We start from the raw sequence: 71868 nt of genomic DNA, 5'->3' as shown, positions 1-71868 counted from the left end.
TTAGAACCTCACTCCCTGCACGATCCAGAAAGCCCCATTCCTGTCTCTCTCCCTCTCCAAACCTTGCCCGCTTAGAGAGTCTCCAACAAAGGAAAGGTGTCAAAAAGCCATATTTTTGGTGGCTATTGCAGGTTACTCCTCTGAAGTTGCCAGTCACCCAAGGCCTGGCCTAACCCATACTTAGATAGAAACCCATGGTTTGTATGGTTGACATGTCATGACCTCTTGTCTACAACCTAGAAAATCTTCCTGCTTTTTTCAGAGGAACGACTTCTCTGGCCCCAATCTCTGGACCCCAGGGCCCACCCGGGAGTAGCATTGTTCAAATAAACCTGTTGTTTAACTTTTTCCATTCGGCTTCATCTGGCTTACCTTATCAGTAAACCTATTGTGGGGGTGGGGCAGAAAACCTATTACCAAGACCTTGGACTGGGTAGGCAAGCTTTCTACCCTTGAGCTACACCCCCAGTTCCACAATTTCCCCTTTTAAGCCTGTCCTTTCTGAACAAACTCGCACAACATAATAACAAAAGCTATGAAGACCACCTGCCGCTAGAAGCATGAGGCCTGGCATAGACATAGATCTAGTCCAGACCACTCTTCCTTCCCTTGCTACAGTCCCTGAGGCTTTTTATGTTGCAGTTAATAAGAAAGAAAGGAGACTCCTTTAGACATCTGCACTGGAGCCAAGGGGACTAAACACAGAATGTGCCTCTTTTCGCTTGCGCTAAACAGAAAAGGCCAGACTTTCTCCGGTCTCTTCTGCAACTCGATAGAAAACAGGAGCAAATATTTGCCAGATTCACCAGAAACTGCAAAGGGAAAACAAGTCCAACTTAGGACTGTGGTGTAGCTTAGAGGTAGAAGAATTGCTAACACGGGCAAGGCTTGGGGTTGACTTTTAGCACGTGGGGCACGAGACTCTAGTCTTAGAACACTTTGGAGTCAGGCATGGTGGATCATGTCCAGAATCCCAGCACTGAGAGGCTAAGGCAGGGAGGCGGGGAGTTGTGGGCCAGGCTACATAGTGTGGCCCTGATGAAACAACCAAAACCCTCAGCTGTGTCTAGGGAAGGTGGACGGGGCTAGAGTAAGCCCCTTACAGTTACGTCATCATCTGCTCATCAGTCTGTCTCCCCAGGACTTCCCGCCCTTAGCCTAGAAGAGGAGAGTTGAAGAGAGACTTAAAGTCCTACAAACCAGTTTCCAACGTCATTTCCCCCACAGCAACCCAGAAAAAGAGCCATTCCACAATCCCAGGATTCTCGTCCTGACGGTCATATTAACAGTGGCAGCCCCTTCCTGGGATCAGCTGTCCCAGGATACCTGTCCTGAAGGTCATGCCAATAGTGGCAGTCCCTTCCCAGGATCAGCTGGCCTCACTGCTTGCCCAGCAGTTCTCAGCCTTCCCAATGATGCAGCAACACGCCCAGCTTTGCCATGGAACTCCAGTCCTCTGCTCCTCATGCCCGCCTGGCATTGTACCCTCAATCATTTCCTCGGTGCCTGGTGGGATCATTTTAGTTATAGATGGCAACTTTCTCTTTGTGCAGAGTTCCGAGGGATAATGTTTGATTGGAGCTTCCAGCTTGTTCCTGAACAATCTGGAAAGCCCCATTCCCCCCACCCCTGGTCTTTCACTGTCTGTCTTTGTCTCTCCAAACCCCAAACCCCACTCAGAGAATCTCCAACAAAGAAAAGGCACCATAAAGCCTCTACCTTCCTTGTACAAGAGAACCTCCTGTCCCAGGATCACATTACCCGCCATAATGAGACTAGGCTCCCCTGCATGAGTTCACAATTAAGAACACACCCTGTCATCATGTCTGCAGGCCAATCTGGTGAAGGCAACTCTTTGAGGTTCTGTCTTCCCAGGTGTGTCTACTTAATAACTGAGGTGATTTCTGCAAAGTTTTATTCATTTTTGAGAGAAGGTTTCTTGTAGCCCAAACTGGCCTCAAATTCAATATTTAACTGAGGATGACCTTGAACTTCTGATCTTCTTGTCTCTGCCTCTCAAGTGTTGGAGTTACAGGCATGTGCCACCGAGGCTGGCTTAGAAACTTTTATTCATCTTTCCAGATACATATTATTCCATTATGTAGGGGATCCCATGGCACATTTAACTGTCCCTACTTTAAATTTTTACTTTTATTTATTTTTGCAGTGGTGGGATCATATGTGCAGGACCTTGGAAAGAACTCAAGGATAGGCATGTGTCACCAGCCTATCTTGTGTGTCTGTGTGTGTGTAGGTGTATGTACATGTGTGGTCATGTGAGTGTACATGCACTCAACTAGTGTGTGATGTCTTTACCTCCTTCTCCCTTTTCTTCCCTCATTCAATCCTTGATTTTGTTTTTTGTTACTGTTTTGAGACAGGGTCTCTCTGTAGCCCTGAAACTCCATTTATACACTGGCCTTGAACCCACAGAGATCCTCTTGCTTCTGCCTCCTGACTGCTGGGATTAAAGGCATGTGCTACCATATTCAACTAATCCTTGTTGTATATTGTGGAGCCAGGATCTTACTATCCAGTCCAGGCTGGCATGGAACTTGGGCTGGCTTTGAATTCATGATCCTTCTGCCTGTCCTCCAGCTGGTGAGATTACAGGCATAGGGCATCACACTGGGTTCTAGGTCCACTTGTTTATTACTTACGACCATGTCTCATATAACCCAGGCTAGCCTCCAACTGGGAAATGTTGAGCCAAGGTTGGCCTGAGAGTTCTGATCCTCCTCCTTCGACTTAGAAAGATCAGAAGTTGGAGGTCTAAGTAGTGTAAGGATCGTGTCTAAGTGCTCAGGTTACAGCTACGTGTCGCCATGCTCAGCTTGGTACTGTTTTATTATCGTCAGTTTATTGTGTTTTTATGAGTGAATATTCGTGGCATAGAGCATATGTGGAAGCTAGAGGACAACCCAAGGGAGTCTGTTCTCACCCCCACAATGGAGGTCTAGGGGACTGAAGTCATCAGGCTTGGTAGCAAGCGCCTTCCCCCATGAGCCCTTCAAAGTTTCTGTATAAAGCCGGGTGTGGTAGCACATGCCTACAATTTTACCACTCAAGAGACAGTGTGCCGCTATCTAGTGTGGGCTCAATTTGGAGCTTTTTTATTTTATCTATTGTTCTATCTACTTATTTACTTTTGCTTTTTCAAGACAGGGTTTCTAAGTAGCGATGGAGCAGTTAGGACTCACTCTGTAAATCAGGCTGGCCTTGAACTCCCAGAAATCAGCCTGCCTCTGCCTGCCTCCCAAGTCCTGGGGTTTAAGGCTGTGCCACCACCACCCAGTTATACAGTTCAGTTTTAAAACACTTTCTTATTTAGAAGTAACTTCAGACTTTGCAAAGGTTGGAAAGAGGGGCGAAGGAGAAGCCTCGGTCAGTACAATGCCTGCTATGCAAGCATGAAGACTGGAGTTCAGATTCCTTCCACCATGTAAAAGCTGGGGACAGTGGGGACAGGCGGATCCCTGAAGCTCCTCGCCAGCAGCCTAGCCAGTCTGGGAGCTCCAGGTTCAGTGAGAGTCCTTGTCTCAAAATGTAAGCAGGGGAGAGAAGAGGAAGACACCCCAGAGATTCCCTCACTTTCACACACGCACACGCAGCATTTGCACTCACATGACCACACGTGCACACACACCTACACACAAGCTAGGCAGCTGCCACATGTCTGAACTCAAAATACTGAGGAAATGGATGCAAGAAAATCAAGACCAGCCTCATTCCATGGTGAGTTCAAGGCCAGCCTTGACAACATGGATTTCCAAAACAAAAAACAAAAATAAAACAAAAATGAAAGGCAGAATAAAGAAGCCCTGTATGACCAGGCAGTAATGGCACACACCTTTAATTGCAGTACTCAGAAGGCACAGGCAGGTGGATCTCTATGACTTAGAGGCCAGCCTGGTCTACAACAGCTAGTTCCAGGACTGCCACCAAAGCTACAGAGAAACCTTCTCTCAAAAAAAAAAAAAAAAAAAAAAAAAAAAAAAAAAAGGAAAGCCATGAAGCCATGCATATCCATAAACATTTACATTTCTAATCACTGACCTTCTATTCCATGAAACTCAAACATACGTTATAGGCATGGTTCTTCATGACAGGAATGTTGTCTGCAGAGCAGTTTATCTGCCCAATGGGCACAAAGGCCACTATTATCCTGTAGTTTCTGCTCTGCTGCGGCTCAAAACCAGGGCTGTGGGCATGCAAGGCAAGCATTCTGCTGTTAAATTCCACCTCCGGCTTTTGTTTTGAGACAGGATCTTAGGCTGCCATTGAGTTTGTGATCCTCCTGCTTGGGCTCCACAGAGCTGGGATTATAGGCATGTGCACCTGGTAAGTGCTTTCCTGCTGCTCTGAGAGCCCAAGAATCATCAGGAAAGGCACAAAAAGGTCTTGCTTCCTAGACCTCCTCTCCAAATCACAGAGATCCACCTGCCTCTGCCTCTCAAGTGCTGAGATTAAAGACGTGCATCACCCCCACCCGGCTCTTTTTTATGTGGAGACAGAAAATCTCACAAATCCTAGACTTGTTGAGCTTGCTAGTTGTCAAGGATGACGTCCAGTGAATCTCCCTCCCTCCACTTCCCAAGTACTAGGACTAGAGCACGCACCATCTCACTTGGCAAAAGTCTCTTTTCAGTTTACAGACGGTAACATCCAGCTTTATTTATTTATTTATTTATTTTGGAGACTGAGTCTCACTATGTAGACCTGGCACTCACAGAGAGCTACCTGCCACTACCTCCTGAATGCTGGGATTAAAGGGATGCACCCCCATGCCCAGCCCTCCTTTTGGATTTTTTTTGAAACTTAATTTTGTAGCTAAGGCTGCCTTAGAACTAAAGATTACCCTGGGGCCTGTGGATTAGCTCAGTGGGTATGGTAGTTTGAAAGAGAAATGTCTTCTATAAATTCATGAATGTAAGTGCTTGGTCCCCAATTGGTGGTGCAGTTTGGGGAGATTCTGGAACTTGTAGCACAGGAGCCTGTTAGGGGAAGTATGTCACTGTGGGGGAGGGGGGGGGCTTAGAGAACTGAAAGCCTTGCCCCACTTACAGATGACTCTCCCTCTCTACTTCCTGTGTGTGATGGAGATGTGATTTCTCAGACAACAGGCCCTGTCTGAAAACAACCAAAAGCTCATTTAACAATGCCATTTTATTTCCAACATAGAAAACATATATTGTAATGATTGGGGAAGAAGCAGGGGTTAGCACCAGTAGAACTGATCAAGGTGGCCTTCTTTTCTCCCTAGTGCAGGGTCCTCTCCCTTGGCTTCTGAGAGGCGCCAAGTCCCGTGCTGCAGAGAGGTAAGACATCCAGGTGATCCACAGTGCCAACAAAGCTGGGATCACCTTGTCAGCCCACCAACTGAATTCTACTCAGCAGTCATAAGATTCCCCAGGGTTTGGCTTGCTGGGCTCTGCATTCAGAGAGGACCACCCAGTGTTCTCAGCAGCAGCATCCTGTCTCATTCTCCTAGGTCTGACAGGCAGGATGCTCCTCCAGAAATGGTCAGATCGTCTACCTGCTTTTTCAACTAACTTTGTGCTGCTTCCTCTTTTCCCTTCACCTTCTTTGTTTTTTTATAGACCGGCTTCTGTGGGTAGCCCAGGATTCCTGGGACAACAGGTTTTGCACTTGTAGATCAAGCTGACATCAAAGAGATCTGCCCGCCTGTCTCCTGAGTGCTGGGACTAGAGATCCACAGCACCCCAGGCTGACCTTGTGCTTCCTTACACTATTTTGAGCACATACTACATGCTTCTGTGTACGTGTGCAGCGGTGTCTGTAGACACACACTTGTAAGCTCAAGGTATGTGTGTGTGGCACAGGTGTTCTGTGTCAAATGTCAATTCACGGGTGATGGACACCTTGTGTTTTAACATAGGCTTTCTCAAGGCCAGTGAGGTCGAGATGCATCTGCCTCAAAAGTCAGATCTCTGTGAGTTCAAGGCCAGCCTGGTATAGAGAAGGGCCAAACAGAAAAACCCTGTCTCCAAATTAAAAAGAAAAAAAACATAACAGGTTAAAAATGGAGATTCACCTGTCTCCATCTCCAGGTGCCTGGGTGGCCAGCTTCAGCAAGCCTGCCTGTCCTTTTCCTTGGATTCTGCACAAGGAACTCATACCAAACAAGGAAAATAGACACTGTACAGACAGTCACTGTCAGGCTTCTTGTGCTTCTGAATCTTGCCCAGGGGGTCGATTTCACACTCTTGCTTAGTGCCAATCATTTCTCATTATGGACAGCAGGGCCAGGAAGAACCAGCAATGTGGTTTACAAAGTTTCTTGAGGGACATCCCCTGGGCAGAACATCTATGAAAGCTATTTTGTCTTTTATTAGGATACTCTAGAAATGGAATGAAGTAAAGAAGGATAAAATCACATCAGATGGGTACAGAGCGGTGGAAGCCACCCCCTACCCTACCTCTGAGCACACCCAGTCACCCCAGTTTGTGGCAGGAAATAAAGCAGTGACCCCAGCAAACCAGGAGCACTAACACAGAACTGGTACTGAAGTGCCACAAGGTGGCAGCACAACATCAGAGTTTCTGCTTGGTGGCAGGACCAGAACCTTCCTCCTGCCTTTCTTATTGGCACAGGTGGGGGTGCCATGCTCCCAAAACCTTCCTGTCAGAGCCTCCCAAAGGGCCAGCATGGAGTACTTAACAAAGAGCTTTTCAGTGCTGTGCACAAGGATGAACTCAATTGGCTCAGGAATTGTGAGTCACAGGAAATAGCCCTGAATAGCTGGATCCCAGATTTTCTTCTCTCTATCAGAAAGATCTTTTGATTCACAAAGAATATGTGGTTGGAATGGGCTGCTATGTCACTGTTTTCTCAGATTGGGGCATTAAAATTTGGGGGTAGGTGCTGTTTGTTTATAAAATAGAGTGTCATTCCTTCTAGACTGGCCTCCAACTTTCTGTTTTGGAAGATGGCCTTGACTTCCTGATCCTCTTGTGTCTGCCCCCCAATACTGGGCTTTGCGGTATGCTCCGCCTGGTTTTATTCTATGCTAAAGAAGCCAGGGCCAGAGCCAGTGTGTATGCTAGGCACACTGAGCATTAGTCCTGTTGTTCACTTTCTGTGTTTTACAGAGAGAGCCACCAAAGCCTAGACTACTGTTCCTCATGGAGGCCAGGCTGGCCTTGAACTCATGGCTAGTCTCTAGTCTAAGCCTCCAGAGTCCTGGGATTATAGGCATACACCTTCACCCTAGCTCTAGCATCTAGTTTTAAGACAAATCCACAACCCCCCTAGAACTGTCTAAATGCGAGGGATAGGAGATTGCCCCATGGGGTGAGGTGACTAAACCTTCAAGCAGTGGGGGTGAGGCTCCATCTTCCTAGTTTCATCAGCCTGAGGTCGGGACATGGCTGGTTAGGGCTGGTGACTTCCATGTGGTCGCACGGAGGTGCATAGGGAGTTAGACGTGGCCGACGTGAGGGCTTCTGGTCACAACACACCTTCAACACTGCCTGGATACACAGGGCAGATCACGTCTCCCAGGGACTAGGGCGACCTGATCATCCCTCCCTCAAAAATGCCTGTGTAGCATTCTCCTGGGCTGGGGCAAGGGGTCTAAGGACATGTCTGCCTCCCCACTTGGTCCTGTTTCAGTACCAGCCCTGTGCAGGTACAATTTTCAAATTACTGACTCATAATTACATAAAAATAGAAACACAGCTAACAGACATAAAAGGGAGCTTGTTCTTTCTTACCTCCAACTGGGTGGGTCTGTAGTGGGTCTGGGGACGACTCTTTCCCGGCCAACACACCAAAGTTGGACCCTAGAGTCCAATTACCGAGGAGGAATCGCCCAAGAAAACACTTTCACACCACAGTTTATGTAAAAGCATGAGGATTTTAATTCTGTCGCAACAGGGTCACTCAGCATTCAAGCCAAGGACCCCAAATAGCTGGTACAGGCTACTCTTAAAGAAAAAAGCCATAGAAACAATGGGTGGGATCTCGGGGGTTGTTTTCCAACTATTGGGAATGGCTTTTTCAAAGGGCTATATAACTGGTCTGAGCCAGGGCTGGAAGGCATTTGCCAGATCAGGCAAGGTTAAGAGGAAACATTTGAGGGTTACTTTGACCCCTTCCCAGGGACTGAGTCGAAACATAAGGAACTGGGTCAACATATTAAGGTTATCTTGCCCCAATTTCAATAACTGAGTTGTATCTGGAGAACATTCACAAAGACTCAGGGAGATGAAAGTATCCAACATTTCAGTACGTGTGCGGGTAATTGTTAAGACTCCTGGTTCCCAGGGGAGGGGGAAAGCTCTAAGGCTGAGAGGCCTCAGAGTTATTTTAGAGTTCTACACTAGTCTCCTCAGAAAATTCCAAAAAGAAACATTTGATAAGTGTTGTACACGTGGATGACAAGTACACAAAAAAAGGGAGGAGTCCCACTAAAATGGGAAAAGCTGGCTCCAACCCTTGGATAACCTTGAGAATCTGAGGGAGAAAATGTAAATCTTCCCTTTAAACAACAAGCAAGGGGCATGAGAGATTGCTCAGCAGTTAAGAGCACTGGTTGTTCTTCCAGAGAACGCAGGTTCAGTTCCCAGCTCCCACTTGGCAGCTCACAGTCATTTGTAGCTCCAGTTCTAGGAGCTCTGACGCCCTCTGTTGGCCCCCATGAGCATGCACACCAAATACATCCCTGCAAAATAGCCTTACACAGAAAATTTTAAAAATTCCTGCAGGGCAGAGAGGCTGCTTCCCAGCACCGTGCTTGTCTAGTGTACAAGAAGCCTAGATTCGACCCTCAGTGCCTAGAGAAAGATGTTCCTACAATAAACACCATTTCAGGACAAAAACACAGCCAAGCATTCGTGTAAGCATCATGTCATTGCTTCTCAAGGGCACATGGAAGATGTTAAACTTGAAGTCCCCTTTCCTAAGGCCTCTTTGTCTTTTATCTTTGCAAGCTTAGAACTCTACCTGTAGCCGCTCAGGCCTTGGGGAACAACCCACCCTAGAGCTCCTCTCTCTCCCCAGGGGCAGCAGCATGGGAGCCACTATCTTTCTCAGAGCCATGCCTTCCTGGCCTGTTGCCATTCACATCTGCCATTCAAACCAGGGCCTTTCTTTACCCCAGTCTGCTCCTCTGTGGTTTTTATCTGGTAACATGGCTTCTGTCACCACCACTTGAGCTGAAACCACGATCTCATCTAAGAACTCCCTCCTGGTTTCCAGCCACTGTTTCTGCACCCATTGCTCTACGTGTGCCCACTGGCCTCCAGCTCGACCCTCCGCACATGGCCTGTGCTATACATGTCTGAAATCCCTCCATGGTGACTCATGGCTTTCAGATCAGAGTTCAAAATCCTTTATTTAAAATGCAATGCTTCCGAATAAAAAATAAAAAAATAAAAAATAAAAAAAAAACCCGCAACGCTTCCTGGGCAGTGGTGGAGCATGCCTTTAATACCAGCACTTGGGAGGCAGAGGCTGGGGAATCTCCAAGTTCAAGGCTACCGTGGTCTACAAAGTGAGGTCGAGGACAGCCAGGACTACACAGACAAACTGTTTTGAAAAACCAAATAAATAAATAAGAGTAAAGCTTGGGATATGAGAGGGCCTGCTGCTAAGCCTGGTAACCTCTTCAGCCTCTGGCGCCCATACAGTTAGGACAAAACCAGTTCCTACAAGTTCACCTCTGACCTACACACGTGTGTGTAATGGGTTGGAGAGAAGGCTCAGTGCTTAAGAGCTCTTGTTGCTCTTGCAGAGGACCAGGGTTCAGTTCCTAGCACCCACATGGCAGCTCCCAACCATCTGAAACTCCAGTTCTGAGAAATCTGATGTCCTTTTTTGACTGCCATTGCTGCACAGACATGCATACACTTAAAACTCTCACACACATAAAATAAGTACAATAGAAAGTTAATTAAAAATTAAATAAAATACAAAGTCAGGGCTAGGGATGTAGCTCAGCGGTAAAACACTTGTCTAGAACACACAGTTCCCTAAGGTCCACAGCAATGATAGTGGGACAAGGCCCTGAATTCATCCCTCAGCCCCCAAATAAAAATGTTGAGATAGAAAGGCAGGCTCCGACACTGTGGGGCTGGGCACAGCTCTGACCACCACAGGCCATTCCTTAGCTTCTGCTCCCATCGTGGCCCCACACACTGTCTTCCTACAAATCTGCATTCCCCGCCTGGGGTGCCACACTCGTCTGTTCGTTCTCCAACACTCCTAAACACTGCGCAAGGCTTTCTGAAACCTGCGTGACGCCTGGGGCTGTGCCTCCCACCATCCGCTGCGCCTTCTCCGCTCACCTCCCTCGCTCCCATCCCTCGCTCCCATCCTTCCTCACTCGCTTCCTTCTGTGTATTAAAAACTTGTATTTGCTTCCTTCTGTGTATTAAAAACTTGTATTTATGTATTTATTTCTGAGACCAGGTCTCCCTGTGTATCCCAGGCTGGCCTGAAACTTACTGTGTGGACTAGCAGGCTTTGAACTCAGAGATCCACTGGCCTCTGCCTCCCAAGCACAGGCATTAGAAGCCTGTGCCACCATGACTGGCCCTGTTTGTGTGTCACATGTGCGGGTGTCCCCAGGGAACAGTACAGACTCCACAGAAGCAACAAGCGCTGTTAGCCACTATGCCTCTCCACCCCACCCACACACCCCTCTTTTTGCTTCTCAGGCCTACTGGCCGTGCTGACTCTGTCACTGGCTTCTTGCTGATGGAGCACCCACCTTAAATGTCCCTATAGCAGTTGCTCAGCTTTGCCCTTTGTACAGACGACCCCAGTCCTTGCTTCCTCTTTCTTCTCAAGGGAAAGTTAAAAGCCAAAGTCAGACTTTCAGTGCTTAGAAACCTAAACTGTCATCACCTGCCACCAAGGCCAATTGCCCTGCGTCATTAACCCTCAGCAATGACGTCAGCATTCCTTTCACAGAGGGACAGAAGAGTCCCAGAGTAGGACTGGACAAGACATCCCCTGTCCTGGCCTAAGGATGAGGTCTCCTCCAGGGAGGAGATGAGGACAATCACTTCTCGCTGCCTGGCCTGGCGCTAGGGGTGCTCAGTAGATATCTGAGCAGTTGTCCACGTACTGCACATCGTGCAGAGAGGTCGCCCTATCTGCTGGACCCAGAAGGCTTTTACCCCCATCTCCTGAACATCAGAAGACTAGTTTTGCCTGTGCTGGAGACGTCATTGTAAGAGAAAGCCTGTGGTCTTTATATATGGGGAGAAGTCTTGGGGTCCCAGGAGACTTCAAATGTCACACTGGGAAAGGGGACTGGATGGGGACCGAGGTGTTGTACTCAAGGACTCTGCCCGCCAGGTTCTCTCTCCACATATATTGTAATACTCCCCCGCCGTTTGGGATTGAGTTGCAGTGAGATGGAGGGAAGGATAGGCTCTGAGCAGCGGAGCAGCAGGAAACAGGCTCTTGGAATACGACAGCAACCACACAGGTCCCTGCTGTCCCTAGAGAGAAGTATGCCTTCAGATGAGTGGCCAGCAACTGAGGATGAAGGCCAGCTGTCCCGCCTCCTCAGGAAATCGAGAGACTCCCCGTTCGTCCCTCTGGGTAAGTACCTGCCTTGACAGTCCTTGGAAAACCATGATGAGAAGGAACTGAGCCTCTCTGGGGTGACTCTGCCCATGTGCGCGCATTCTGATTCTCCAAAGCGTGCCCCTCAGCAGCATGGGTTGATACTTTCTAGCTCACTCGCCAGTGGATTTTAGCTATCCTTTTACTGAGTTTTACACACTTCATCACAGGCCTATCTCATGTTTTTATAGTTACTGTTTTATGTGGGGGGCAGTCGCACACAAGCCAGAGCAAGCATGTGGAGGTCAAAGGACTTTAGGGGACTGGTTCTTTTCTGCTATGTGGGCTCCAGGGGTCAAGCCTAGAACATCAGGCTTGGCAGCAAGCACCTTTGCCTGCTGGGCCATCTTGTCAGCCTCTAGAGGTCCATCTAAAATTAGTTCACAGTGACTCAAACGGAACGCCCTGAAGAGACCCACATTTGACTGAGGACCGGAGCAGCAGTTTAACATCCTGAGGGTGGGCTAGAACCGCCTGTCTCTGTTCTGTGCATCACTTGGAAGTCTTGCCAGCTGCTGTTACAGGTTTTCCCTGCATCACTGCCAAGTATGATTGAGAATTGAGATTCAAGGAGGCTGGATGCAGCTCAGTTGGTGGAGTTGGCCAAGCTTGTGCACAGCGCTAGGTTCAAGTCTCCTTACAGATGAGTGCAGGTTGGCAGATCACTCTAAGTCCAGCACTCAGGAAGATCTGAAGTTCAAGGTCAACACAGAGTAAGATCAAGACCAGCATGAGCCATGAAAGACCCTGCCTCAAAAGAGGGAGACGACGGAAGGAAAAACAAACCCCTTAGATCCTGGTAGTGACAGATTAACCTCCGCGTCTGTTACACATTAAGGCAGAATTCTGCAGGAACAGTGTGTCTAATGCAGAAAGATGAAAGCTCCCGGCTAAACTCAATTACCTGCAGACCAGAGACACTGGGAACAGAACCTTTTAGTGAGGACAGAACCGGACTTGATCAAGGGAAGAGTCAGGTTTCAGCTAGGAAACAAATAAGGATAAAGTTTGTATGTATTGTTGAAGTTTCATTTAGCTTGTGTAATTTTAACAATAGTTACAGGATATTTTGCCACAGGATGGACTGTGTCATTCAGATAATTTACAAAATACTCCTGTTGATTATCTGAAATCACTTCCATCAAATATGATTTACTGGGATGAGACCCAGAACTAGAGTGCTTGCCTCCAACACGTAGGCCCTGGGGTCTGATTTGAAGCACTGTGAGATAAATCAAAATAAATCTATGATTCTTCTTATTTTTTGAGACAGGACTTCCCTACGTAGCCTTGGCTGACCTGGAACTCCCTATGTAGACCAGGCTAGACTCAAACTCACAGAGATCTCTTCTTATAACAGTTTTTAGGTGTACAGTTTCTCTTCTGCTCGGTGTAGCACAAATAATAAAAACCCAGAGACAGATACTAGGGTTCAACTTGAAGATCAGAAAAGCAAAGCAGCCAGCCACTGACTCTTACAGCTACCTCAGACCGAAAATGGGCGATCCTGCCTCCAGAAATTGAGACAAGATAGGAGCTGTCTCTTCCTATCTTGTATTCCTTGCTAGTGCTGATTAAAGGCGTGCAGCACCACCACCCGGCCCCTATGGCTAACTAGTGTGGCTGCTGGGATTAAAAGTGCGCACCACCACTGCCTGGCCTGTATGGCTGACTAGTTCAGCTGCTTTGCACTGACTTTCAGGCAAGCTTTATTTATAAAAACACAATATACCACTATAGTTCAGGCAATTTAGGGCTTTTAGTTTTTCCTCAGATTGATACAATCATGAGTATTTTTGTGTCATATTCTGTACTTTTGCTTATTTTCTTGGAATATATTCCAAAAGTGAAATTTCTACATTAGGAGGCATGAGCAGTTTAAGATCATTGTAATTTAGAGCCGGGTGGTGGCAGCACACACCTTTAATCCCAGCACTCGGGAGGCAGAGGGAGGAGAATCTCTGTGAGTTCAAGGCCAGCCTGGTCTACAAGAGCTAGTTCCAGGACAGCTAGGACTATTACACAGAGAAACCCTATCTAGAAAAACCAAAATAAAATGAGAAAGAGAGAAAGAGAGGGAGGGAGGGAGGGAGGGAAGGAGAGAGAGAGAGAGAGAGAGAGAGAGAGAGAGAGAGAGATTGGAAGGGCATGTATGGAGGTCATAAGACAACTATAGCTTCAGCTTTCTTGCACCCTTAAGAGGGATCCAGAGATCGAGCTCGGCTCAGGCTGCCGGGTCCCAACAGCAGTCCGCTAGCCACCAAACCATCCCACTGGTCCTGTCGTCGCTGTCTTATTGGCTTGCCTTTTGCTGTTTTTACATCTTGTACTTTAATCATTTCCCTCAGCCCATTCACTAACGAGTCTATAAAACACACAGCATTGTGATTGTTTACCCTGGTTCTTTCTTCACGCTACCAAAGAGACCGTGAAGGCTACAGATGTCACCTATCCCTAGGATCTCCTGTGCCAACATAATTAACCAGAACTTCTTATCCCCATAAGAATTAGCTGCATTCTGTAAACCATGAACAAACACATAGACCCTATAGTTTAAGAGGGGAAATCTATTTATAGACATCATAAAGAAAATACTTAGGTATAAACTTAACACATATATGCTGACAATTGCAAAATAACAGACTACCTACTATGTTCATGAATTAGTATTAGTTATATATTGTAATGTAGCAATGAGGTGAAGTCTCCCCAAACATATCCAGAGGTTTAATGTCATTCCCATTACAATCCCAACAAGACTTTTGTGACCACAGCGCTGGCCTTGGAAGGATGTGGACCTGAGTTTGACTTCTGGAACCTACATAAAAAGGCAGGGGCATCAGCCTGGTCTACAAGAGCTAGTTCCAGGACAGGCTCTAAAAAAAGCTGCAGAGAAACCCTGTCTCAAAAAAACAAAAAAAAAAAAAAAAAAAAAAGAAAAGAAAAAAAAAAAGGCAGGGGCATGGAGACTGCTCACTTGGATCCCAGCACTGAGGAGGTGGAGCCAGCAGATCTGCAGGACTCCGTGGCCAGCCAGGCTGGCCTATGTGGTGAGTTTCAGACCAGGGTGAACAGCACTTGAGACACCCTTAGGCTGTCTGCTGGCCACTATATGTTGTGTACACAGGTGCACATATACATACACACATACATACACACACACACAAAAGACAAGCTTAGAGCCTAAGACGTAACAGGAAATCGTGAATTCTCCAGCAGCTAAAACAGTGTTTACCTTTCAGTGCTTGAGGCCAGTCTAGAGGTCATGCTCACGAAAGGGAAATATTCTAACACCAAGATTTTGGGCTTTTTGTTTTTTGAGGTAGTCTCCCTGTCTCACTCAGGCTGGCCTCTAAGTCCTTGATCCTCCTGCTTCAACCTCCCAAGCGCCTGCACTATACGTGTGTGCAGTGTGTTCTGTTCTGGGGTTTATTTGTTTAAGATAAAGTGAAAGGAAGTATTCTGCCTCCTACCTCGGATGACGCAGACGCTGCGGCTGCTGATGGAGAGATAAATGAGTATGGGAACCAGAGAACCCCAAAGTAGAACAGCACTGTGTTTTTAAAAACATTTTTACTTAAACTTTCTTTTAGATTTATTTTTTAATTTTTTATGTGTATGGGTGTTTCCATAGGTATGTATGTTTCTATACGTGCGTCTGGTGCCCCTGGAAGTCAGAAGACACTTACAGTCTGCCTGCCTTGGTTTTCCTTTAAATGCTAACAAAATTGCTCTTGAGCTTAAAGAGAAAAATGAAAGGAAGGAAGGAAGAGCAAACTAATATGAGATGTGAGGTGGAGAACAGACTGGCTGGCCTGGGATTTGCAGTGCATTAGCAAGAGGAAATATAAAAACAGATTCCCAAATACACCCAAATTCAATCCTTCAATCTCCTTCCTCTCTAAATAAATTCTTAAAAACTCTATTTTTGAGTATGTTTATTGTTCAATAAAATTTCTACTGCTGTGATAAAACAGTCTAGAGGCTGGAGAGATGGTTCAGCCGTTAAGAGCACTGGCTGCCTTTCCAAAGGACCCAGGTTCAATTCCCAGCACCCACATGGTAGCTCACAACCATCTATAACTACAGTTCTAGGGCATCCAGTGTCATTTTCTGGCTTTTGTGGGCACTGAACATATGTAGTATATAAATATATACATATAAAATAAAACACCATGACCAAAAGCAACACAGCGACAAAAAACGGTTTATTTGGTTCATCTCAACTTGCAGCCTGCTATGGCGGAAAGCCGAGGCAGGGACTGGAGGCGGGGACGATCCCGAAGAAGTCATGCTACCCACTGGCTTGATCTGCTTTACCTTCTCAGCCTGCTTTCTTAGACCTACGGGCACCCTGATGGAGGCATCTTCTCAGTAGTGGTTCCTCTTCCCAGATGACTCCATCTTACATCTAGATGACAAAAACCTAGCCAGCACACAGGGTTTCATGTAGCCCAGGCTAGCCTTAAACTGCCTGTTCAGCGGCATCCTGGTTACAGACATGGACTGCCACACCAACTTTAACCCATGCTTGGGACAATCTTAGGCTTCAAGCCATGCTAGGCAGGTCCTTCGCTATAGCTCTTTTGAATGTCCTCTTTGGTACAGGTTGAGCATTTGAAATCCAAAATTTCAATATACTTCAAAATCTGAGTCCCCGTGATGCCCTGAGGAGAAGGTCCACGCCTGCTCTCACGTGAAAAGTCATGATCAAAGCGTAGGTGCTCTGCAGGTCTAGGAAACACCTACAGTCCAGGTGGGTAGGTGTGTGAGACATGCACAGGCTTGCTTTTGAGACCCAGGTCCATCACAATGCAGATATTCCAAAATCTACACCACCTGCAAGCCTGGCTTCTGGCCCTGAGCATGTTAGGTGAGGGACACTCAGCCTGTAGTTTGACTGCCCGTCTTCTGGGTACACTTCTGCCCTGTACACTTGCCTCCTGTTTATCCACTCGTGGTTTAAATTCACAGGAGTGGCAGGTTTTGTGGCTGTGCTGTGCTGCGGTCTCTACAAGTTGAAAGCCAAAAGAGATGAGAAGCTGTCCCTTCGTCTCATCCACATGCGGGTTGCTGCCCAAGGCTGCGCTGTGGGAGCCGTGACCCTAGGTAAGGTTTCTCAGGGCCAGCTGTCCTCCACAGGTGTGCGCATCTGTGTCTATGTGTTTTGTTTATTCTGTTTATTCTTGGTAGAAGATAAATATTGGTTTGAGACAGTATGAGGCTGCAGATAAAAAGATTCTCTTTGGGCCCTGGAGAGATGAAGCAGCTAAGAGCACTGGCTGTTTCTCGGAGGACTCAGGTGCAGTTCCCAGCACCCACGTGGTGTCTCAGAAACACTCGTAACTCCAGTTCTGAGATCTGACAGTTCTGGACTCTTCTTTAGCATCAGGCATACACAGTGTGTACTTCCATACTTTCAGGTACTCGTACACATAAAAATAAACAGGCTAATAGGGGCGAGGCTTCTTAATTTCTTACTATTTTCACCTGATAAGACCTTAAGGAGGGGGTGGGTATTTTTTGTTGTTGTTTTTCAATACAAGGTTTCTCTGTAGCTTTGGAGCCCTTCCTGGAACTAGCTCTTGTAGACCAGGATGGCCTCGAACTCACAGAGAGCTACCTGCCTCCTGTGTGCTGGGATTAAAGGTGTGCACCAACATAGCGTACCTTCTTTTTTTGCTTTTTGAGACAGGGATTTTCTATGTAACAGCCTATGGCAGTGTTTCTCAACCTTCTAAAACAGTTCTTCATGCTGTGGTGACCCCCAACAATAAAATTATTTTCATTGCTACTTCATAACTGTAATTTTGCTACTGTTATGAATCATAATGTAAATGATATCTTCTATGTGACACCCCCCAGGGGGCACGACCCACAGCTTGAGAACCACTGCTCTAGCGGCAGGTGCTAGCACTGCCTCTATTCCACCCAGCTCTGCTCACGGCAGTGGCTGCATCCCCAGCTATCTGACCAGCACTTTACTTAGGAGTAGCCATTTCAGAGGCCAAAGTTCTAAACAACATTTTTACTTCCATCCAGGTATGAAGCTTTGCCCACTGAGCAATGTACTTACAAGAGAAGATAGGACCACGTCTTAGGGTTTCTATTGCTGTGATGAAACACCATGACCAAAGGGCGAGCTGGGGACTAAAGGGTTGATCTGGCTTACACTTCCACATCACAGTCCATCACTGAAGAAAATCAGGGCAGGACTCAAGCTGGGCGGGAACCTGGAGGCAGAGCTGATGCAGAGGCCATGGAGGCGTGCTGTTTACTGGCTTGTTCCTCATGGCTTGCTCAGCCTGCTTTCCTATAGAATCCAGGGCCACAGCCCAAGGATGGCAGCACCCACCATGGGCTGGGCCCTCCCCCATCAACCACTAAGAAAGTGATGCTTGCCTACAGCCTGATCTTAAAGAGGCTTTTTTCTATTGATGATCCCTCCTGTCAGATGACTTTAGCTTGTATCATGCTGACATAAAACTGTCTAGCACAGACCATTTTGGGTGGTGGTGAGCTCACTGTGTAGCCTGGATGGCACTACAGTGCAGGTGGTCTTCCTGACACTGGCTCACTCACAAGGGCTGGGATTTCAGCTGTGTGCCACCATACCTGGCATGCATTTCTGAGGTTTGTTTGCTTGAGACAAAATATCTCTAGGTAGTCGAAGGTAGACCCCAAAATTGCTATTTAGTCAGGCCAGACTCAAAATAACAAACCTCATGATAGGATAGGCAAGAATAATTTAGAATGTTCAAACATGAGCTAGCTAGAATACACAGGACTAGATTCCTACAGTGGCTCTGGTTGGCTGTTTTCCTATGGGCCTTATAATACATATGGCCCCTTTTTCTATGGACATTATAAATTTCCTATGGACCTATGGAGCGTATTTATTGCATAGGTAGTACCAAAACTCTTTAATTACTTTGCTTTGGGGTCCTACACTATAGCCCAGACCAGTACTTAGGAAGTGCCCCAGGCTATCTAGAGCTTGAGATGTTCCTGCTTCAGGCCTCCTGGCACAGGGATTACGTGTGTGCTCCTGGCCCAGTAGACGATGCTTATGTGACCTGTTCAATGGTGAACTTTCTAACGCGGCAGTAGGACCTGTCAGTTCAACTGCACCAGAGTTCTGGAGGCAAGACATTTCACCCAAGCAATGGTAACAAAATTTCCAATGAAGTCTGGCAGAACTCTGTGAGGACCCTAAAGTTCTCACCACTGGAGAAGAGTACCAAGACAGCTTCAGAGGATGCCGACTTCACACAGTACAGCTTAGAGGGGCGCATTTAAAGACATTTACTCAGCACCATCATCAGACTTCACGGGGCCCAGGCCAGGCCTTGAGGACTGCCTGCCTTTGCAGCAGCAAGGCCAGCGCAGAGTCACTCAGCGGGGTTCCCTAGCACTTTCCCGCTCTCTTCTCCAGCCATGCTTGGTTTCCTGCAATAAGAACCTCTGGCCACAGCTGCAGCTGCCTCTCTGCTGTGAGAGCCAATGGTCACTGTGGCCTCCATACCACAGGGCCAGTTTCTGCTTCAGTCTCCTCTCTTCAAACCTGAAGATCTGTTGTAATTGTAGCTCCCCAGCTCCAAACCTGCCCTCACTGTTATCAGACATCCACCAAAGCCACACGGCCAAGGTTGTCACCAACCACAAACTCCTCTTCAATGGCAACAGCGTACGTTTCCAGAGCTGCTTTGGCCAGTCACAGTGTGCACAAAAGCGAAGCTCCTCTCCTGGCCACCACCTGAGTCCGTCATTCCCATCTCTTCCCAATGCTCTCTCGGGTGCTGGTCTTCATGTCTTCAGTGTCAGCAACAAAGCTCTTTGTCACAGTTCAGTGGGCACTTGGCCCTGTGAACCTTCTCCAGAGGACCCTTTGGTTCGCCACCCTTCTGTCCACCCTGCGTGTCCTTATATCCGTGGTGGCATCCAGCTACTTCACATGGCGTAAGTGACAAACACGAAGTCTCGGAGTGCTTACTGTTTGGTCCTCTTATTACCAAATGTCACAGTTCAGATGTGAGGAGCCTCCAAAGATTCCTGGCTTTCAGGAAGCAACAGCTAGTGGGTTCCCTCAGGAAAATCTAATCTGGTAATGTGTAGGGAAACTTCTTGTTTGTCCTCTGGGAGTGGAAGGCAGGGGCAGAAGGATGGGCTGCTGCCAGGCGGCCTGCAGTGTACAGGGCATCCAGAGCAGACAATCTAGCCTCAGCTGGCAGCAGCACTGAGCCTACGAAACTGCCATCGAGGCAGCCAGCAAGAGTGATTGTCCTGACTCCGAGTCCACCCACCCCTTTGCGGTGCACAAGTAATCCTGGCTCCCTTCTCAAGTCCTGATAGCGCTTTCATTCCGAGAATTGCTGCAGTGAGCTGCTGGCCTCCCCAGATTCAATGGGGACTGAGAGATCCAGATCTTAACGGGGCCATGGGCAGCATCTGATCAGCAAAGGCCAGGGATGCTTGATTGTGATTAGCAGCAGTCCTTACAGCAACAGCACAGGCTAAGCCATAGAAATGGGGATGGGGGAGCTGGCTACAGTGGGGACCCTGGGCACAGTGGCCCTAGAGCTCAAAGTGGGGACATCACAGAAGCAGAAAAGGCTGGGCTTGAACTTAAAGTGGAGAGCTAGGGGAAGATACTGCAATATTCCCCAACATACATATGTTATACACACACAGAAACACACATATACACATATGCATATAAACACACATACCATGTGTATGACATATCTATGTATAAACAAATGTACTATGATCATCTCTCCAGCTTTCCCCACAGAGACGTGTAGCCTTTTACCAGAGAGCCTGTGCACCAGAGGGAGGAAATCACATTGTTTGGGGCAGGTAGAGCACTGGCTGGACGCTGGCAGACCCCACTGACAAGACCACGCCGAAGTGCCACTCAAAGGAAGAGTCTGCAGATGTCTGTGCTCTGTAGAGGGCCTGTGTCATCACAGCCTGCTGCTTCCTGTCCCGATCATGTTCGTCTCTAATTCTGACACACACACACACACATACACACACACATACACACACACACACACACACACACACGCATGCTCAGAATTCAGAAGTCTTCCACAATTTGGCATTGTTGTGTGTGCCGTGTGTATGGAAGTACACACATATGACACGTGTGAACCGAGGCCTGTGTGTGCAGCACAGCTCTGTAGAGTGGTTCTGTCTACCTTTCATGGTTTCTGAGGTCATTGGGCTTGTGAGGCAGATGCCCTCACCCCCTGAGCTGTCTTGCCAGCATCTGTCAGCATCCCCACACTGGTACCCTGCCCTGTACGAACCACTACAGTACAGGGCCAGTAAACCAAGTGTCACTGCATTTCACAGGACAATCACTTTGTCTCAAACCACTAGCCTCACAGTACACAGACTGAAATCCACAGCTATGGAGAGAGCCCAGCGGTAGGTGCTTGCGGAGAATGTAGGAGGCCCTGAAATTGAAATCATGGTGGCTCAGATCTGTAATCCCAGCACTCAGTAGGTGGAGGCAGGCTTATCAGATGTTCAAGGTCACTTCCAGTGACTAGCAAATTCAAGGTTAGCCTGAGACTCCAGTAAACCCTTTGAATTATAGAATTCCCATTCTGTACATAAAGGGGTCCTTAGGGATATGGGAAAAAATACTGTATCTTGAAAATAAAAAAGCTAATCAGATGTAGGAGGTCCCACACGTCCTTCCCCTTGAGTCCAGGAATAGAGGCCACACTGGGCAAGACAGCCAGATCCTGTCTCAAAAAGAAACAGACTAAAATAAAAAATAATAATGCTTTGCTAATATGTACATTGCTTATATTAAATTTATTGTTTAAAAATAAATGCACATGCCTATAATACCAACACTGAAACTGAGGCAGGAGGCTGTCTGCTAGAGGTCAGTCTGAGTCGGCTGCATAACAAAACCTTGTTTCAAAAAAGACACATTTGGGGGACATATTCAATATATTTCTTTTTCTTTCTTTTTCTTTTTTTGTTTATTTGTTTTTCAAGAGGGTATCTCTGTAGCTTTGAAGCCAGTCCTGGAACTCGCTCTGTAGATCAGGCTGGACTTGAACTCACAGGGATTCACTTGCCTTTGTCTCCCAAGTACTAGGATTAAAGGCGTGTACCACCACCACCCTGCCTCAATGTATTTCTTTACACACAATTTAAAAGCTTGGAGAGGCAGGGGGATGGCTTGATAGTAAAGTACTAAGTGCTTGCTACATAAGTGTGAGAAGTGAGTTCAGATTCCCAGGACTCACATAAAGTGGGTACAATGTGCAATCTGTAACCCCAGTGTGCCTGCGGTGAGATGGGAGTGGCTTGGCCAGCTAGCCTGGTGTACACAGGACCTGACAACAGAGACACCCTGTCTCAAAGCAGAAGTGACCCCACACACATGCTAGGGCACAAGCATGCCTACTCTCACACACGTAAACACACAAACAAAAGTTAAATCTACTAAGAAGCCTGGGCTTAGCACATGGAGTTCTGTGTCGTAGACATGAGGGTGTCCACTCTTAGGTCTCGCTTAGAGAATCGGTTCACCAGTGAAGCGACAGGTCTGTGAGCTGAGACGAAGATACTGTGACCTTAGGGAAGTGGGTAGTAAGAGCAGGAATCGTCTCTAACAAGACAAAAGAAATGAGTCCAGAACTCTGCCAGTCAGAGGTTTTATCTGCTACGTGTCAAGACAGTCTCACTATCGGGTGCTGGCCTCAAACCCCCTGTGCAGCCAAGGATGACTGAACTTCTGACAACATTCCCGCCTCTGCTGTCTGAATGTCGGGATTACAAGTGGGTGCCACCATGCCTGGTGTATGTGGTGGTGGGGATCAAGCCCAGGGCTTGTGGTGGCGGCTAGACAAACATCCTTAGCGACCTCTCCGTCCTGAGAACATCACTTCAGTTACAGTGATTCCAGCTAAAGAGAAAAACATTTGAGCTTGAATTCTACGCATCAATCCTAGTCATTTTTAATATTTCACTATAATTTTTGCAGCTTGTGCCCCAGTTTACTACCATGTGGAGCTGCAAGAAGAATTCACATAGCCCTTATCCTCTGGCCCCCTAGAGAGCCCACAGGGGCAGTCTTGGGGAAATGAGAATTCGGTCGAGCCTTCCAACTCCTCTAGCTTTTGGACATTTCAAGATTTACTAACACATGAAGGGTTCATGGAGGTACCCCCTTTCCCTCTGAACCTATTTTACCTGTGTGCTCCCCTAGCCCCCCGCCCAACCTCAGCACAGTCCTAGGACCTTGTGGAAGCCACAACCAGCATCTGCTTCTCAGCGCTAATTCCAGCCCTGGCTATAATCCCAGAGCGGGGGCCATTCAGTCATGTGTGCCTTGACCTCCTAAGCACAGGCAGATACTGAACATGTGACTGGTTAATTCGGCTGCCTGGATCTGATCAAACATCTGATCAAAGCGTTTCCCAAGATTTTCTTTGTTTTGTTCCTTTGTGAGACAGGATTTCATGTATCTTAGGCTGGCCTCCAACCACTGTGCAGCCAAAGACAACACTGAACTACTCTTGCCTCTGCCTACCAAGCGCTAGGACTGCTGGTATGTGTCACCGAGCCAGCCATGGTGGCCCACACCTTTAACCCCAACACTCAGGAGGCAGAGGCAGGAGGATCTCTGTAGTTCAGAGTCAGCCTGGTCTATATATTGGGTTCCAGGACAGCATGGAAAAACCATCTCAAAAAAACAGCAAAAATGCAAACTTGGGGATAGTGTGACAGTCTAAGTTCATAACAATATTGGTTTTTAAATTTTAAGAAATTATAGAATTTGCATCTTTATGAATTTATTATGTCTGTGTATGTGCACATGCACACCTGTGTCAATGTCCATGTGTGTGCACACGTGCACACCTGTGTCAATGTGTCCATGTGTGCACACATGCACACTTGTGTCAATGTGTCCGTGTGTGTGCGCACATGCACATCTGTGTCAATGTCTGTGTGTGCTCACATGCACACCTGTGTCAATATTGACTTAAACGTAGGTGCTGTCTGATCTGCAGCCTCTGTGTGGACCCTAGAGGTTGCCTGTCTCATTATTTCGCAAGTGTGCTGGTTTCAGAGAAGCATGTGGGAATGCGTCAGCGTCTGCGTCTTGTGGGCACTACTGATGCGCAATGCCTTTCTGTTCCTGGCGTTTTCTATTCTATGTATAAGGACTACATCAGAACTTCGTTTCTTCGATGTACCCAAAGAATAAAGCCAGAAACTGAAAGCAAGGAGAACAAGACCCTTGTGCGGATCCCACTTCAGACCCCTCAGGAAGTCTGTGCTGATGTCTGGGTGCACTACAGCGGTTCTGAAGCCACGGTGGTCTCCTGAGAATCGCCCTCAGGAAGTCTGTGCTGATGTCTGGGTGTGCTACAGCGGTTCTGAAGCCGCGGCGGTCTCCTGAGAATCGCCCTGCTGATGCCCTTTCTCACTCAACCCCCTCGCAGTGATAACAGGTGCAGCTCAGGACCTTGCGTGTGCAGGCAGCAGCTGCACCCGCATCAACAGCGCACCGACAGACTTCTAACCAGGAGCTTAGCAAAAACGTAGTCACTATGCACTCAGCGAGCAATGCCAGTGGGTTTGTTAGGAAAGGGTTGTCAGGGAGGCAAGGTGGCACAGGGAGTGAAGGGGCTTGCTGCCAAGCCTGACAACCTCAGTTTGATCCCTGAAGCACAGAAAGTGGAAGGAGAGAATGAACTCCGGAAGTTATCCTCTGACCCCACGTGTGTGCCCACAAACAAATGAGGAGCTGTAGGAATGGAGGGGGCAATGCTCTCGCAGGTGGCCAGGGTTTGATGCTCACAGCCATCTACACCAGGGAAGCAGACAGCGTGCACACACACACGCAGACAAGTACTCATAAATATACAGAAAAACAAATCAATATTTAGAGCAGGGGATATTATTTCAGCTTATAACCTCAGAAGCCATCGGCAGGAGGATCACAAGCTCCAGGCTAGTTTGGGGTTGTCTACTGTGAAACCTGTTCTCAAAAACAAAAACAACATTGGGGGCGGGGAGTATTTTACTGCAGCAGTGTGTGTCCTCAAAACAGCAATCCTTCTGTCTCAGCTCCCCTGCATAGAAGACACCTTTTCTCACAAAGCCCACCTTTTTTTGGGCGGGGGGAGGCGTCTCTGTATATCCCTGGCTGTCCTGGAACTCGGTCTGTAGACCAGGCTGGCCTCAAACTCACAGAGATCCACCTGTCTCTGCCTCCCCAGTGCTTGCATTAAAGGCATGTGCCACCACTGCCCTGCCAAAGCCTACTTTGTAATGTTACTGAGTAAATGAAAAGGATATATTCATTGCTTAAAAAGCAATACCAATGTTCATCTATTAATGGCAGCAATGCACGCAAATTTGCAGACTCAGGTGAGGTGAACTGTAGAGTACTGTTGAAGAAAGGATGAGAAGAGCCGGTTTCTCCTTCTACCATGGAGTCCCTAGTATGAAACTCAGGTCACCAGACATGGTGGCATGTGTCTTCACCTACTGAGCTATCTTGCTAGCACCTTCATTTAAATTTTTTCTATTTTAGTCTTTTTAGATTTTTTTTTTATGTGTATGTTTGCCTACATGTATGTTTGTGCACCACAGGCATGCCTGGTACCTGAAGTGTTCAGAAGAGGGTACTGGAATCCCTGGGACTGGAGTCAGCTGCTGTGTGGATGCTGGGAACCAAATCCAGGCTCTACAAGAACAATTCATACTCTTAACCACTAAGCTGTCTCTGTAGCGACAACCCCCATCTTTAGAAACAAAACAAACAAAACCCAGGATTTTGAAGTTGATACAAAGCCAAGGATGAACCTGAACTTCTGGTCCTCTTGCCTTTATCACCAGGGTGCCAGGATTGCTGGTGTGCACCACCAGGCCCGGATATTTGTTTGCAGAGCTGGGTTGAATCCAGGCTTCCTGTATGCTAGTCAAAGACTCTACCTTCCGCACCGTATCTCTAGCTCCTGTGTCCTGATGAAGGAACGCTCACATCAACCTTCTAATGGGTTGAATGTGATATATATTTTCGCTGCCAAGAGTGGTGTAACCTCAGAGTGACGCGTGAGCTCGTGGCAGTTCAACTCTGCCCCTCCTAGCACACAAAGCACAGAGGAGAACTACAGGAATCCTCGGGGTTCTTGACCTCTGTTCAACTACCTCAGCTGCTTACAAGTTGTGAAACAGGATATTCCTATCTTTGACCTTTCTTCTCCAACATTATCTCCAGGGAAAGCAGCACTGAGAAAGAGAACTGGAGGGGCAGGGCCAGTAGACACAGCCTAGTGCATCTAGGACTCCAATCTGTGTGCACAAAACTGAAATGTGGAAACTTTAATTACCCAAGTGAAAATACTGGTTTTGTCTCAATTTTAAGATCAAAGAACTATGGCCTAAATTGTATGGTTGTTAAGTCTCAAGAGGCCATGGCCAGGCGTACTGGCACAAATTTTCAATCCCTGCACTGGGCTGAGGCAAATGATCTCTTTAAGTTCAAGGCTAGCCTGGTCTACAAGCAAGTTCCAGGCCAGCCAGAGCTACATAGACGGTCCAAAAAAGGGGGGGGGGGGGGCTCAAGTGGAAGTGAAGGAACTGTCAAATTCAGAAAACTCCCTGCCAGGTGGTGGTATACACCTCTAATCCCAGCACTCAGGAGGCAGAGACAGGCAGATCTCTAATTTCGAGGCCAGCCTGGTTGACAGAGTGAGTTCTTGGACAGCCAGGAATATACAGAGAAACCCTGTCTCAAAACACAGAAGAAGGAAGAAAGGAAAGAAGGAAGGAAGGAAGGAAGGAAGGAAGGAAGGAAGGAAGGAAGGAAGGAAGGAAGGAAGGAAAAGAAAACTCCCTGGCACTTAGAGGGCAGATAATCTAGGCATACCTGTAAACACACACACACACACACACACACATACACATAGACAGACACACATACACACAGATACACAGACACATGCACAATCACTTACTGAACGGTACTGTTTTAGAGCAAAGCAGAGAGATCAGACAGACAATTGAACGCCAAAAGATAAACGTGACGTTTAACAGCATCAATGTCTGTGGGTTTGTAGACTCAGCACCCAGGGAGCCAAGAAGTACTGTACTGCTGTGTAGGAATGTGGGTCCAGTGCTGTAACTGATTCCTCAAAAAGACGGTCATGGGGGCAGGAGATGGCTCAGTGGACCCGGATCAGTTCCCAGCACCCACATGGCAGCTCACAACTGTCTGTAACTCCGGTTCCAGGGGATCCGGCACCTTCACACAGACATGTATGCAGGCAAAACACCAATGCACATAAAAATAAAAATAAACTATTTTAAAAACCTGTTAGGATAACAGTGTGTGCATGTGTATGAACTGCTGGAGGTCATACCCCAGACCTTGCCTAAAGCAGGTAAGAGCTCTGCAATAGAGCAGTACCCTAAACAAGTTTTTAGTTATTCAAAGTGAATTCTATTATAAAAAGTTTAAGAAGGGGATTTTAGAAGCTACACAGTAGTGCTGTGTGGACTGATTATCTGTGTTCTCATCCAGTATGAGCCTCACACCACTTGCTACACACACCTTAAAATGCTTAGGGTTCCCCAGGACACTCAACGGCATCAGTAAGAGTGACCCTTAGAAACAGGGTCTACTTATGGCATGCGGAGTGTCAGTGCTCAGTGGGAGGGGACACCACGGACTGGCAAACAGTGGCAACAGATGCGATCAGCGTGAAAACAAACGGAAGAAAGGCTCTCATCGAAACTGATGTGCCAGGACTGGGAAGACAGTTCAGTTAGTGAAGCACCCGCTGTCCAAGAAGACCTGAGCTTGGGTCCCCAGCACTGTGTAAATTCCAAGTGTAGTGAATCTGTAACCCCAGTGTTGGGGCACAGGGGCAGGAGGATCCCCAAATTCACTGGCCAGGCTGTGTAGCCAAGCAGTGAGCTCTGTGAGTCTGCGACTCACAAAGTAGGGTAGAGAGAATAAAGAAATGCCTAATATCAGCCTGTGGTCTGCGCAAGTGAACACATACAGGCACATGAGTGCACATACATGCACACATATACACTCACGCTTGCACACGCACACTTTAAGTGATATGCAAGCATTAGCAGCTACTGCTGCTACATGCACGCCTGGTGCATAACAATGAACTGAAACCATCAGGGCAGTAAAATAGCACTTTAAAAGATCGTTAATGTAGAAAGTCCAATGTAAAAAAATTCATTCCCTTTCTTACTTATGATCCAGATAAAAACAAATACCTAATTTACCTGAACATTTTTTTAAAAAATCTATCAGTTTTTATAACCTTAAAATCTTACCCAAACTGGCATGTTCGGGTTTACATAAATACATCTTCATACATTTTTAATTCCCAGAAGTGCAGGCACGAGCCTGTGGGAAGCACGGCTGCCCAGGCCCACTGTTTACCACTCCCTACTGTCTGACTGCTGGAGGCAAGCGGGGCTCAGACCCATGCGCAGCTCGTAGCTTTTACCCCGGATCGCATGAGGAAATCTCTGCCTTTGTTCAAAACATCTGAACAAACTCACCTCTGAACTAACAGAGATTTGCTAACAGACACTTGGCACAAAAGGGCTGAGAAAAAGCATTCTTAAAGTTTCTCGGGCTGTTTGTCATCTGGACACAAGTAAGTCAGCGTCCACGGTGTTCAGCAGGTAGAGTTCAGGCTGAGCTGTCAATCCCAGGTGACACTGAGGACAAAAACACGGGAGAGAATTAGTGTGACTTTCAAGGAGTCACATGGTAAACTCAGTTTAGTCCCTTTTCTCAGTACTTCTGTGTTTTATTTCAGAATAGAAAGTTGGGGCTGAAGAGATGGCTCAGGGGTTAAGAGCACTCACTGTCTGCTCTTCCAGAGAATCTACGTTCAATTCCCAACATCCACATGGCAACTGACACTGTCTGTAAGTTCCAGGGGAAGCAACACCCTCACACAGACATACATGCAGGCAAAACACCAAGGCACATAAAATAAAATTTAAAAGTAGAAAAGAAAATGGCTTATGTGTATATGAGGTTGTTTAAATTCAAGGACAATTTTAATTTTAGATTTTTATTTTATGTGCATCAGTGTGTCTTGTCTTCACATATGTAGTGTGCATGCGTGTCTGGTATGCATGGAGGTCAGAAGGCATTGGATCCCCTGGACTGGGTCCTTTGCATGAGCAGGTGTTCTTGACCACTGAACCATGTCCCCAGCCCATGAAGAACAATTCCATTAGAGGTACAAAGACAAACTCCAGGGCGGACAGGCCGCTCCGAGCAGGAGATGGGAGATCAAAGCCAGTGTGGAGGCCATCCATGTCCACACAGCAGGCAGGCAGCCGGGGCAGAGGGGTACTTTAGAGAAAGGGAGCCGGAGTGTCAGGGAAAGCATGCTCACATATATGGAAAGGGGAAGTTTCTCGTGTATGCATCTTGTAGCTGCCAGAGTAGTTCCTAATATTTCACACCGGAGCTGAAAGAGTAAGGATGGAGACGGTGCCAAGTGCACCTCGGGACAGAGCCTCGGGACTCAACCGTAGGATAATGTGACCAAACACAGAGCGCCTCTGTCTCAGCACTGTGTGCTGGAAATCAGACTCCAAATGATCTAATCTCTGAGCCCTGTAATTCCGGCCCTATTATCATCTGACACTTGAGAAAACCCTCCCATTAAAAGAACAAAAGTGTACTGAGAAAGGGGTAACCTATGGGTCCCCAGTGTTTGTCATATTGAATCAGGAATCTCAGCTGTCTTCATGTCGTGTACTTTGAGTTTTTAAAGCAGGATTCATGCAGTTCAGGCTGGCTTCAAAAATACTCTAGAGCTGAGGATGATCTTGACTGGATAGCAGCCCCCACCTCCCAGGTCCTGTGATTATACTAGTTTATAATCATGCCCCACTCTCAACTGTTTTAAAAAGGTATTTATTTCCAGCCAGGCAATGGTGGTCCACACCTTTAATCCCAGCATTTGGGAGGCAGAGGCAGGCGGATCTCTATGAGTCCATCCTGATCTACAGAGTGAGTTCCAGGACAGTTAGGGCTGTTCAACAGAAAGTCTCAAAAAACCAAACCAAACAAACAAAAAACCAAAAGGCTCTCACTAAGTAACCCTTACTAGCCCAGAACTTCCTATATAAGTTAAACTGGTCTTGAGCTCAGAGATTCGCCTAGTTTGCCACTCCCCCCACTGAGTACTGGGACCTGGCAAAGAAACTGTACTTCCTTAGCTGTTCAGTGAGGCACTTTGGGACAATGACTGACTTTAATACTAGTCCTTAGGGTATTAGTAATACTGTCACCCTTGGCACCAACAGCGTATGCGTGACTGTCACGTGAAGACTAGAAATCTGTATGAATGAACGACACCCATACGATACAGGAGAAAAGGCACTGGAGAGGTGGGGACAAGGCCCAGTCTTAGTTCTTCTAATGCATCCATTTGGGTTTCATTCTATTTTCAGAACTGAGGCAAGTGCTAGACCACTGAGCTAAACCCCAACCCTTTATTTAGTTGGAGGCTGGGTCTCATTCTCCAGCCATGACTGTACTGGAATTTGCAGCGATCCTCCTGCCTCATGAGGCTAGGATTACAGCCGTGCACCACATTCAAGCTCTGTGTGTATCTTCTGGACCTTATCTTCTGTATGTAAAATGGAAATATGCTATACCTCGAGATGTCAAGCACACTGATAAGATACCGCATCAAGTCTTCACAAAGTTTATTTTGAGCACGTCACACACTGTCCCATGTCACCTCGCAGGAGAAGCTGACATAGACCGAATGGGTCCCAGCCAATGTGTTAGGAAAACACTGTTATTTCACTTGCAGGTCTGACATCCAGGCTTGGGAATTCATGACTAGGGTCAGACTCTCTCCCAAGTGAACAAAGATGGTGGACGCCTTCACTCCATGACATCAGAGTATCATCACTTAGGTAACTTAATTGGAGAATTCTGTTGTCTAGTTCCGAGGCATTGATAACTAGGTTACAATAGTCTGGGGTACAGACAGGTGATACACAAGTGTATCTATTATTGGTTCTTAGCTACTGCCATACAGGACCCTGTCTGTTCTCTAAGCCTGACACAAGCATCCAAAACCACTAATGAGTGCTGACACAGGTTTCTCTATGGAGGTCACTCTGACCTTGAATTGGCTGGCCTCTCAAGTGTTGAAATTACAAGCGTGTGTCACGATATCTGACTGAAATGTTTGGCTGTTTTGGTGCTCCTGGTGACACTGGAGAAACGTCTGGAGTCTCACTACAGCCTCATACAGAGGGGTATGTGTATTACACAGGTGGCTTCTGCACAAACACCAGTGCCCTGGCTTGTAGGCTGCCTCAGTATAGAAGGTGAGTGTCTTGTAATGAGAGAGAGAGAGAGAGAGAAAGAAAGAGAGAGAGAGAGAAAGGGAGGGAGGGAGGGAGAGAGGGAGGGAGGGAGGGAGGGAGGGAGCGCAAGCGAGCATGCAGGGACCTACAGGTACCTACAAAGGCCAGAAGAGAGCACTGGGTTCCCTGAAGCTGCAGCTGAGGCTGTCAATCACCTGCCACAGGTGCTGGGACTGATCTTGGGTCCTCTAGAGGAACAGCACTGCTTTAACCATCAGGCCCACCGTTTGTAAACACAGGTAAGGTAATAGGGAAGGCTAACAAGAGGTTCTAGGGATTGTTTTTATTCTAGATTAGCTCTGAAATGAAATCAAAGTTGAGGGAAGTTTGGTGAACACAGCCAGCTCTGATAACCATCTTAGGCAGGCAGCTCCTGATGTCCAGGAAGCTGCCACAAGAGGAACTGAAGCTTGCCTGCTGTCTTGGGATGGTCAGGTAAGGACATCCTCCCCACCGCGCCTGGTGACAATGCTGCTAGCTCCTCACACCCAAGTTTCACCTCTGCTTACAAAGGACAAAGGTGCCAGGATCAGCATTTACATCAGGTCTGCCAAAATGTGCACCTGGGTTTAAGCTAGGTGACTCTGGTTTCTCTCGTTCAATTTTTACTACTTTTTGGCAGCAAATATATATTGTAAGATCCTTCCTGGATGGTGAGACAAGACTACAGACAGGCAAACCTTCAATTTATAGAAAGGCAGGAAAAATTCCATCTTGCAGAATGGTAAAGTTATGGCCTTAACCCCAACAAGAGTATTTAACTGAGTGATAAATTGAAATTGATTTTCATTTCATCAGAAAAAAAATTTTAATTTGGTATTTATTTGTTGTGTATGTATATTGGGACAACTATGGAAGTGCCACAGAGTACATGTGGAGGTCAGGGACAAGAGTACATGTGGAGGTCAGGGACCACTTTCAAGAGTTGCTTCTCGCCGGGCAGCGGTGGCGCACGCCTTTGATCCCAGCACTCAGGAGGCAGAGATAGGCGGATCTTTGTGAGTTTGAGGCCACCCTGGTCTACAAGAGCTAGTTCCAGGACAGGCATCATAGCTACAGAGAAACCCTGTCTTGAAAAACAAACAAACAAACAAAGAGTTGGTTCTCGCCTTCCAATATGTGGGTCCTGGGCATCTAACTCCAGTTGTGAAGTTTGGTGGCATCTACACTTTAGAAGCCATCTCTCAGCCCCAAAGTGAAATTAGAATCTTGGTGTCCACGACTAACCCAGCCTTCTGGGGACTCATCTGTTAGAGGCGAGCACTGGCGCTGTGGGGGCTTAGTATGTCACTCTTAGCAACTGACATGTATGTGCTTCTCGATCAAAGCTGCTGAGACCCTATTAATAAAGTGTTTTCAAGGTTACAAAATTAGCCAGGAAAGCAAACAGGAAAAAGGAGAGTTTTTCTTTTTCTTTTTTTTTTTTGTTTTGTTTTTAATTACAAATCAAGTTTACAAGCTGTTACAGTTCACTAAAAGCCTTGTAGTAGCCACTTCCTACGGCCCTGTCAAGATCTCACAAGCCACCCTGTAGCTACACCCCAGCCTGTCAACTCCCAGAGCACTGAATCGTACAATTATTTCATGTCACATGAGAACAAGTACCAACTCAGAGAAAGTACAAAGATGGCTCACAAATACACGGCCAGAACGACACTGGCATGGAGGACTAGAAACTTTTACACACTTCTCTGTACAGGGTACTGAGTACAATATTCCCAGTGACCATCAAATGACAGTGTAAAACATTGCAGTCATAGAATCAAAAAAGAACACCTAACTACAGTGAAAACTTCTACCATTGTAAACAAACATAACATAGACAAATTCTAGGGCAGGGAAGCAAGATTCATAGCAGAGGCCTTGCCGAGCAAGCACAGGCCCCTGGGTCCACCCCTAGCAGCTGTGGGCTGGACTTCTGTGTTTGTGACTCTGGAGACACCCTGCCCCAAGGAACAGTGTAAACGTTACTACAGCAGCTCTGTAAGGAACTCTGCTGCCATCAATCTGGCCTTCGCATACTACAGCAAGACGAAGGTTCAAAGGTCAGTCTCCAGCATCTTCAGGCACTGTTCGGATGTTTTGAAAACAATGGTGATAGAAGGGGCAGGTATGAGAAGGACCCTGTAAGGACACTGGTTCTCAAACTTCCTGATGCAATGACCGTTTAACACAGCTCCTCATGCTGTGGTGACCCCAACTATAAAATTATTTCATTGCTACTTCATAACTGTAATTTTACTACTGTTATGAATCATAATTAAAATATTTTTGGGAGATAGAGATTTGCTAAAGGGGTCCAACCCAGAGGTTGAGAACCACTGCTAGTAGTGCCAGTAATAATGGCACCCGGCAGACGAGCCTGGGCTAGATCATCTGCAGGCAGCTTGCTAGAAGGAAAGCTTTAAAGTCAAGGACGTCCTTCAAGGCCACTCTCATTCCTGCTGCCACCAAGACAATGACTACCCACGACTTGGTTATTCAGATCCTCCAAACAGACAGGGCTTGACAGAATCCGTCTTGGCTCCCATGTAAGCATGTCAGAAGTGGCTGAGGTGAGAGCAGCAGTCGAAGACTCCAGAGCTTCGCCTTCTGGCCTCAACAGGTTTTCTCTCTGAGGCATTAGTTCGTTGTGCAGGGAGAGGGAACTTCACCAGCACAGTGACAGGACACCTACTGACTTTGCAAAGCTTAGGGCCCGAGTCATCTTGGATATGAAACAGTGGCGGGTCAGAGACACGATTTGGTGAAGGGTAACTTCCGGGAATAGCGCAGTTAGCTCTCTGACCCACTCCGAGTCCAGGCCCAGGAGAATGCCAGTTCCCGAACAATATCTCCTGCTATTGCCACTCTCTTAGGGGCGAACGGCAAAGGCTCTGTGACTGTGTGCACCCAAGACCAGACACTGCCAGGAACCCTTGGGAGTGGCATGAACGCTACTAACCTCGGAGCGAAAGATGAAGCCCTACTAAGCCTGCATGCTAAGGACAGCTTCTGTAGAAGAGGAGCGAGCCCCTGCACAGAACCATCTGTCCATGCTCATCTTCTACACTTCCTACCCTTCTTCCACTGAGAAATTAAAAGTAGAAATAAAAATAATGAACGTAGAGGGGCGGTGGTGGTGCACACCTTTAACCCCAGCACTCGGGAGGCAGAGGCAGGTGGATCTCTGAGTTTGAGGCCAGCCTGGTCTACAGAACAAGTTCCAGGACAGCCAGGGCTACACAGAGAAATCCTGTCTGGGAAATCAATCAAACAAACAAGTGAACAAACCCTGAACTCAGAGACAGTAGTTGTCTCTAATTATGTAGTTCAAATGGATGGCATATCACTCTAGCTGGGTTTTTAATAATAAAAATAATTTAAAAGGGAGCATAAAAGAATTTTTCAGCCTTCAACATCCATTATCTTTTGATAAAAATTGGCATGCCTGGAGCTACTATATCCTTAATTCACCCAATTAAAACATAATTGCAGTGTACTATATCCCTAACTCATAAAGCTTTAAGAACATAAAATGCTATAAACCCTTGGGCAGCTTCTTAGGGACTTAGTGTTTAAAACAGCTCAAGGGTCACTTTCTCTAGGGGCTGTCAATGCTACAGGGTGAGACTCACCCCCTCAAAATAATCATCTTGTAAGCACACATGGGAAAAGCCAGGCACAGTAGTGCATGCCCATAATCTTAGTGCTCAGGAATATGAGACAGGATTGTTGTGAGTTTGAGGGCAGCCTGGGCTACACAGTGAGTTTAGGCTACCTAGTGTTTCATAGAAAGATCCTATTTCACAAAAACAAAACAAAGACCTCAACACACACAAAACAAAATATTTCCCAACTACTCGTTGAGCCCTAAATGAAGTCTGTGCAACAGCACATACTTGTGGCTATGTTCACACAGTGAACCATAGAAACACACTGGCTCTGATGGCTCCCTGCACAGACAGACAGACTGACCCAGTGTTTACTTAGTATTGTCGCCACCGTTGGTATCTTCGCTCAGCAGGACCTTAGAGATGCTTACCGTGTGACCACAGTCCAGGAAAGACAGGCCCAAGGCAATCAAACATTGCCAACCCTGGAAGAGAAAACACGAATGTCACTCATCCACCAAGACAGCACACCCCCGCTCTGCAGGGACACACCTGCTTCCTGCCCCAAACATCCAGCTTCATCCGTTTCTTTCCACCAAGGGCTCTAAGTCAGGCTCTCAGCCCCTCTTCTGCTTTAAAACATCCTGGAGGTTCCCTCCAAGCCTTTCCAAAACTGCGCTCTCTGTTCCTAGGCTTTGTGTTTATGGCTAGTTTCCCTCAGCGACCTCTCCGGTAACCATTTCTCATGGGTTTTCCAAGGACACGGAGACCGGCTGCAGACTAGCAGTGGGCCAGCTCCTCTGTGAAGCTCCCGGTTTTGAGCAAAGCAGCAGTAATCAAGATGTAAAATCTGCCCTACCTCCAAATTTGGGGCTCAGATAATCTCACTAGTCTTAGGGTACTGAGTCAACACACTCAATTTGCATGAAGGAAAAGTTGGTTGACCTTCTAAGAGGATTTTAAAACAATTCCTGCCAAGGACACATGCAGTTATCTGGTTTCCAAAATCCTACAGTGAGTATAACCTTGGATGCCCAAGGTTTATTGGAAAGGGAAAAGATTCACTGACCCAGGGCACATATTAAACTATGCACTGAAGCTTTTCTCTAAAAGATTCTAACCTGTGGAAGACATGGTGCGCATGAATGAAAACAGCAGGGCTCTAGGCTCCATCTTCAACACTGCTGCTCCTTATCCCCAACCTCAGTAAGAACTCTGTGTTAAACAGATAATCCAATCTATGGATTTTTCACTAGTAAAAGTAGTGAGAAGCCGGGCGCTGGTGGTGCGCCCGGCACTCGGGAGGCAGAGGCAGGCATTAGGGTGTTGCTTGTCATGGCACCGCCTTGTGTTCAATCTCCAATACCAAAACAGCAGAAAAGAAACAGAATTTCAGAAACCGTTGATTTGACAATGCCACATGAACTGCCTCAATAGACTGCTTTGAGGATCATTCGTCTCTAAAAGGCAGCTAGCCCCACCTATGCACCCAGATATCAGTGTCCTGTTTCCTTCACAATGGACTCACCAGGTAGAAGACAAAGCTCAGGTAAGCCACGCTGATCACCGCAGCGACCACATACAGTGCCAAGTGCCCTAGGTCCTGGACATAAACCACTACAAAGTACATGTTGATGGAGCAGACGATAAGGACCAAAATCCCACCAGCGATCCTCCAGCCTCTGTGAAAGAAGGGGCGCATAAGTGTGCAATAGTCCAACCAGGCCACGATAGAAAAGAAACCTATGTCTCATGTGGTAATGGGACACAGGTTGAGGAAAACGTAAGAGGGTCAAAATGAGTGATTGAGCAGAAGGGGAAAGGGCTGGAGTAAACTGAACCTAGCATTTAACTATCTATTATTAACGTATGCACATGAATGACGAGTACATGTGTGGGCACACATGTTATAACATGCATGTGAAGGTCAGAATACCACATCTGTAGAGTTATTTATTTTTCTCCTTCATCCTTCATATGAGCCCCAGGGACCAGACTCAGGTTGTCAGGCTTGTGGGGCAAGCATACCCACTGACCTATCATCTCTCTGGCACAGAAATCTAGCATTTAAGACCCCAGAAATCAGCAGGTCCTAGAAACAGAGCCATTTCATTAGCTATCAGAACATGCTCCAGGAAAATGGAGTCAAGATTAGAGTCTTGTGACCTCAATTTCTCCAAAAACATGGCACTGTTTTGGGAATGTGTTCTGTGTCGTCCCGCCTGCCATCCAGGTGCAGTGGACAGGAGTGAGTTGCCTTCAGGTTACTCATTATTGCTTGCTGTTGTTATTCAATTAAATGTTTAAGCTCTCCTGTACAGAGCTCTATAGGAAAACAAGTTCTTGCTGCATGCTGCCAGTCTCGTGTACACAGCTTGAACTCAGAGAACTTCACACGCATGACTATCTTAGCCCTCAAAGTATAAACTGTCCAAGGCTCTGAATAAAATTGGCTATTGCATAAAGTCCGCCTCATTTATCAGCTCAACTCTCCCAGGTCCCACCTGGTGACAATTAGAGACCCTGGGACCCTAACAGATCCCATGAGCACCTGCACTGACTGGTTTTAGCTGCCAATTTGACACAGCCAAGAACCAAGTGGGAAGGTAGTCTCAAAGGGAAATTATCTATATCAGGCTGGCTTGTGAGCACATCTGTAGGGATGATGCGGAACAACCAGCCCACTCAGGGTGGCACCATTACCCAGCCAGTGCATCCTCAACAGTCTAAGAAAGAAGCAAGCTTAGGGCAAACATGCAGGCAAGGATGTGTTTATCCCTTGTTCCTGGCAGTGCATGTGATATGACTATCTGAGTTCTACCTTCACTTCTTCCAGAACAATGGATAGTAATTTGGAATTGTAAGCCAAATAAACATTTCCACCCCTTTGCTGCTTGTTGGCATGGTATCTGTCAAAGCAGCAGAAATGAAACTAGAACACACCCCACATATCCCTTCAAGGTGTGCACTGAACGTATTACCGAAGTGCACAGAATTGAAACCTCAGCAGCAGAGAGTGAAGAGCTAGGACAGGAAGGTCTGAAGTAGCTCTCCTCCTTACTGTAGCTCACCCTCACCAGTGTCTTCAAGACCCAAGAGGAAGCAGCTAGAAACACACAGCTCTCCTAGAGAAGACATTTCTGACTGGCCTGTGGAGGGTGACAATTGTACTCACATTCCATTGGAGAACTCATTCATCACTGGCCGCAGGCTGGTAAAGGTGAGGATGGGTATGAGAGCGAAGGGAAGCTGGAAAAACCAGATGGAATTATGTGGGTGCATTAGTTTCATCTCTAACGCTGTGATTAAACATTGATGAGAAGCAGCGTGGGGAGGGTGTTGGGGGTTATCTGGCTTACACTTCCAGGTCACAGTCTATCACCAAGAGAGTCAGGGCAGGGCCTGAGCAGACACTTCAGAGGAATGACGCTTACTGGCACTGGCCTGGCTCTGGTGTGCTCTCTCCCTCCACATCAATCGTGGTTACTGTACCACACAGACACCAGCACTGCTCACAGACAGAAGTCATAAACCCTATCTCATCTGTGCCATGGTAATAGCTGTTCCTATCATCTTGCCTTTGCCAAACATTATTTTTTACCCAGCACTAATCATGATCCTAAGTGCCTTTGTTTAAACACAAAAGACAACACATTGAGGGCCAGAGAGATGGCTCAGTGGTTAAGAACACTTTGTCTGCTGCTCTTGCAGAGGACCTGGGTTCAATTCACAGCAGCCGCATGGCAGCTCACAACTGTCTGCAACTCCAGTGCTAGGGCGTCTGATGCCCTCTTCCACACTCTGCAGGTTCCAGGCACACACAGTGCTCATATGCACACAAAGGTAAAATATGATACATGTAAATAAAAACACATAACCTTAAATAAATAAATAACATATTGGATGTGACTTGTAACCTCCACAGGAGGTAGTGGTGCCCTTAGAAATCATTTAATGATTGACTCTTGCTGCATTAACGAGCTACAGTGCTGTGGGTTTTTATGTATTATTAAGTTACTTATTTATCTGTGTGTGAGAAAGACAGACAGAGACTGAGTGGGGAAAGAGAGGACAGACGGACTGACAGACAGACATGCCCATGTTGTAGGTGAATATGGAGATCAGAGGACAACTTCTGGAGACAGTCCTTTCCTTTTACTGTGTCTTCAGGGATCAAATTCAGGACTTGACACTTGCACAGCTGCACAGCTAGCACTTTATCCACGGAGATATTGTGGTGGCCTCAAACTTGTGTTTATATATTGAGTAGAGCTCATTATTTCCATTTAATGAACTTCCAGGCCTTTCCTTCCTCTCACTCAGCCCTAGTACCCAGCCTCCAGCATGAGCTTCCCCAGCTGCCTGCTCACCTGTAAGCTCTGCAGAACATTCAGGAAGTCATTCATCCCTGTTAGATGCTCTACATCTTGGAAGACAGCAACAAGGAGAGTGGGGATGATGGCAATAGAGCGTGTCAGAATCACTCGGGCAAAACGTGACCATCTTAGGTTCAGGAATCCCTGGAAGAAAGCATGGGGGCTGGTGACCACATGTGACAGGAGAGAGAAATGCTTGGGGAAGTCAGGGAAACCTGTAAACCATGGAGTTAGACACTCAAGCGCTGTGCCATCCCCTGTATTCAACCCCAGCACACACCTCCATAACAAACTGGCCGGAATAGGTTCCTGTCATGGTGGAGCTCTGTCCTGCAGCCAGGATCCCCACTGCCCAGATGTAGAGTGCCGCAGGCCCAAAATAACATCCAAGCACAACACCCTGGAACAGGGAGAGAGATAGGAGTGTGTGAGTGCTTAGATGACACCCGGGAACAGCAGCTCTCTGCAGCACCTCCTTCTCCTCGCGAAACGCCAGCACATCAAGTGCTGCACTGGGCACTGCTAGGCAGTGAGACTCAGGTGGAGACCCAGAGGCTCCACCTGACTGCTGGGTATCCCTTTATCCCTCCTCCAAGTGCTCCTTCATTTCTAACCTTAAATACTAAAGAGACAGAACCCTGCACTTCCCAAAGCCTGCTCCTTAATGTACTCTCATGAAAAATGGCGGGAGCAGTTAAGATAGTGAACCGTGTGGGGAATGTAGGGTACATGTTATGTTCTTGGGGTCACAATGGAATCAACATGATGGCGCCAAAAGGACCCAGGAATGAGCACCTCACTAATTCACCTGTCACTGCAGTCACTGCCTGCAAACTTTAAGGTGTCCTCCTGAGTTTAGGAGTTGCTAACCCACCCCGCAAAACCCCAAATGTGCACCTGGCCTAGGGTCCCAGAAATAAAAGATACTAAGAGGAATTATGCTCAGATCTGAAATGAACTCTCAAAGAGGATATGCAAACACTTACCCCAAAGCAGAGACTGCAAACCAGTGTGCTTACCCCTTTGTAGATGTCCACAGCTAGAGTTGAGTTGTCATTAGGAAAGAGGCCAGTGTGGGGGCTGCTGCTATTCATACAGACGTCAACCTAAAGCCCAAAGTCGTTTTAGAAATGAGAGCCAGATAAGAACTCCCCTATTTGTCTCACCAAACTCCTCTGCATGAGATGAGCAGAGGAGGCAGTCCAAGGGGTGGACAGCCTGGAGCCTCGACTGCAGCCCTCCCCCAGGCCTTTTATTCCCTCCAGCACCAGTGTTTCATGAGACAGAGTTTGCAGGGCAATATGCAAATGCTGGAGCACTATAAATGCAAGCAAGGAAAGAGAAACTCCTTAAGAGGACTTCCCTCTTGGAGGGGAGCCTTTGGGAGCTGAGCTAGAAGAATTCCAAACTTGAGGCCAGACTGGGCTGCACAAGTAGAACTTATCCAAAAAAAAAAAAAAAAAAAAAACCCAAAAACTAGATTAAATGAAGAGCATGGCGATGCCAGCCTTCAATCCCAGTACTTGGGAGGCAGAGGCAGGGGCCTGGTCTGCAGAGTTTCAAGCCTTGACCCAGGACTACACAATGAACCCCTTTTTTCAAAAGCCAAAACCCAAACCAAAACAAAAAAAAAGGAAAATAAATCAGAAGACTTCAAATGTAAGAGGACATCAGCAGCCAGAGGATCTCAGTCAAAACAGAAGCAGGGTCACTCCTGTAGACATAAATGCTGAACAGAACTAGATAGCGGTGCGGTAAGCAGCTCCGCGGTGCAGCACCTGCTTAGCATCGCATACACAGTCCTGAGTTCAACCCTGGCATCTTCAAACACTCCACTATAAACAAAAACCTCAAAGAAAAAAAACAACCAAACAAAATGAATGGGAGAGAATTCAAAATGAGCTAAGCTCTGCCCTGTCAGCCAAGGCCTGCCCTGTCAGAGCATGCTTCCTTTCTGCTAATTCCTCCTGACCCTTCCTCAGCACAACCATCAAGACTAGCAGACAGGCAGGCAGCAGTTAATAAAAGGAAACAGAAATAGCAATAGCCAAATAGCCAAGACGCTACACTTCTACGACAGCAGGAGGCAACTGTGAGTCCAAGGCCAGCTCCCCCAGCTCACCCCGGGAATGGGTGGGAAGAGGCTTCCTAGTCCCACCCCACTGACTGGCTGGTGTGTAGACTGGAGGAATAGGGGGACACCTAGACCGCAGGTAAGTTTCCTGCCTCCATTCAGGCACGCAGTTCACCTGGCATTCACCACCCACAACCCTGGCTTACTCACCACCTGCTTGTTGGTTTTCCCAAAAAATGCTTCAGCAAAGACCGAGACGACAAAGACATTGATGATGAAGGAAACAAAGAGCGCGATGCAGGACTCAATGAAAAAGTACTTGTTGGCTTCCCGGACTTCCCGCTTATTAGCCCGGTTTACCTGTCTAGACTAGAGAGAGAAAGGCAGCAGTCATTTTTCCATTAGTTGCAGAAAGTTTCTTTGTAGCAACTCAGAACTTTGGAGTCAGCTGAAAGATTAAGAGGGCAAACAACTGGCTGCATGAAAACAGATCTTAGTTCACTAAGCTACAAAGAACTCCACACCCTTGACAACAGTGCACAACCCCCAAATGGGGCAGCCAGCACCCAGGCTGAGCTCCCAGAGACTATCTCTGATGGAGGAGTGTCTATGTGTTACTTTCTTTATTAATAAAGAAACTGCCTTGGCCCTTTAAGAGACAGAAAATTAGGTAGACGGAGTAGACAGAACAGAATTGTGGGAAAGAGAAGGGAGACGCTTCAGACAGTCGCCATAGTGAATCGCCATGCTTATCCTCTCTGAGATGGACTCAGGTTAAGATCTCTCCTGGTAAGCCACTCCTCGTGGTGCTATATAAATTACTACATATGGGTTAAAACAAGATATAAAAATCAACCAATAAGAAGCTACAGATAACGGGCCAGGGGCCAGACAGTATTTAAATAAATACAGTTTCTGTATAATTATTTTGGGTAAAACTAGCCGGGTGGCGGGACAGAGCCCGCCATTCCATCTACATATCTCAGTTCTAAGTATAGTGGACTAGTTGTTAAGTGTCCGACCTATCTCAGCCAAGCAACACCTGACTTACTGGGAAAGCCCTCCTTACCTCTGGACCTCAAGACTTCCAGACCTTTTATGAAGAACACTAGCCTGGAATTTGAGGATCACTTTTCCTGGTCAATCTGGTGATAAACACAGCCCTGCCAGCCTTAGAAATACCGCGTTCCTGCGGAGCACAGCTCCTACAGAGCTCTAGCAGTCAGAAACTAAGGATACGGAAGGACACTGCTCACCTTGACTAAGGCGGAATGCAGGTACATGTTGTGTGGCATGATGACAGCTCCCACGATGCCCACAGCCTGCTCAATCTGTGGAGTGCTGCAGCCTGAACAGGATGGCACGAACATGCCCCTGAGCACTTGGCTCTGGCTGGGCTTCACTGTAATATACTACACAGCAACACAACACCTATTAGCCTTTACCGCAACATGGAACGGGAAGAACAGCACTAGGGACACTGGCATCCTTCACTCCTTTACCCTCTGTAATAACTGCCTGAAATAGGAATATGGAATCATGAACACGAACGCGCTTAGTATGCACAAGGCCCTGAGTTTAAGTACAGCATCAGGAATGAACGGCGGCGACAAAGGGCTGCTGTGGTCGGAACAGAAACTGCTGCAGGCTCATGACCGACTCAAGCCCCATTGTGCTTGTACAATTTGGGGATGTGGTAGAAACTTTGACAGGTGGAGCCTCCCTGGAAGAAGTAGATGAATGGGGGCAATTCTCCTGGACCTAGCCATGTCCTGAACCTCCGTGCTTCTGTCTGCACTGACATAGAGCCTCCAACAGCACATCTCCTGCCACCAGGGTGTTCTGCCCAAGGAACTGCAGGCAGCCTGAGCCCTCTGAAGCCCCTGTTACTTTCATCAAGTATTTTAGTTATAACTACCAAAGATAACTAATACTGGGGCTTGCTGCCAGGGGCCAGGACTCAGGACTATATATTCTGAATATCTTACATTACAATTAAAATGTACAATGCAGATATGCAGAGAACACAGTGTTCTGAGGAACCAAACTGACTAAAGGTCTTGCTCCTATTTGTTTCGCTGTAACTGCTGATACAGATCCAAGAACAGTTCCGTTCTTAAACCCACACTCTATACACTGCGGTTCACCTGCTCATCTAAGAACCTCCTCTGCTTGCCACCCGTGTGCGGAGAGTGGGTCATTCCTTAACAATGCCCACTCAAACTTCCTCCTGGCTTAGGATTTCTCTTGCAAGTCTTGGGACAACCTGAAAAATCTACTCATAGACAAGATATCTTTTAATGTTTAGGCAAGCCTGTAAGAAGAAATCAGTTTACAACTGAACATAAAAAGGTAAACATAGTGGAACTGATCCCTAGCGATGGGCAAGCAACAAGCCAGGAAAATAACCAATCACCTATTACTCACCAACAGTTTCTTGTCTCACTCTACAACCCTGGCTGGTCCGGAACTCTCTAGTATATCAAACTCACGGAGACCAGTCTGCCTCTGTCTAGTTGTTAGTATTACAGGTGTGCACACCACACACGTTCACCACTACCATCAGCAGCTCTAATACAGGAAACAGTCAAGCTTGGTTAGTTAATTTCAGTCATGATGAGCACAAACAGAACTGCTTTGAGTTAACAGTCAACATAAGCCTCTGTCTGTCCCACCCTAAAACTGTCCTGCTGTCAGGGTAGCTAATGTGGGACCAAAAATGTTGGTCCTGAAAGGTCTAATCATTTTTGATCCAAAGACAATCTCTACAGGCTTTCCTGCACATGAATCCTTGCCATAGACTATATTTTTTCAAAAGCATCCCAGAAGTACACTGGCTTTTTGTTGACCCAATACAGTTAAACTATTCTGGCATTATTATTGCTTTTTATAATAAAAGACTACAAACAAACAAAATGAAACTTTGTTTTAAATAGTTAACCAACAGCCTGTAACACTTGCCTCATATCCAAATGTGAGGGCCATAATAGTGATGAGAAAGCCAAAAAATGCTTCCAGCTTCCGCAACCCTAAGGGGGGAACGCACAGTGAGCACACAGAAGACAGACTTCCCTGTAGCCATGTGCCTGAAGCCGGTGGCTTTGATTCACCCACCAGTTCCACCCTCCTTACCATATTTGTCCAAAAAGAGAAAGACAAAAGTGTCTGCAATGGTGATGAGAACTCCACCCCACAGGGGAACCCTAGGTTAGAGAAGAGAAATAGAGATTGAAGACCCAGGAAAGACACTTTCTTCACAGCTTGTCTAACCCAGAACATGGGGGAAGGCTAGGGCTTGGGGAAAAGCAACAGTGGCAGGACGCCAAGCCACGGCGATTGAGAAGCAGCATCAGCTAAAGGCCATCCACTGCCAGCCTCCCTGGGAGCTTACTGTGTCAGATGCGCAGGACACACCAAGCATGGGTCACTATGCAGTCATATAAGTAGCTCTCCCCTTACAAAGGAGTAATTGTACAAAACCCCACACAATCGATTTAAATACAAGTGTGCACATCAAGAGAATGGGAGAGACAGGGATTATGTCTGCTGGGAAAGATGAAGGCAGCTCCGGAATGCTCCGGAATGAGCTGGATGTTCATTTTCACCCTGTCTTTGGAATCCAGCTCAATACTGACAGTGATCTAAAGGGAAGCCCCACCTTCCTGCCGACAGGAGATTGATGGCGATGGCTGAGCCGATGACTTCCTGCATATCAGAACCAATGATCGCCAGCTCCACCATCAGCCACAGGATGACCCGTGGGACCTGCAAAGCAAACAGTGGCTCTCATCATTCGTTATAAGAACTTCCTCCTTCATTTAGAATTCAGATTTTGGAACAGAACCACACACAGCCTTACACAGACATACCAGAACTCAACCCCACACAGAGCAGGAAAGTCTTCTTCCTGCAGGAGACTGTGAGCCAAGGTAAGGGGGGCAACCCAGCTCACTTTTTTCTCCTTAATCCTTCTCGGGAGAAGAATCAAACTTCTATTCATTACTTTCCACTTACTCTCTTGCCCAAAAACAATCTAAGAAGTTTAAGGGAAAAATAAATATACAAACATGGCCAAAATGGAAGTCAAGAGAGAACAAAAAATGAGCAATTAAGAAAGCCTCAATCAATCAGGAGGTCGTGGCGCATGCCTTGAATTCCAGCACTTAGGACCTCTGTGAGTTCAAGACCAACCTGGTCTACAGAGTGGGTTCCAGGCGAATCGAATAATAATATGCAAGCAGGGCTGGAGAGATGGCTCAGAGGTTAAGAGCACTGACTGCTCTTCCGGAGGTCCTGAGTTCGATTCCCAGCAACCACATGGTGGCTCACAACCATCTGTAATGAGATCTGGTGCCCTCTTCTGGCCTGAGGGCATACATGGAGGCTGAACACTGTGTACATAATAAAAAATAAATAAATCTTAAAAAAAAAATATGCAAGCAAGGAAAAAGATATACGTATTAGTATTTAGGGTAAGGGACTGGAGAGATGGCTCAGCAACAAAAGTGCATACTGCTCTTGCAGAAGACGCAGACTGGATCTCAGCTCGTGCCACTCACGTCAGGCGGCTCACAACTCCTTAAAGTCCAGCTCCAGGGGACGCCCACACTCAAATGCACATATTCAAATATGTATACAGAATTTTAAAAAATAAATCTCTTTTTTAAAGTGTTCATGGTAAACTAGTTGAGAATAGATGGAATATAGCAAACCAGGGAACTAAATCTAGACCAACAGATGAATGGAAAAACATTTAGTTAATGTTGGCTTACTGACACCAGAAAGAAAGCCTGCAGATACTTACTATCCAAAAAGTTTCCTCTCATAAATAACTATTAATATGCACAAAGAAAAAGACACTAAAGGAAATTATAAAACAACATTTTCTGAAAAGTTGGTAAAAATAATTTATATTTATCACGCATGGTGGCACAAGTCTATAACACCTGTACTCAGGAATTCCAGCAGGATGATCAAGAGTTCAAGAACATCCTAGGCTAGGGAAGGGGGTACAGAGAGACAGAGACCGCTTACCCACCAGCCTAGAAGAATAGAAAAGAAAAACACCAACACAAAACCTCTACGTTCATAATCAGAAATGAGACTAAAAATTTAGGGCACTCCCAAGGGAGGCCTGTTTCATATCTACAAGTGAACTAACTTAAAAAGATTTTCAGCCATGACAGAAGTGGTTCAATCTCTAGGGTGTCTGTGGAGTATTTGGGAAGGCCTGAGTTTTGTCCTCAGCTCCCCTGCAAAGTCTTCTGACAGAAGTCATTCCCACTTAAGGTGGCAAGTATGAAAGGTAGGATACTTAGAGTAAACTGAAAATAATTAGCCAATCCACAGGACCTACCACATATACTTTGTAAAAAACATCTTTTTCAAAGTGATGGTGACATCAAACAAAATAAAGGGAACCTGGTTAATCTTACTCATGCAGCATTTCCCTAAGGAAACCTGTGTGCACCTGTAATTCTAGGACCTCTAGGAGAGGCTGAAACACAAGGCCATCCTTGGCTAAATATAGAGTGCAATGTTAGCCTGGGCTACATGAGTCTGTCTCAAAAGAATAACAAAAAAAGGAGTCCCATGTTAGGTTCTGAAGGAGGACACAGGCTGACAGCAGAAGAGGCACTAGGATCCCCTTGGTACTTCTAGTTTCAGGGACACTGACCCCAACTCCTCCTCTGGCTCAATCCAGAGTGGGGCCAGCACACAATACCAGACACACAGATTCCTGCATGGTAACAGACAAGCCACTCACCTTGGGATACTGACGGTGACACACTTCAGCAAGATGCAAGCCGGTGACCACTCCAAGTCTAGCTGCAAGGCGCTGGAGCAGCAGCCCCACAATGGTAGCCAACAGAAGCACCCAGAGCAACTAAGAAGAACAACATCCCCCAACATCATTAGACAACCAAAGGGCTTTTTGACTGGTTGTTTGGGGATGCTAACAGGAAACAGTTCGTCAAAGCAGGGGGACGGGTCCACACTCTGCATCAGCTTCTACACGTGACCCTCTAGGTCTGGCATCTTTCTGATCCTCAGTTTCCCAGCTTTTGCTTTTCCTAGGATATCATGTGGATAAAACAAGAGACCATGCCAGGCAGTGGGGGCTTAAGCATTTTGGAGGCAGAGGCAAGAAAATCTCTGTGAATTCAAGGCCAGCCTGGTCTACAATGCGAGTTCCAGAACAGTTAGGATTGTTATTCAGAGAAACCCTGTCTCAAAAACCCAAAACCAAAACAAAAACAAATAAAAAAACAAGAGACCATATAGTAAGGACTTCACGAAGTGTCAGTGCCAATGAAGACCTGTGCACGCTGGAACAATGAGGGAGCATGGGGTTGAACGAGAATGGCCACGGGTTCCTAAGTTTGAATACAGTTGGTGCAACTGTTTGGGGAATCAGAAAGCGTGGTCTTGGTGGAGGTGTGTCACGGGACAGTTTTGAGGCTCCAAAAGCTTCCTGCCATTCCCAGTGTCCTTTCCTATTTGGGGACCAAGATGTGTTCTCAGCTGTTCCTGCTCCCCATACCTCTGTTCTACCATCATGAACTGTAAACGCTCTGAAACCGTAAGCCCAACTAAAGTTGTTTTGTTCTGTAGCTTTGGAGCCTGTCCTGGAACTCACTCTGTAGACCAGGCTGGCCTCGAACTCACAGAGATCCACCTGCCTCTGCCTCCCGGGTGCTGGGATTAAAGGCATGCGCCACCACCACCCAGCATTCTAAATTGTCTTGACATAGTCTTTCATTAGAGCATTAGAAAAGTAACTAAGACAGGAGGTTAGACACCAAGCCCCAGGCTCCTCTGCCATGCAAGAGAAGTTTTCATGTAACATTTCATCCCCTAAAACTTGACTAACAGCCGTTTATCAGAAGCCATACCAATGATACAGCACACCTATTCACGCTTAGCCAAAAGGCCAAGAAGCACCTGGCAAGAATAAAACCTATGGTAAAAACTACACAACAACCCAAGAAACCCTTTTTACTGTACTACATCCCTTACTGAAAGAGAAGCTGCTCACACAGAAACGACCAGCCACACATCATAAGCAATCACGTGAGCTCATAAGAGCACCAGGTGCCAACACAGAAGTACAGCACACATGACAGCTAACTGTACATGGTTAGGAGTTAACAACACATCTTACATTTGCTTTTATTTCTCTCAACTGAGAACAGCTCCACCGTGAACTGTGTGCGTGCAGAGGATGGGGTGCATTTTAACCTTTCTGCAGTAGATCTCCATATAGCCTGGGGTAGTAAATTATAAAACAGATTGTTATGTCTGGGCATGACGGCATATAGCATTTTGAAGACAGAGGCCAGCCTGGTCAATAATGAGTTCCAGGACAGCCATGTAAATAAGTAAAATAGAAAGTTGCTGCTAATCTAGAAAGAACCTACACATAAGTAGACATGCACAGTTCAAACCTATGTTGTTCAAGGGTCAACTCTACCTGAAGGCTACTCAACATGATCAAGAAAAAGGTATAAGAGTGTAACAAGGGCTCAAAGACAGGGACAGCATAACAAGGCCCCAGAGTCCATCCTCAGCATTGCAAAAATGTCAGCAAAAATAACAATAACAACAATAATGAAAACTTGTAAACTGGATGCTCACCTTAAATCCAGCCACTGCCCCAGACTGCAAATCAGATTCGATGTTTCCTGGATCCAGGTAGGCAATGCTCATAAGAAAGCCAGGCCCCGTGAACGCCCAGAGTTTACGAAAGCTAAAACAGGAGTACTGTAAACGAGAGAGGAAAGGCAGCCTGAGTGTCTCCACTACTCTGTCACCTGTCACAGGGCATCACCAGCTGCAGGGGCTCAGGGCACGCAGTGCACGCACCCACGTGTCACATCGAGCTCATCTACTTTTTACCAACAAGGTGGCTGCTTCTCTCAGTGACAACCCTTCCTTTACCAGCTCTCCATCAGCAGCTCGTGCTACATTAAGAACATGGCTCCCCTGGGCTCCCCCACTACCCACACAGGAGCAGAGGCACAGCTGAAAATGGAAGCCACAATATCCATCCTTCCATAAGCTACAAAATTCTCACTAGCACCTTTCCCACAGAGGCCATTTATCCTGATGATGTCAGAGACTGGCTGCCAAAATAAGACCTCAGGTTGTTGAGCTAGAGGTAGCTGGCAGACCTGTACCTCCAAGGCTTTCCCCAGGACACAGGGTCCCCTGCAAGGAACCATCACTAACCTCCTCTTCAGGAATGGGGATCTTCTCATCAAAGTAGGTGGTGAAGGGCTCCTCAGAGTCCCCAGTGGACTGAGGGAGGGAGGAGTTACTATAGGCAGGATTGATGGCACTGAGGCTGGCAGAGTCTCCATGGTCTCCAGAAGCGCCATCTGCGTTAACATGACCACATCCACTAATGAGCACTCTCAGTAATGCTGACCCTTGTCTGGCATATGCTCCCCATCACTGAGCAACATCTTTAGACCCACACACACAAGAGAGCAGCCTAGACACAAGGGCTGACTGGTTTGTGCCAAGGATGACTCTGAACTTGATTCTTTTGCATCCACCTCCCAAGTGCTGTGATTACAGCCACATACCTGGTTTTAAACATGCATGCTCGGCAAGCACTCTACAAACAAGTCACATCCCCAGCCCAATAAGCTAAATATCTTTACAGGGTAATATGTGTACAAGCCAGCTGTGGTACAGCCTGCAACCCTAACTCTTGGAAGCGAAGAAGAGTTCAAAAGCCTCCAAAAGCTCTCAGCCTTGGATCAGTTTAACATGATATTTTATAGTCCTCTGAGAATTTCACACCGTGCATTGTGATTAGAGTCCTTCCTGTCCCTACTCACCCTACCTCCTCTCAGATCCACGCTGCCTCCTCCCTAGGTCGGTCTTAACACTAACAATGGACTTCGTATACACCTCTACATCCACCTGACAATGGTTCCCTAAGGACAACAACATGCTGGAAAGGCTAAATCCAAAGGGAAACAAGTCTGAGCTCAGTCTGGGCTGCAATTTAACAAGACTTTGTCTTAAAACCAACAAAGCAACTCATACCTACGACTCAATATTGACAAACTAGCCCCATGAGAAATTCAGAATCCTAATTTTTAAAAGAAAACAAGGTAGGCACTAGGACATCCTCCCACGCTATTACCCAGCAGGACTCACTCTCGGGTCATTCTGGGTACCACAGCTCTATTAGTCTCACACAGCGGAAGAGAGGCCTGGAAAACTACCTGACACTAAGAGGATGCGGCAAAGCAGGAGTCTGGGAAGTCTGACTAAGGCCTCTCTGCGTCGGACCCAAGGGCTGGTGGTCACGGGTGCTAGCGCCCTTGTGACAGTAGGGCTCATAGAAGCCTGAAAGCAGTGTTTCCCTGAAGTCTGCACTTTACAGTTAATCTTAAATCCAAGTGGGGGAAGGCCTAGCAGAAAAGGGCTAGTTCACCAAGAGCTTTCAAAGTCCACGTAGCTGCCAGCATCACGAGGCTTTCTCCTCTTTCTCATAAACCCTACAACCCACTAAAATATCAGAGCTCTGGTTTTTCTAGGGCGCTGGGCCCCACCATCTTTACTGAGCAGAATGGAGTAGGTAGTCTAGAGGAGGAGCTCAGGTGCAGACAGGACCCTGTGCTCTGCTCCATACACATTCAAAACACTGCAGATAGAGTGAGCACATTGGAGGTCATCGCCAAGCCTGGGAACGACACTGTCCTTGCAAGCATTACTGTTCTAGAAACCAAACTAGCTGGTCACAACTCAGCTGGCAATTAGAAATAAGATATGAGGAAGAATTCTATGGTCATAAATTTCATTCATAGCTGTCATATCTAGGAAAGCCCAATCCCATGCAGACTACGACACAAAGATATAAGTTACCGTCTGGCATCTTTTCTTCAGGATCCAACACCATGGTAGGTACCTGAGTGTCTGTGTTCTTAGAATAGGATTCTATAAGAGAAAAGAGAAGTAAAGAATTAGTAAGAAAAAAACTAATGCTTTTTGTCACCATATAGCTGAACCCTTGTATGAAAGGAACAATCCTCTCTTCAATCAGTTAACCCTGAAAATAACTACAGGTTTCAAAACAGGATTAAGAGACAGTAACAAAAACAATAAAAGATGGCCTGGAGAGATGGCTCAGTGGTTAAGAGCATTGCCTGCTCTTCCAAAGGTCATGCGTTCAATTCCCAGCAACCAAATGGTGGCTCACAACCATCTGTAATGAGGTCTGGTGCCCTCTTCTGGTCTGCAGGCACACACACACAGACAGAATATTGTATACATAATAAATAAACAAACAAACAAACAAATAAAACAATAAAAGATGAGGCCAGGAAGAGGCTGGGAGCTAGCCTCTTGGTTCTCACGGGTTTCAAGCTCATGTGGGACCCTGTGTATGCACAGCAGATGAACCTGCCAACAAATCTGTTTGGTTGTTGTTGTCGTTTCGGTTTTTTGAGGCAGAGTTTCTCTGTGCACCCCTGGATATCCTGAAACTCGCTTAGTAGACCAGGATGGCCTTGAACTCACAAATAACCACTTGTCTCTGCTGGGATTAAAGGTGTGCACCACCACACCAGCTCCCAACAAATCTGTCTTCATACACACTAATGGGCTGCCAATCAACAAGTCTTTGCTTCAATATTAAGCCAGTATTAGCCCAAATTAACCCAAAATAGCCTCAATATTAACCAAAATATCTAACACCGGAATAATCTTCAAAATTCACAACTTTTAAAAGAACAGAAAGCAGCCAGGTTTGTAGTAACAAAATTTGGAAAATGGAGGCAGGATAGGGAAATCAACATCAGCCATGTGACCACAAAAGGGAATAAAAATCTGGCCTATCTAACAATTTAAACTCATGATTCAGTTTTCTGGACGGGTGTGGAAGGTGCCTCTCAAGTGGATGACCACTATTCCCCAGAGGGAAAACTAAAGAAAGTTCCTGTCTCGCTCTGAAAATTGGGAGAAGCTAGTCACCCACGGGCTAACCTGCCCTGGGGTCTGCAAGAATGCTGAGGTACCAGCAGGACTGGGCCCCATCTGTGGGAAGCAGTGTTTCTCTGGGCACCAATGGCATCAGGGTGCAGTAGGGTACTGGGGGAGCATTAGCAAGCTGACACGGTGGTCTATCCACAGCACACTGTAGACTTGGCCTCACTACAAAGGCTGAACTTTTTTTCATTTATTTATTTTTTTTCAGCGGGCTGGGAGACATGGGTATCATAACTCACAGGAGTTGGCTCCCTTCTTCCACTGTGTGGGTCCCTGGATGGAGCCATCTCTCAGCTCTAAAAAGGCTGAACTTCTCAATTCTGAACCTCCTTACTATGGACTTGTTGTCTCGGTTGATCGCAAACATACAGTGAGAGAGAAAGTTATTGCTAATACTGCTCCCAGGAACCCTCAAAGTGCTCACCTGCTGAAAGGGGGAGGGAGCCTCCCCCCCACCCCGAAACATTTTTTTCTCCTCTATCTCAACAGCCCTTCACCTTATTTTCTGGATATTCTTTATATATTAACATATTCTACCTTATTGAATTCCATTATCTAGACCCAAATGGGAGCTCCGGGTGTCACCTGTCTTCTGGGTATAAGCACAGCATCCCTGGTTAATTTAAGAAGCACCATATCTCCCTCACAGTTACCAGGGGCAAGCATTTTCCTGCAACAGACAACTAGCCCCATCTCTCTGATCAGCCCACAGACCCCCCACTACCACTCATCAATCCAGCCTCTTCCACCCACTTATAGTGGCCTCATCTGAGGCCTGTCACACATCTGACCAATCTGCTGGGCTCCAGTCACAGCCTTTTAACTTTGTCATTCTGTGTGAATAAGGCAAGACATCCAGTTAATCTACCCTCAGGAAATGAGAAATTACGCATCAGGTCAGCCACTGGACTCTCATAAGAAAAGGAACTTGGGCCACAAGAAACCATCAAACTTCACGCAGTGCTTCTGGAAGCTTTGGGTCATGTGACATGAGCAGTCCTTCCATAGTCTCTGTTCAGTTCTGAGAAGTGCCACACAGACTGACTAAATCAGATTGCTTCTGTAATGAGGGCTTATATCCTGTTTAAGAATATTCAGTATGCTGAGCGGTGATAACGCACGCCTTTAATCCCAGCACTCAAGAGGCAGAGGCAGGCGGATCTCTGTGAGTTCGAGGCCAGCCTGGTCTACGAGAGCTAGTTCCAGGACAGGCTCCAAAGTTACACAGAAACCCCTGCTTATAAATAAATAAATAAATAAATAAATAAATAAATAAATAAATAAATAAAATCTGTCAGCCAAGCAGTGGTGGTGAACTTTAATCCCAGCACTCAGGAGGCAGAGACAGAGGCAGGCAAATCTCTGAATTCGAGGCCAACCTGGTCTATGAAGCAAGTTCCAGGACAGCCAGGGCTGTAATACAGAGAAACCATGTAGAAAAGAAAAGCAAGGGGGGAAGGGAGGGGAGGAGAGGGGGAGAAGAGACAGACAGACAGAAAGGTAAAAGCGAGAGCAAGGGAGGGAGGGAGGGAAGAAGAGAAGAAAAGGGGGCTGGCTGAGGGCTGGTGAGTGGCTCAGCTAATAAAGGTGCTGGCCACCAAGGCTACCTGAATTCCATCCTCAGGGCCCACATGGTGGATAGTAGGAAAACAGAATTGACTCCTACAAGTTTCCATGTTCTCGTTCTCATTCTCTCTCTCTCTCTCTCTCTCTCTCTCTCTCTCTCACACACACACACACACACACACACACACGCACACACACACACACAAATAAATAATGTTGCTTAAGGAAAGAAAGAAAAGGCAGTTGCAAGCCGGTTTGGTGATTCACAGCTATAATCCTAGTACTTTGAAAGTGAAGGAGGCAGGAAGACCATGAGTTCAAAACCAGCCTCAGCTACACAGTAAACTCTAGGCCAGAAAGTACAGAAGGGAGAGAGAAAGAAGCAGTAACAAAGCAAAAAGCGGGTGAAAAGGAAGTAAGTTCTGAGCTCACTTCTCTTTGTTGGCAATAAAAATGCTTCACCAGGTACCTGTATTGTTGTATGTAGTCGTGAGGCTCAAACCCAGGTGCTCCAGCAACACACATCGCCAGGCCCTTACTTTTCTCAAAATGTAAAGCGTCTATATGTCAGAGTCTTTCAGACAGCCACTCACTGAGGACATCCTGTGAAACTATCTATAGAAGTTGAAAGCGGATAATCAGCTCTGTGCTGTCTAGAGTGGCAGGCACTGACAGCCTAAAGCTTAACTTACTCCTCCTCTGTCTTAGTGTTCATATAATGACTCAAATTGTGAAATGATCATTTCCCCTCAAACACAAGGAACAGAAGTCCTCTCTTTTTTTTTTAAGATTTATTTATTATGTATACAGTGTTCTGCCTGTATGCATGCCTGCAGGCCAGAAGAGGGCACCAGATCTCATTATAGATGGTTGTGAGCCACCATGTGGTTGCTGGAAATTGAACTCAGGACCTTTGGAAGAGCAGGCAGTGCTCTTAACCACTGAGCCATCTCTCCAGCCCAGAAGTCCTCTTTCAAGAGGGCCATTTCCTAACTCTAACTCTGGGGTAAGCGGCCATCCACAGAGTACCCTCACATCCACTGCTTAGCACTAGGCTATCTTCTCAGGTGGTGAACATTTATTCCCTGTATTCTCGTGCAATTCTTCTGCTACTTTAATAAGAAGATTGATTACCTTAAAAATCACACAGTGGAGCCGGGCGGTGGTGGCGCGCGCCTTTAATCCCAGCACTCGGGAGGCAGAGGCAGGCGGATCTCTGTGAGTTCGAGACCAGCCTGGTCTACAAGAGCTAGTTCCAGGACAGGCTCCAAAGCTACAGAGAAACCCTGTCTCGAAAAACCAAAAAAAAATCACACAGTGATGCACGCCTTTACTCCCAGCACTCAGGAGGCAGAGGCAGGTAGATCTCTGTGAGTTCAAGGTCAGCCTGGTCTACAGAGTGAGTTTCAAGACAGACAGGCTCCAAAGCTGCACAGAGAAACCCTATCTTGAGAAGAAAAAAAAGAAAGGAAGAAAGACAGAAAGGAAGGAAGGAAGGAAGGAAGGAAGGAAGGAAGGAAGGAAGGAAGGAAGGAAGGAAGGAAGAAAGGAAGGAAGGGAGAAAAAAGAAGAGAAAAGAAAAAAAATCACGTACTATCAGGTGTGGTGGTGCAAGCCTGTAATCCCAGAATTCAACATTCAGGAAGCAGGGGCAGAGAGAGGAGGTTTAAAGCCAGCCTGGTCTACCTAGCAAATTCCAGCCCAGCCAGGGGCCACATAGTAGCATCCTAGCTTAAGGAAACAAAATAACAGGGCTAAAGAGAGAGCACAGCACTCACTGCTCTTCCAGAGGACCTGAGTTCAATTCCCAGCACCCACACAGTAGCTTACAACTGTCTGTAACTCCAAGTCCTGGGGACCCAACACCCTCAAACAGACATACATGCAGGAAAAACACCAATTCACTTAAAATAAATCATTAAAAAAGAAACAAAATAAGGTATAAAATACTAAATACATGTACAACTGTAACAAGCAATTTTTTTCTTATATTGATAAAGGGCTTGCATTTAAAACAATGGCTTCTTATATTTGCCTAATAGGAGGTAAAGGTATTCATAGCCATTTCATTAATTTTAAGGTATAGAGAAGAAAGTTTTTATCACCCACTGCCCCCATACTGGGGAGTGTTTCTATATAGTCTAAATCTTCCCACTTCCCAAAACTCCTTTTTCCTTCCTGCCTTCCATTTCAATAAAATCAAAGAGCAGGAACTAGAATGTACATACAAGCAACCAAACAGTGTCTGTAAGGAAGTACCAGATTCCTCGGGTAAAGGGCACAGCCACACCTCTCTTGGATCCTTTCCTCAGACACCAGTCAGCTCCACAAACACAGTGGTCACACGGACAAAAACCCAGAAATGGCACTCGGAGTGTAAAGACCTTCTTGTGTGTACGTGTGTGTGTGTGTGTGTGTGTGTGTGGTGGTGGTGGTGGTAGTGAGCACGGGTGCACCTGTGGAGGTCAGGGGACAACAACAGGGTCAGGGTCAGTTCTAGTTCTCCTTTGAGGGCTTTGGAGATCAAACAGCCTGGCAGCACTCTCTGGCTCTCAAGTACTCAGAAGAGAATACGGATCTGCCACCACAGAGTTTGGAGGCTGAGGCAGGTGAGTCACAAGTTCAAGGCCAACTCGAAACTGCTTAGTAAGAATCTATCTCAGAAAGGAGGGTAGGACCAACACAAGAAAACAGAAAGACTCCAATTTTTTTTCCAAGACAGAGTTTCACTGTAGCTATAGAGCCTGACCTGGATCTAATCTAGCTCTTGTAAACCAGGCTGGCCTTGAACTCACAGAGATCCACCAGCCTCTGACTCCCGAGTGCTGGGATTAAAGGCATGCATTATCACCGCTCAGCAAGACTCCAAATCTTGCTAGGCAGTGGTGGCACACAGAGCGAGTTCTAGGACAGCCAGGGCTACACAAAAAAACCCTGTCTTGAAAAAGCAAAAACAACAACAAAAACTGACCTTAAAACTATAATTCACCCTACCTACCAGGGTTCTATATAATGCCTTTAATTCCACACAACACACCTAGCTCATAGAGTACAAATAGTGCTCCTACTACACAAAGCTACTACACTGAACCAGAGCTGGCTCTGTGACACAACCGTCACTGAGACTCTAGCTGAGACAGTCACCTTACTAACTTCGAATGCCACAGTAGTCATCTCTCCTCCTACCTATCTTACCCAAGAACTACAATTCCAACTCAACAAACACCCAGCATGCTGCCTCTTACCTGAGCTTGACTCTTCAGTTCTCTCTTTGAATTGAGAGAAAAACCTAAGGGGGGGAAGGTTTTGGGGAGCCTCAAAAAGCCTTCAATCCCAGCACTCAGCACTCGAGGAGGACAGAGGGAGCTCTCTGTGAGATTCAGGCCAGTGGGGCCTACACATAGGGAGTGCCAGGAGAGCCAGAACTACAAAGAAAGACTGTCTCAAACAGACAAACATTCGAAAAGCAAGAAAAGGAAAAGCTAGCATGATGGCTGACACGTGCTTCTAACTCCAGCTTTCAGAACGCAAAAGCAGGAGGCTAAGAGTTCCAGGCCAGTCTGGGAGAAGTGTCAAGCCAGACTAGGCTTAGACAGCCAGATCCAGTCTGGAAACACACACACACACACACACACACACAGAGTCAGAGAAGGGAGGGAAGAAACTCGGAGGGAGGAGAAGAGAAGGGAGGAGAGTAAGACCTGGGGAGAGGCCACAGCTGATAAGTAAACTGCCTGCTTGGGCGTCAAAGAAGATAAGAACAGGGGGGAAATGCGGGCCAGCTGTCAAGTACTGATCTATTAGACAAAAGTATTATTTATCAACCATGACTTTAGAAATATGGCCTGAGGCTGGAGAGATGGCTTGGGGGTTAAGAGTACTCTCTGCTCTTCCAGAAGACCTGAGTTCCATTCCTGGCACCTACGTCATTTGGCTTAACTGTCTGTAACTCCAGTTCCTGGAGACCTGACACCTCTAGCCTTGGTGGGCATCTACACACACAAGCACGTGCCTCCACACAGGCATAGGCATGTAAACCGGGGGCATGTGCAAACACACTTATACACCCCCACACACAGATAATTAAAAATAAAATAAATCCCTTAAGAAAAAAAGAGCAGTAGGAGGGCAGGCCGGGTGCACACTCATGAAAACTAAGTATTTTCTCTGCTGGCAGGGCTCACCATCCTGATTGCCCACTGGAGCACACATGGTTTACTGTGCCCTGCTCTGCCTTGTCCTTTGTTCCTCCAGCTAGGCCAGAGTAAGCTTCCTGCAAACTTCCTTCTAACCTCAGCTTTACAGCACCGGGGAAGGGGGTGGGGGGAATCTGGCCACCTGGCCTGACACCTCATCCCATGACGGTCAAAGGCCCTTGCTTCTTGAAGAAAAGAAGAAATTTAACAAAAGAAATCTACCTTTCGTAACCTAAAAACAGTTTGCCCAAGATTTTTTTGCAACTTACTTATACAGTTTTTCTCCAGAAAACCTGAAGAATGCTTTTCATTAGACCACAGCCAACTCATTTACCCTAACAGGTATTACCTTCAACATTTACCTTTTTTTCTTAAAAGAAAAGTTATGTATCAAGTCAAACAAACATAGTAAAAAATTCCTCAGCCTTGGATGCTTCCTTCTGCTCTTTGGAACCTGATAAAGTTTTAATAATTAACTTGTGGCCTTGTCCTCTCATTATGTATGAATGTGAGCACATTTCGACCTAAAGAAGTATTAAACTGTTTTAATACAGATGAGCAAGTGAGCACATGCCACCTGCCACTGCCGCACATGGAGCAAGCTTTGTGAGCCCCCATGTAGGTGCTGGGAATTGAACTCGGGACCTCTGGAAGAGCAGCCAGGGCTCTTAACCTCTGAGCCATCTCTCCAGCCCATGGAGCATGCTTTGTAAGCAGTACTTTTCCTTAAACAGAGTTTCTCATTTAGCAATTGGTTCCTAGCAGTGTTGCTGATTGAGTAAGGAACAGCAGCTTCCTCTGAACTTCTGGGGTCTCCCAACTAACAGGAATTAAGAGGGATTTTAAGGCTCATACAAAGATGTACTTGCCTAACAGAAAATGAAGGCATCAGACAAAACAGCACCTAACCAGGCTCTTGGCTGCAAAGTCAAACAGAAAAAAGGATCCTACTTTGTGGATACAATTTTCTCTGAGTCACAGCTGAACCAAAGCCTCCCGCCAGCTCTGCTGTAACCTGAGGAACCACCACTTTCCTCAGAGTAGAATCTCAGAGTCACAAGCAGCTTCCCTGTACCTCAACAACAGATGCTGCCAGGGTGTTCAGAAATTCCCCTTCTGAGTCCCACAGCCCTTCCGGAAACACGCGAAACCATGGGTGCAAGTCACAGCCTTTTATGTATGTGTCCAAAATAAACTCAATTCAAGCAAGACTGATAATAAATATCTAATAAAAAGACACCAGTGAAATCTCAAAGTTACATTTACTAACACAGCTACTGCAGAAAAATAACCTAAAACGTTATTCTCCACGTTCATTTCATAAACTAAGCAGAAGCCAAGCCTGGGTGGCAAATGCTTCTGTTTGATTTCAGCACAGAGGCAGAAGGATGGCTGCAAGTTGGAGGCCGACTTGATCAAGTTCTAGACCAGTTAGAGATATATAGTAAGCTCCAGTCTCAGAAAGAAAAGACAAGGATTAAGAAGAAACTGTTAGCGCAGCGCCTGTCTTCACCCGTAATTAACTGCACTTTCAGACTAATAATACGGCTAGGAAGCACTGGCCTGGGGAACCTCTGGCAACAGCCCAAGGGATTCCGAGCAAAGACTCCTGAGAAGGTCAAAGCCAGGTAACAGCAGGCACAAGCAGGCAGTCATAAAAACACCTGGTGGCAGGGGACTGGCCTAAGCACTTTGCTTCACAGGTATTAACTAATGTAACGACAACCTGTAAGACCCTGCCGTCACCTCACATAAAGTGGTGGGACAGAAGAAAGCCTAAGCCAAGAACAAAATATTAACACAGTCAAGAAGTGATGGGGATACCACGGTGGACAAGGTGGACAGCTTCCCGTGGTTTTCCCACGGACCACACAGAAGCTCCTAGAAGCCCACCGGCCCTGGCCAGATCTCCCTCCATATGATTGCTTTCGAAGCCTTGAATCCCATCGTTGAAAAGCAAAGAACATCGGGGTTCCTCCGTATTACACAGCGGAAACTCAACCTGTGCCCTGAGGATGCCCTTCCAAATAGTCTGACGTATCAGTGAAGTCCTGGACCAGAGAACCGACATGGACAAAGAATCTAAAGGAGCAATATCAAACAACCGAGCTTTGAAAGTACCGGGCCTAGGAAACCGCTGAGAAGGGGTGCATGCATTGCGCGCGACGTGTCCCGAATAAGGCCTGAAAAGCGCAGGGACCCTGGCAGCCCTCAACCCCGAGTCCTAAGGCCTTCGTGCCAACAGTGCAGCACCGGAGGCCGCTGGGCTGACAGGGTGCTGCGCTGCGGGAGGCCGCGGGAAGACGGATCCCCGGGCTCCGGGAGGAAACTGCGTCACGGATCTACCCCTCCGCGTCACGCCGGATCTGCGCACTCCTGACCCGGGTCGCCTCCCGTCGGGCCAGCCCGGAGAGGGGCGGTGGGCTGGTGTCCCAGGTCGCGGGGAAAGGCCGAGGCCCGTGACCACCAGCTCCTGTGCCGACCCCGGGACTCTCGGTCTCCTCGGGATACGAACTGTCCGCCGGCCGTGCCCTCGCCCGCCCGCCCGCACAAAGCGGAACGCCGTAACCCCTGACCCCGCCAGCACCTCAGCTTACCGGCTCGGCCACCACCTGACACGCCACGCCGGCGCCTCCATATCCCAGAAGCCAGCAACTATCTGGTCAATCTCCTGCCCTCCCGCGATTGGCTGGCAGGACGGGAGCCCCACTTCCTGATTGGCTGGACTCCTGCAGCTGAGGAACCGCGTGGCGGGCGGACCGGGAGCGAAGGCTCCGCCCGCCCATGCTGGATCTGGGGGCGTGGCCTAGTTGGGGCGGGTCCGAGTCGGAGGCGTGGCCCGCTCCAGCCCTGGAGTTCAAACACAGCGCGTTCGGCAGGCAACTCCCAGACCGGGAACGCTAGATACATTTTTGTCATAGTTTCCGCCATCTCTTTTTAGGCAACCACAAGCCTGCTTCCTCCGAAGAGATGATGACTACGAGATACATCTACAACCGACAATAATAGGGCACCATGGCAGCCTCTCTTCGTCTGGCTTCTTGGGCCACCGCGCAGAATCCACTGACGCGCCAAGAACACCCCTTCGTCTGGGAGGAACCGCGAAACTTCGACCAGCGGAGCCAGTTCGGCCGCACCAGCCCTCCTCCTCCTCCCAAGTCTCTCAGTGAGTTGTCCTCCATCCCACCTAGCTTTGTCTTCTCCCCACACAGTATCCTGCCTTCCCCAAAGCAGTCCCGCTCCATCCCCGGCCTCCCACCTCAGAGCCTTTCTCTGTAGAGACGAAGAGGGGAGATTAAATGGCCTGACATGTCCTTCAGCTTGCCTCGAAGTTCTTAAGAGCCACCCAAACCGCTTGGTTCTTGTTTGTTTTGTTTTGTTTTGTTTCCGATTTCTCCCTCTGGCTATAGCAGTAGAGAGGGCAGCGCTGTGTTCTTCACGTAGAAACTGCCGGGAAAAATTTAAGAACGAGACAGAAAGAAAGCATAAACCCACAGAAATGGAAATTAAAAGATATGATAACAGCAAAAGCAAACTGTGTACAAAAAGAAAAAGCCAAACTTCCGCACCCTGGTAAGGGCTGCAGCTTTCCATACAGAGTGGTCTCCTGAAAGAAGAGAAGAGGCACTCGTTAGTTCTGGACAAGCACCCTCTGGCCCACAACCTTCTCTGGGACCCTCCGTTGCATCTAGAAAAGAAAAGGGTCGGGGCTGTTGGTGTCAGCTTCGAGGTGTGCTCGGCTGGAGCGTCTCTGCCGCTAGCCGTCCACTTACTTAGCTCACAGTTGGGAGCAGCTGCTGCGGCCCTTGGCTGCCTCTTCCCCATGGTGCAGAACTGGTTTGATTTTTGCGGAGCAGCGCAACGTCTATATATGCGGACTAGAGCGCCTCCCTTGGGAGATGAGACTAGAGGTGTGTCAAGAGCGAGGAAAAGCTTCAAAGCGCACCCTCTAAAGCATAATCAAATTTCATCTTTGACCGGCATTGTATTTCTGCCACTCCTAGTTATTAATAAAAATTAATTGAGTTAAAGTTTTCTTCTGAGATTTCCTTTCTGTGCCTTTCCGAAGGGCGGGACCTGGAGGCTATGGGTGCTGTGAACGAAATGGGTGGAGGGAGCTGCTTTCTTCTGGCTGCCACTCCCCTGGGAGTCAAGCTGGTTAGGGGATGGCTTGCAGACTAGGACTCTGCCCCTCTGACACAGGAGGTAAAACCAATTAACCCAAAGCCTGACAGTCCACATGTATTTTCCACATAATAGTACGTGCGATACCTGATGCAATTAGAAGGCGTCTCAAAGTATCAGTGGAAATGCCGCCTAGTCTGTTTCTCTGGATCTGAAGGAGCCGAGGGCATTAGCTCTCAATCAGTGATCTGCCCGCAGACAACAAAGTGAGCCAGATCAGAACTGAGTACCTGGTGGAAAAGAAAAAGTCCTGAAGCAGCAAAACAGAAATTTAGGGCAAGAATTTCTCAGTGAGAGAGGAGGGGAGCTTGAAGAATGGGGGGATTTGCCTCCTGGAGACAACTGAGACTTACCTAAGAGTAAATGTGAAGAGCAGTTGATCCAAACCACCAAGATAGGCTGCATGCACATTTACCCATGGCAATGCTAGGAACATCCCACAAAAAAGTCCTGGGGCTAGGCTTGCTCAGCCACCAACAGTCCTAAGATGTGATCTGCTTCCAATTCTAGTGCTATCAGACCATTCCCCAAGGCCAAGCTGCCTCTGCAGATTAAGCTGGGGACAGCTTGTCCTCCTTAGAAAATAGAAATATCCATAAACCGCCCATGGAATAGAATCTGGCAGAAAAAAGATTCGAGTTTATGATTTCTAAAGAAGTGGGGCTGAGGACATAACTGAATAGCAGAGTGCGTGTGGGTCCCAAAGTTACACACACACACACACATACACACACACACATACACACACACACATACACACACACATACACACACACATACACACACACACATACACACACACACATACACACACACACATACACACACACACATACACACACACATACACACACACACATACACACACACATACACACACACATACACATACACACACATACACACACACACACACACACACACACATAAATCATGCCAGTCTTGGTGATACATGCAATTAATCCCAGCAGAAGCTCTGAATTCGAGCCAACCTGGTCTACAGAACAAGTTCAAGACAGCCAGGGCTACACAGAGAAACCTTATCTTGGAAAAACAAAACAAATCATGGGTTTTACAGAACCACCTCCAGGTTTTCTTCCACCACACTCAGGAACTGAACTCTTTTCTTTTTTTCTTTTTTTTTTTTTTTTTAAGATTTTATTTATTTATTAAGTATACAGTGTTCTGCCAGAAGAGGGCACCAGATCCCATTATAGATGGTTGTGAACCACCATGTGGTTGCCGGGAATTGAACTCAGGACCTCTGGAAGAGCAGCCAGTGCTCTTAACCTCTGAGCCATCTCTCCAGCCCCCTGAACTCTTTTATATATATGACACAAGCAGCCATCAAGCCTCACAAAATCATGAGACAGGAACTATTATCTTCAGTTGGGAATTTAATCAGTAATTTATGAGGGTTAACTGATTTGCCTAAAGAAACATATTGGCCAGCAAAGATAGATTTCAAACACAGTTCAATTAGATGTGGAAGCCTGCACTGAGCATCAGCTCCATTTTGTACAGACTGCTCTTCTCTTCTAATAGTTCATATGACAACAATGGAAACACGTTTCTGTACAGATGGCAGTATCTATGGGTAGCATGTGAATATGGGGTCCACCCTCCGCTCCCCACCTCCCCGAAAAACAGGGTTCCACTGAGAATTACACCCACCCACAGGTCTTTGGTGCAGGCCTGGAGTCCACAGAGGTGACTGGGAACAAGTGCTAAGAAACTGCAGCCTTTGACATTTGGAGAGATGGTCAGCAGTGAGCACTTGGTGACGTCCAGAGGACTTGAGCTCAGTTCCTAGCGTTCTAGCTTTAGTATTCCATGGTCCAGAGTCTGTGACTCCAGCTTCAGGGGTCTGGCACCCTCTTTTGGCCTTTGGGAGTAACTGCGCACATGTGCACATACATATACACAGACACACAAGTACACATAAATAAAAATTAAGAAATAAATCTCTTAAAATGCAGCTTCAGTGGGACTGGAGAGATGGCTCAGCAGTTAAGAACAGGGGCTGGTTTCAGTCTCCAGCATCACTGGTTCACAACCATCCCAGTTCCAGGGGATCTAGCACCCTTTTCTGACATGTGTGGGTACCGGACATGCATGTGGTACACATGTATACATACAAACATGTGGACAAAGCACTCATATACATTAAATAAATCTTTAAAAACACATTTATTCCAGACAGGGTTTCTCTGTTTAGCCCTGGCTATCCTGAAACTCACTCTGTAGACCAGGCTGGCCTCAAACTCAGAGATCTGCCTGCCTCTGCCTCCTGAGTGCTGGGATTAAAGGCATACACTGGCCAGGCAGTGGTGGCACACACCTTTAATCCCAGCACTCGGGAGGCAGAGGCAGGCAGATCTCTGTGAGTCTGAGGCCAGCCCCGTCTACAGAGTGAGTTCCAGGACAGCCAGGCAGGCACTGTCACTGAAACCGCTACCACCACCGGGGCCATGCCCAGCTCTTAATAGGAATTTTCCCAAAAACAAAAGTTATATTTTTAATCATGTGTATAATGTGTAAAAAAAATTTGTAAAGATTGGAGACTGGAGAGATGGTTCAGAGGTTAAGAGCACTGACTGCTCTTCCAGGGGTCCTGAGTTCAATTCCTAGCAGCCACATGGTGGCTCACAACCATCTGTAATGAGATCTCGTGCCCTCTTCTGGCCTGCAAGTATTATAAATGTATATGGAACACTGTATACATAATAAATGATTAAATCTTAAAAAGTCATGATTTTATTTGTTGTGTGTACTTGTGTGTATGTGTGTGTGCATGTATGTGTGTGTGTGTGTGTGTGTGTGTGTGTGTGTGTGTGTGTGTACTGTAAGTACAATGCCTGCAGAAGGCTCATGATCCTGGAACTGGAATATAGAAAGTTGTGACCTGCTCAGTGTGGATGCTGGAAACTGAGCGTGGGTCCTCTGGAAGAGCAGTGTGTGTTCCTGCTGCACGTACCTTTTATTAAGGGCTCCTTTCTAAGCTTCCCATCCACACACTCCAAGAATTCCTTCGTGCTTTCATTTTCTCTGTGACTTCCTAAACTTAGCTACCACTGCCATTGACCACCGTTATCTGGAAAGTTACTCTTCAGGGTTCCTCAAAATCACCCATGGGGCCAAAGAGGAAAAATGTTAGCAAGGAAAGCCAGGTGAACTGAGCCTAGGAACCAATCCAAAGGTGGAAGAAGAGAACGAACTCCCCAGTGCTGTCCCTGGTCTCCCCACATGCACACCATACCCTTACCCCCAATACAACAGTAATATAGACATTGAAAAAGCAGCTCTCAGTCGCACAATGGTAACACAAACCCTTAATCCCAGCACTCGGGAGGTAGAAGCAGGCAGATTTCTGTGAGTTCAAGACCGGAATTCTACAGCACGAGCTCCAAGGACAGCCAGGGCTACACAGAGAAACTCTGTCTCAAAAGAACAGAATGAAAACAACTCTGTGATTATCTTCTGACTCCTCTAGGCAGCATTAATTCCTCTTAAATTCTATTGACTACCCAAGTGTGGAGCCCTGCGTGAATGTTCAGTGAGAGAGAATGTGTTCTATTGACCAGGACCCTGATGCCACAAACCCATGGGAATTGGCAAAGCTCCCTCTGGTCCCTGTGGGAACGTTGACAGAAGGGACAAGAAAGCAGGGACTGAGCTCCCTCCTGGAAGTTCTACAGCCTGAGACTGCTCTCCTGCAGAGACCTCCCACCTAGTGAGCAACTTAACCTTTCCTCCTATGCTCCTGTAACAATCCAGCCAAGGCTTTGAGCTGCTGCACAGCTAGCTGGTGGTCTCTGTCAGAGCTTCCAAGGCCCTCTCAACTCAGCTGTGTCTGTGTGCCTGTCCTTGACTCCCTCGTGGCCCCTGTCAGGTTCCCAGGACCAAACCATGTAGGACTTTCAAGCTTAACAAATTAACTCATTTTCCCACCATTCGCTAAGCACCCAGCTCAGGCTGGGTGCTGCATGTACAGTGATAACAGAAGCATAGGCCAACACTGTTTATTGCTTTGTACTTTTCCTCCCAATAAACTGAGCTTTCAATAGAGAAGATTGAGCATGAGATGTCCCACACTTAAGATCGCAGCACTCGGGAGTCAGAGGCAGGCAGATTCCAGGAGTTCCTGGCTAGCCAGGGCGACATAATGAGACCCCAGGGGGTGGTATCTTATCTTTGTATAGCTGGAGCTAGCAAAGATCAGGTATACAGGGGGTGTCCTATGACTGTTTCATAGATAGTTATTAAATGTTTTATAACATGTAAAATGTAAAACATGTTATAACTGTTAGGCAATAAGGAGTGGTAGTATACTCCTACTTCTGTAATTATTCCCGAAGTTAGATTTTATCTGTGCCAAAAATAATCTTCCTTAGATGCTGCTCACCTTAGAAGCTAGTCCTGTGAGTGATGCTAACACATCAGATACTAGCGCTCAGACCCCCTTTGAGAACTAAGAACTTTTTAAGGGAAGAGTTGAAATAAGTTCTCTGGCAGCTCAGGCTGGTCCTGAACTTTCCATGTGGTCAAAATTGGCCTTGTTACCCTCCTACTGCAGCCTACTGTGTGATGGATCACAGGCATAAGCCAAATCCCTGCTATAAGGACTTTTTTTTTGTCTTTTCAGACAGGGTCTGGAACTCACTTTGGAGAAACTTACTTTATAGAACAGGCTGGCCTCCAACTCAGAGATCCACCCACTGAGCTCTCCCTTCTGAGTACTAGGATTAAAGTTGTGTGTCAACACACAGCTATGAAGTACTTATTATTCCAGGTGTTGATGGCTGAAGTGCTGCTAGCAGGTGGCCTTTGGATATCTGGTCCCACCCCATTCCTCACAGCCTACATCCAGTTGTGGTCCAATACAGTTCAGCTGTTCCCGCCTAGTCTTGCTTCCTTCAGTTCCCTCACTGTCAGGGCCAAGTTTTCTTCCTAATAAACTTCCTGTGGGTGCAGTCTTGGAGTTGGCTCCCCTATTACTCCTTCTGGTAACTCGAGGACAAGGTTGGCTGGAAACGCGGCCTGTGCTCACTCTACCCTGTCACTCTCCGTGTGTTTCCCCATCCGTTGCGAACCTGGAATCACTTTCTGAATTGAGATCACTGAGACCATCCACAGCAGAACCCCAGCGTTTGCCATGTGTGCATCCAAGACGGCAAACTTCCTCTTCTGCCTGTGCCCCTGTCTGTCCCCTCTCCCTGGCTCCATCATCCTGTGCCCCTGTCTGTCCCCCTACTTTCCCTACTTCTTTGCTACTTCTGTGCTGCTCCTCCCATGGAGGCATTCCTTACGCTTGAGCCATAGTCCTCGTCTAATTTCCACAATTTCTACACCAGCACTAGAGACATTCCAGGCAAAGGATGAAGCTGTAGAAAGAACATCTTAAGATAAGACTGAGCTGAATTCCAGCTGCGGGGAGGAAAAAAATAACCCAGGCAAGCCAATCTGTTGCTTATATGTTTCCTTGAGACAGGGTCTCATGTAACCAAGACTGATCTTGAACTCCTGATGTAGCTGAGGCTGGCCTTGAGCCCTGATCCTCCAGCCTTCAACTCCCAAGTGCTAGGGTGGCCTGTTTATGCCACCATGGCTAGTTTGTTTCATTTCTCCATCTGTAGCGAGTGGATACCTCATGGGAATGTTCTCACACTCCCTGGTACTCCAGTACGGTTCCTATGCTGGAACACTAGCCAGGGCTCACTGGTCTAACCCCTCACTTGCTCTCAGGGTCTCATGTCAGGCCTTCCTCCTGCAGAGCCCCCCCCCCAATCCACTGTGGGGAGGAGAGGGTGTCTCAGCCTAGAACTCTCAGGTCGCCCTGTCACTGAGGACGTCAGGGCAGGAACTTGAGGCCGGGGCTGATGCAGAGGCCGTGGAGAATTGCTATTTACGACTTGCTCCTCATGGCTTGTTCAGTGGCCCTTTCCCATCAATTAGTAATCAAGAAGCTGCCTTACAGACTTGCCTACAGAAAATCTGATGGAGGAATTTTGTCAACTGAGATTTCTCTTCCCAGATAACTCTCACTGCGTCAGGTTGACACAAACTGACCAGGACACTGCTCTTAATGACTGCAATGTCTCTGATCAGCTTATCTCCCTCACCCACTTAGAAAGTGTCAGAGGCTCCCAAATATCTTACACACTAAGGAAGGGAGGGGACGTGAGCTCATGGTGAATGCCTAGTTCCTGAAAATGCGTGTAGGGAGTGGGGATTTCTGAAAATGTGTGTAGGGGGTGGGAGGTTTCTGAAAATGTGTGTAGGGGTGGGGGTTTATGCTTTTTTTGGAGAGCATCTCACAGTTTAGTCAGGCTGCTTCAAATTTGCAATCCTCCTGCCTCAGACTCCTAAGTGCTGGAATTACAGGCGTGCACCACCACACCGTCTACAGATTCCACATGACCATCATGCAAATCTTAGTTTGCATGGAATTCCGTACTTCCTGTTTTCTAAACACATCTGGCTCTGCTCCAGCTGGGCCCCTTCTGCTGTCTCTAGTTTATTATATTGTAAGTATCATGAAGTTTATTATTGTACAGCACTTGGGTGGGAGAAGCAAGTGGATCTCTGCAAGTTTGAAGCCAGATAGTGAGTTCCAGGACAGTCACGTCTACACAGGAAAACCCTGTATCAGAAAAAAAAGGTTGTTATTGTACATTACATGTTATTCATTGTACCTTAACTATGTTTAGCATATCAATTGTGGTCAATACTTATGACATCAAATTTTAGCTTGGATTTGACACTGCATATAAGTTAACTGTAATAGTTATCTTCAAACCTATGTACACAATGCATTGTTTTATTTTATTAATTATTTTACTCTTCAAAATTATGTATTTATGCCAGGCAGTGGTGGCACACACCTTTAATCCCAGCACTTGGGAATCAGAGGCAGGTGGACCTCAGTGAGTTTGAGGCCAGCCTGGACAGTCAGGACTGTTACACAAAGAAACCCTGTCTTGAAAAAAATGTATTTATTATGCATACATAAATGCAGTTGTATATTGCCACAGCACATGTGTGTAGGTTACAGTGTGAAGGCCACAGCAGGCCTCCTAGGAGTCAGTTCTCTCCTTCCACCATGGGGCCAGAGATCAAACGCAGGTCTGCAGGTTTGTGTAGCAGGCACCTTCCCTGCTGAGCCATCTCAGGGCCCAAGAGTGCATTAATGTATTACTTTATTGTGATGTCAACTGTACGAGTCCAGGGGGAATAGCTCCCCGACAGACAGCTTGCCTAGCATTCAAAAAGCTCTAGGCAGGTTTTCTGCCATAACCAAATGACAAAACAAACAAACAAAAAACAGAGTAAGGTAGAAAATACAATGTAATCACAATACTTTGGAAAGTGAGGCAGGAGGATGAAACTCTGAGAACAGCCTGAGCTATGTAACAAGACCCTGTATCTGACTAACTAAATTAATAATAACTTACTACACCCATACATAACATCAGAAAATTCCTCAAGTACTGAGCAAGATTCTGTTCTGCAGAACCTTATGTTCATTATGGATGTATATAAACTGAGTTGATTTAAAATATCTTCTTGGAAGAATCCATCAAAAAGGTGGGAAACGACACTGTAATACATATGTAGTATGTAACGCATTATTCTGATCAGTGAATTACATGCTCTCTGCTGAGGGAAAATACATTTCAAAACAGTCTGATGCTGCCACCTGTTTTCTGTCCATCTCTGGGAAGCTGCCCTAGCAGAGCATAAACAAGTTCCTGCCTGAAGCGACCCACTCTTCTACTAAGAGGGAAAATAAGCCTATGACAAACCTAGACAAGAAGAAAACATAGGCTGAGCCGGGCGGTGGTGACACACGCCTTTAATCCCAGCACTCGGGTAGCAGAGGCAGGTGGATCTCTGTGAGTTTGAGGCCAGTCTGGTCTATGGAGCTAGTTCCGGAACAGGCTCCAAAGCTACACAGAGAAATTCTGTCTCCAGGATCAATATCAACAACAACAAAAAAAATCACACAGAAAGAAAGAAAACAAAACATGTGCTTGTCAGTGCAGCAGTGCAGTGCAGTGTAGTGCTGTGCTGCACAGTGTTGTGCAGTGCTGTGTGATGCAGTGCTTGCTGTGCTGTGCAGTGCAGTGCAGTGTAGTGCTGTGCAGTGTAGTGCTGTGTTATGCAGTGTAGTGCTGTGCTGTGCAGTGCTATGCAGTGCAGTGCAGTGTAGTGCTGTGCGGTGCTGTGCAGTGCTGTGTAGTGCAGTGTTGGTGCAGTGCAGGGGTGTGTGTTGCTGTGTGCAGCAGTGCTGTGTAGTGCAATGCAGGGCTGTGTGGTGCTGTGTGCAGCAGTGCTGTGTAGTGCAATGCAGGGCTGTGTGGTGCTGTGTGCAGCAGTGCAGTGCAGTGTGGTACAGTGCAATGTGGTGCAGTGCAGGGCTGTGTGGTGCTGTGTACAGCAGTGCAGTGCAGTGTGGTGCTGTGCTCGGTAGTGCAGTGTAGTTCAGTATTGTATTGTGCTGATTTTTGAGACATAGTCTCACTGCTCAGCACAGGTTGGGCTTAAACGCTAGCTGCTCCTGCCTCAGCCTTTGGATCATGGGCATATGCACTCATACGGGGTCTCAGGCCTCAGACTCAGAATCAAGAGAAACACACTAGAGTTCTTGCTTTGTTATTTATTAGCTGTATGATATTGAATAAAGTGCTTGATTTCTTTTGTTGTTTTGTCTTTTGAGACAGTGTTTCTCTGTAGCTTTGGAGTCTGTCCTGGAACTCACTCTGTAGACCAGGCTGGCCTTAAACTCACAGAGGTTCTCCTGCCTCTGCCTCCTGAGTGCTGGGATTAAAGGTGTGCACTACCCCTGCCTGTCTTAAATCAAACTTTAGTTTAATGAATAAAAATATATATGCTAGGTGTGATTCTGTACACTTGTAATCCCAAGGTTTGGAAGGCTGAGGCAGAAAGATACTAAGGTCAGGGTTAGCCTGAGCTATGTAATAAGTTCTAGGCGCTCTCTCTCTCTCTCTCTCTCTCTCTCTCTCTCTCTCTCTCTCTCTTTCTCTCTCTTTCTCTCTTTCTCTCTGAGAAAAGTTGGCTATATCCCAGGACTTGGGGGGGAGAAGCAGAAATATTAGTAGATTAGGAGTTCAAGGTCATCCTCAGCTACAGAGTGAATTTGAGTCACAGGCTGTACAAGAGCCTGCCTAAAAATAAACAAGCAAAAACCCCAGATCATATGCCCTGTCATTCATAATCTTGTTAGAATTCAGTTCTGTGAAGATGAGATTGTAAAATGCTGCAGATATCAAGTCAACAATAAAGGGTTATTCTGTAAATCACACCACAGAATATGTGAGGCCCGAGTCAGGTTTTAAAGGTAGATTCTGAGCCAGGCGGTGGTGGCGCATGCCTTTAATCTCAGCTCTTAGGAGGCAGGCGGATCTCTGTGAGTTCGAGGTCAGCCTGGTCTACAAGAGCTAGTTAGTTCCAGGATAGGCTCCAAAAACTACAGAGAAACCCTGTCTCGAAAAACCAAAAAACAAAAAACAAACAAACAAACAAACAAAAAAGGTAGATTCTGCTGTGCAGTGGAATTGTGGAATATTTGTTTAACTTTATAAAGATGTGCTGCTGTTTCATCTGGCCTGCCTAAGGCACCTGATTGGTCTAATAAAAAGCAGAACAGTCAATAGCTAGGCAGAGAGGAGACATGGAGGAAGCAGGAAAGCAGGTTAAAGCAGAATGGACAGTTATGTAGACGTGCTGATGAGGTAAGCAAGCCTTGGGGCAGTACATAGATTAATAGTCATGGGTTAAGTTAAAAAAGGCAGCCATGCCAGGTGGTGGTGGCTCACAC

The 71868-nt window shown here is 46.9% G+C and overlaps 1 protein-coding gene across 3 annotated transcripts; it reads right to left on the bottom strand.

The window, feature by feature from the left end:
• Positions 1 to 27788: 27788 nt before the first annotated feature.
• On the bottom strand, positions 27789 to 60543 carry Slc11a2 (solute carrier family 11 member 2). Of its 3 annotated transcripts, none has more exons than XM_038341352.2 (17): positions 60440 to 60543; positions 50959 to 51030; positions 49306 to 49454; positions 48712 to 48837; positions 46841 to 46960; positions 44732 to 44838; positions 44206 to 44276; positions 44035 to 44102; positions 42330 to 42485; positions 41284 to 41442; positions 40019 to 40105; positions 39280 to 39399; positions 38994 to 39143; positions 37799 to 37872; positions 36152 to 36305; positions 35055 to 35108; positions 27789 to 28339 (listed from the first exon to the last, which is right to left on the bottom strand). In XM_038341352.2, the coding sequence occupies exons 2-17, from the start codon at positions 50990 to 50992 to the stop codon at positions 28262 to 28264; spliced, it is 1707 nt and encodes a 568-aa protein (XP_038197280.1). In that variant the 5' UTR covers positions 50993 to 51030; positions 60440 to 60543; the 3' UTR covers positions 27789 to 28261. The 3 variants fall into 3 exon arrangements, with proteins under 3 accessions (XP_038197280.1, XP_038197282.1, XP_038197281.1); XM_038341354.1 differs by having other exon boundaries at positions 60430 to 60454; XM_038341353.2 differs by lacking the exon at positions 60440 to 60543 and adding an exon at positions 59964 to 60389.
• Positions 60544 to 71868: the final 11325 nt, after the last annotated feature.

This window comes from Arvicola amphibius, chromosome 9 (assembly GCF_903992535.2).
Source record: "Arvicola amphibius chromosome 9, mArvAmp1.2, whole genome shotgun sequence".
NCBI lineage: Eukaryota > Metazoa > Chordata > Mammalia > Rodentia > Cricetidae > Arvicola > Arvicola amphibius.
The sequence above is the reverse complement of the archived record's forward strand: the minus strand, read 5'-3'. Positions and strand labels throughout refer to the sequence as shown.

What these genes read in the sequence shown, in the direction of transcription:
- Slc11a2 (XM_038341352.2), bottom strand. Translation starts at nt 50,992, where the DNA reads ATGGTGTTGGATCCTGAAGAAAAGATGCCAGACG. An exon ending in CCCTCACATTTGGATATGAG is followed by an intron (nt 42,486 to 44,034) that starts GCAAGTGTTACA and finishes GTTGCTGTGTAG; the next exon opens with TATATTACAGTGAAGCCCAG. An exon ending in AATGAGTTCTCCAATGGAAT is followed by an intron (nt 36,306 to 37,798) that starts GTGAGTACAATT and finishes CTTCTTTCACAG; the next exon opens with AGGCTGGAGGATCGCTGGTG.